Consider the following 56,044-nt stretch of genomic DNA (forward strand, 5'->3'; position numbering starts at 1 on the left):
TTTTTCACAACAAAATTTGTACGTATTTCCTATAAAAAATTTTCAAAACAAAATTGGTAGGAAATATGAGTTTTTTTAGTAGTGATTAGTTAAATTTATTTATTATTCTTGATTTCATAAAATAAAACATGTATTTTCTAAATTACCCTAGTATTTGTCGTTATGACTTCCATGCTTAAATAAGATTGGTAGATGAAATTTTCTTATATTTAAGTAAAATGACCATTTTTTATACGGAAATTCACAAGAATAATTGTAATTTAAAAATCTTTTAACAAATACCATTTATAATTTTTTTTTAGTTTAGTCAAACAACCATGTTTCAATTTATTTATTTTTAAATAAAATTAAGAAGCACAAAAAGAAAAGATATGTTTATTATGGTTTGTCTCTATCACTAAGTTTAGGTCAAGTTATTGGCAAACCTAAAGTTTCACAAAGTCACATTACCAGTCCAACTCAATTTTTCATTTAATTACCTCCAACTCCAAGTCATACATATTTCAAGTAGTGTTTACAATAAACAAATCTTTACAAACTCAATTCTCATTCCAATTATATATATAAAAAAAAATATAACAACCTAAAACCTAAATCCTAAATTCTAAATCTTAAAATATCAATTAAAAAAATCTTAGATCGGAAAATAACATTAATAAAGATTAAATAAACGATAATAAATTTTGATATTCCTAAATTTTTAATAATTATTTAAATTTTAATTATACTTTTTTGTTTGATGGTATAATTGAAGTATTTTATTCAGAAAAAACAATTAAAATTCATTAAATTTGAATTAGTTTTTTCAAATAAAACATTTAAAAAATAAAACAATTTAATGTGAGATTAGTTAAAATGTAATATATTTAAATATTTCAAAAGTTATGAATTTGTTTTATCAAATAGAAGATAAAGGATTTTTAGAGCCACATATCTATGTGCTTTAAGCACTAGAGTTGTCAAAACAGTAACTCAATCTGGTCGATCCACCACGAGTTGATTATTTAGTGAGTCAACCTAACTTGGCTCATTTATTAGCGAGTCAAAAAAATTCCGAATCCGGTTTGACCCACTATGGGTTGGTGGGTTAAACGAGTTGGCTCACAGACTCACTTAATTAAAAAACATACAATTATTTTATTTTTTTTCAGTCAAAACTAAATTATAATTCTAATTAAAATCTAAATAAATTTCAAAACATTCCAAATACAAATTAAAATCACAAAAATACAAACTATCTATGTGTTAACTAAAAAAGACAACCTAATCTGATCCAAATGCAAACTCCAACTTAACCAAAAACACTAATGTAATCCTTTATTTATAGGTTCAAACACGAGTGAGCTGGGTTCTAGGTGAGTCAGGTCAAAAATCAACCTGTATTGAAATTTATAAAAAAATTTCAACCCAACCATGTCCAAACTCGTGATGAACCGAGTTGGCCCGCAAGTTCCAATCCATTTTGACAGTTTTATTAAGCATAAGAATATACATCAATGTCTATATCATCAATGCAACCAAAGTATATTTTTCTCAATTTCTTCACATATGGTGGACAATCTTTAAATAAAATCTTCAGTGGTTTCCATTGAATTGCATGTCATCCTGTATCAAAGGAACTTGTTGGTTATATTTATGGGATTCTATGTTGCTTTTACATTGGATGTTGATTTGACTAACATACAAATGAAAGTATTTTAAATCAGTTTTTTATAATTCATATAATTTTCTTACACCACTTCTAAATAGCAAGATGTAGACTTACGTATTTTCCTATAACAAAATTCCTCAGTTTAGAACTGGGTAAAAGCACCTAACTTCATTTTCGTGTATAAAGCTGCATTTATTTACCAAATGTTCTGTATTTTTCTAACATCGATTGTTTATAAAAACTATAAACAATGTGTTATATAATTTATATTTTGAAATAATGCAGTCTTTGAAAACCTGTTTGCCAACTTATTATTTATTTCAATCAAATTCAGCTTGCAAAAAATCATGCGTATAATGACCATCTATTAACCATAATAGTTTGAGAATGCATATAAATTAAATTCTACTATAATTGTATTAATAAAAATTTCAAGCATAATTCATTTAATTTTATTCAAAGGGAAAAAATTTCTTAGAAATTCATTTATGTTCTGAAAATATAAATTTAATTTCTAATCATTGTCTATTCATTAGCAGTTACCATATTTAATTAGTTGTTTTTTAAAATAAAATAAATTGTCAGAAATAAAAACATAGTCTGGTAATAATTTTATAATTTTTAAGAAGATAAAAAGACAATTTGAATATACATTTATCTTTCAGATATTCAAAAAATGTCTTTTAAAAATAAAATTATGAAGGAATTAAAGACTCTAAAACCAACAACACACCTTAAATATAATGATTAATCTTAACTATATTATTTCAATGCATTTAAACTCCAAACAAAACATAAATTTATCTTAACTGAATAAATAAGTTTAACTTTTCTTTTTATTATTATAATTATATATTAATAATGATAATAAAGAAATGAAGTGTATATAACAGAAAAAATGTGATTTTGTAGTACTATAAGCATATATATTCTTGTTTTACTATTTTTGTGTAGCATTGAAATACTTCTTCCGTCTAAGAAATTGACCATAATCCATTTAGAGTTACATACAGTTCCATATAGGTAAGTTTAGGGATGACAAAAATACTCGCGGATATCCGCGGATAAAATTCGCGGCGGATAATGGGTAGCGGGTATTTTAATATCTGCTTATAAACGGGTCGGGTACGAGTATCATACTATCCGTACCCGCAGGTAACTGTTACCCGCAAAAAATTAAAATTAAAATTTAATTTATATTTTATTAAGTTAAATTTAATTAAAATTAAAATTAACAGTATATTTTATTATGTCAAATTTAATTATAATTATAATTTAATTTAATTTATATTTTATTTTTATAACTTTATATTAAAAAATTTATAAAATATTTTTTTTTAAATATTTGCGGGTATCGGGTATCCACGAATACCCGCGGAATTAGAAAATACCCACAGGTAATTTTTAAGCAGATACCCATCGAGTAAACGAGCGGATAGCGGATGGAGTTTTTTTTTACGGATCGAATTGCGAGTAGGCACTATCTGTACCCGACTCGACCCGTTGCCATCCCTAAGTAAGTTGCATACAGTTTGTAGGGATGCAGATAAGAAGAGTACTCTTTGCCTACAAACAAATTTTCATTGTTGATTTTCATGAACAATTCTTTCTTTTCTTCTTCAAATTATATCAATTTTTTTCTTAGAGAGAAGGCGAAACATAAAACCTCAAATAACTTTTTTCCGAGTCCGTTAACCATTCTGTATTCAGTTTCCCATGTTTTTATTTATGTATTTAAACAAGTAACGAGTGAGATTTTAAATACTTCATTTTTTTTTTGTTATTTATTTATTTATTGGCGGTTCTTGGTTACCAAATACAAAGTGTGATTTGTAAATTGTCTAGAATATTTAATTTGTTTCTGGATTAATGAACTCATTCAAACATCCCACTTTTAAAACATTGACAATTTAGTTATTGCAAAATGTATTTTTTATATCTTAAAATGATCATTTGGAGTATTTCTTTTTTTTTTTTATATTTCAGAATAGGATTTTGAAAATATAAAAATAGTTTCAAAATGAATGTGCACGCAGGACTAATTTGGTGTTTTAAAATTTTTTTAAATAAAAAACATGTTGTTTTACATTTTTTTTCTGCATAAGGTTGAGAATTGGACCGGTGATTTGATTAAAAATTGAAAAAGGAAAATAAGTAAGAAAAATAAAAAACCAACGGAAAAAAGCCCCCGGCGAGGATCGAACTCGCGACCTTTCGCTTACGAAGCGAACGCACTACCACTATGCTACGGAGGCTGATTGATATGTGAAAGTTGTATTAAATATTTACCAAATAAAGCATAAGCACATCGATTTATTTGTCTTTCTCAGTCTATAGCCATTATCTTCTAATTTCTCTACTACCTATCTTTTTCATTAATTAATTTTATGTTTTCATTAACCGTTCAACTCCGGAGAAAGCTTTCAGCATTAGTTATTTTCAGTTCTAACCATTATGTACAAAATTCAGTGAAGTTTATTCTATGCCTACATTTTGCATATATGTCTTTGAATTGATGACTATGGACTATTGAATGTGACAAACAAGTGCAATCAGGAACAGTATTCTGATTTCCATGGCTCGGAATATGGTACATCAGTTACTTTCTACAAGAATGTAGCAGATTTTATAGTAAAAAAGAGTTGGACATTACTTCCTTTTGTTGGCCTAGGATATGAATTCTTCAAGAGACATGTGCATGGCATCTCTTAGTAGTTTTCTCCATTTTCATTGAGGTTTGAAACTTATAATATTTTTCTCCACTTTCTGGCCTTACAGAAGACAAACTCAATATCAAGGCCAAAGTTATAGCTGACACACAAGTTCCACCATCAATTTTTGAGAATACTTATGATGTAAATCCGTGTTAAAGTTACTTGCTTCACAGATTCGCAAAAACAATCAAAGCTCTTAAGCCTTAAACTTTCATGGGTTGATACAAAAAAATTATTTGTAAATGAACAGATGAAATGAACTACTTTCCAAATAGCTTGCTGTGCCTACTGTACGTCACTCGCAAACATTCATCAATCACAAACTCATCAATTAAGTCCTTAAATATCTGTCTCTCAACATCCAACACAACTCCTGGTAATTCACCGGGGAAACTTGTCCAGTTTTCTGAGTGACGCATCACATCTTCCCCTAGCATACTTTTCATATCATCCCCTTCATCTTTGCAATCTGGTTTCACATATTTAAGTTTTTGTATCTCAAAGCATAGTTCTTTAAGAAGCTTTTGTGCAGTGACGAATTTCCTTGTAAGTCCACTAGGCTTGAACCATGGCTCTCGAGAAGAGCCTAGCTTAGTACCAAGAATCTCATTCACAGTATCAAAGATGAGTTTCCTGTGCCACTTCTCTGTATTTAGCTTCCCGTAAGCAACTTTTTCATCGCTGCCCCCTTGTTTTGAAAGCAAACTACTTAACTTGGTTTGTTCCAACACAAGGAATAACTCGGGGTTAATGGGATGACCTGAAGAGTGATGTTGAAATGTTAGCAACTCAGAACTCAAAGCTCTCAGAAGTAGACCTGAAGCCAATAGTATTTCAGCAATGTATCTGTGGTCTGAGTTTGTATTTTCACAAAGGGAAGCTATGTAATCGATTCTAGTTTCATCATGACTAGAGTTTAGCTGTCTAAGCTTTTGAATAAGGTGACCTATGCTTTGCAATTTCTTGTGGTTGATCTCTCTATATCTTGTATTGTTAATGAAGAGGCCTTCTGCAGGGCTCCACTGATCTGTATGATAATTTTCTTTAGACTCTTGAGCGTTTTCAACTGCAGAATGTGAGCTTATAGGTTAATATTCTATAGGAACGAACAAATCTTGCAAATTATATATTAGACTATTACATGTGAAATATACACATTAAAATTTCTTTCTCTAGTGAATACTTGCTTCTATTTTTTCAGAAAATTAAGACTATGCCAGGAAGAACATAAAGCCTAAGGCACCTTGAATGTGATGCTCATCGCAGTTGCCTTTGAAAAAATTTGACATGTAAACCATTTTAACGTTACTAAATAAGGATGGCTACGAAGCAGAAAAATCAATGGCTCAAAGGAGTACAGTTATGCATCATAATCATATATATTTATGTGACAAATTGCTTTGACGTCTTTGTAGGATATAAGCATGGTCAACTCTAGTTGTGGTCAATCCATCATAAAAAAAGGATTTTCAATACATGAGGTAGCCTTTTTCAGGTAGAAAACGACTAAAACCTCTTTTAAACATAAAGTTGTAATCAATCTTGAGAATGAACTGACTGACAAAGCCAAGAATTTGTCTTTTTAATCTGACTATAAACCTCAGTTTTTTTATTGTGATTTGGAAGACAAAAATATTACCTTTACGAGAATAGGATATATCCTTTACTGGGGATGGCATACCGAATTTGTATACTGAGACATCGACAACTGATCCAAGACTTGGATGACCTGAGGCGTGTGTTGTAAGTTCTGCTATTGACTTATCCTCATCCCACCTCATAGTTGATTTCTGCAAAATTAAGTAAAAATTACATATCGACTGATAATTGGAATATATTACTCCTAACAGTTTTAATTTTCTCATTGAATTAATCAGAAAGATGGAATGAAAAGAGATCATCGTAGTTCTAACCTTATGCATGGATCCTGAAACCAAATGCTCAGCAGCCTTCCTAGATGGGCATTGGCTATCAACAACTTCAGCAGATTGTAAATTGCTGGTAACTTCAATATCCATCTTTGAGTCGAAAGAGATACTGTCTGATTGCAGAGATACTTCATCCCACTGGCTACTTAAACTTCTTAGTTCATTGCTAGTCTCACTGAGTCTGTCATTACTGCTATGTGAATTAGGGACTTTAGGTCTCAGTTTTTGACTGGGAGAATCTGAGTCTGTTGTCTGCTTACAGAACTGCCTTCTGGGATTATTTGAATCTGATGATGGGGTAAGAAGGCAAGATTGCTTCTCCGATGCTGACTTCTTTTGTTGCATTCTTGGGCTAGCAGATCTTGAACTCTTTACTGAGCTTGGGCCATTTTCTTTTGGAAATTGTGTAGACCTTGGTAGGGATTGTGTTGATTTTATAGTCTTGATACTATTTGCTTTCTTTTCACTAAAACTGGTAGAAGTATCCTTGGGACTGTTTCTAGGAGATTGATCTTTTGCTATTTGACTGGAAGGTATCCCCTTTTTACCATGTTCATGTACACCACCACTCTGAAGTTTGTGGGAATCAGAAAGTTCATGAATTGGAAAGACTGAAGAAGCAAAAGGTCCAGTTTTTTCAACAATTTTTGCTGGTTTCATGATCACTATTGGTGACTCTACAGCCATTGTAGAATCGGATTCCCAGGCTGTTTCCTGCCTCGTAGAATGCTTAATTGAGGTCGATTTTAGTTCATAGTCTCTTTTATTTCGAACAACATTTGAAGCTTGTTCTTCTTTTCTGGTCTCTAACAGACCCTTTACTTGCATTGTTTCCAATATCTGTTTGAGTGCTCTGAGATCCCTTCCAGATTGTTTAAATTCAAGATCCTTTAATCTATTCTCAATCTCACTATAAACTGAAGGAAATGAATCTGGTGTTCTTGATGTAGGTTTTATGACCCTGGATGTTAGTTTCTCAGAGATTTGGTTCCCATCCTGCTGCTTCCAAGGTGCAGGTTCAATGGGAAACCTTGTATTCAATATTGGTTTCACAACCAAATCAGGATTCTTCCACCGTGGAGAAGTCATCTCTTTCTCTTTCAATGGGACTTCAGGGAAATTAGCAACCGGAAGTGGTGTAACGAATCCATTTTTCCCAAACTGATCATTGCCTTGAGTTGAGTCAGTTTCACTCAAACTTGACTTGGTATCACTAACCACATAGGATTCTGGCAATGCTTCCAAGCCCATTAACTTTGCTACAATACTAGGTGGCCGTCTCTGTGATGCTGAACGCTGTTGTAGACTAGAAATGCCATCAACTGAGGTGGAGGAGTCACCTGCATTGAAATTTCTTGAGAGGTTACTGAGTTTTGAATCAGAGCCGTTTGCGCGCCATGAACCTTCCCTACTGTCCAGTGAAAGTCTAGGAAGCTCTTTTAGTTTTTGTTGGCATTTCAAGGTATCATTCGAGTCAAAAGATATCTCACTTGTTGCTCTTCCATCATAAGAAAACCGAGGAGCATCCTTTGAAATGGAATGCCAATGTCCATCTTTTACTTCATTTGATAATCTAGGAAGTTCTTTAGCTTCAACATAATGCCGAGGTGTTTCTCTAAGTATAGCAAGGACTCGCAGTGACTCCTTTAGATCAATAGGAGTTTGCTTTCTATCGACAGATTTAGACAGCTGAAATTGTCTAGGGTAATCCCTTTCTTTGCACAGTCCTCTGGCTTCCCTATATATACACTCCTTCACCACATCCCTCAGATCAAGGGATGAACATCCTAAATGGGGAGAGGTACTTGCTTGGTTCATAACTGGGTCTCTCATAGGAGTTTCAGGAAAACCAATCCTTTCAAAGGGAGCATCTGCTTCAGCTTTATAGTCCAAAGAGGACATTGATGATGAACAAGAAGAGAATGAGGTTCTTGAAGATTCAGCTGAAATTTTATGCTTATTACTCATATCCCTCATATCCTGCAACAAACTCACCAAATGGCCGAAGTTTAGTTCCATTCAATTAGGCGCACTTCAGATAAGATGGTAGTTTCAGCACATTGCAGACTAGGGTAAAAACAGAATTTAAGCCACTAAATTAGGAAGAAACAAACAAAATCAGCAAATCCTGAAACGATTTTCAGGAAGATAACAACCAATTCTCAGCTTTTTTTACATCTGACACTAGTAGATAGTACAAATTTTGATCTGGTAGCATAACTTCCATTCCTCAAATTAAAATATTATTCAAGAAATTTTGAAGCGTAAAACGGTATATAATTTGTGAAACATGTAAAGGAAGGTTCTTACAGCTGTTGATTGCGGCTGGTGTATGATATTAGAACCTCTTTCCAGACTGGCATAATTGAAGAGGGAATTACCTAAGACGAAAACAGAAACGTTAGATTTGAACACTCTAATGAAATAGATAAACAAGGCCAAGAACCAACCCGGAGTGGTTCAAAGGTCATGAGCTAATTATTTTATGCAGACCTAATTTACTAATATGTACAAAGAGTGGAATGAACTTCAAAGGGACCAACACAAACAAAACAAAAAAGAGTTGAAACCTAGGACTACGACATGAGACTAATATCCTTGTGACAAATCAACCATTAAGAAACAGCACTGGTGATAAAACCGATGAAAGGAAAACAGAAAGAAAAAAAAAATGATGAACTTATGAAAGCCACAATGACATAAACTAAATTTATAGAAACACGTGACTAGCAACTACCAAAGGATTACCTGGATGAAGCCTCTTCCGGGTAATATGGGGAGAGGAAATAATGTGATGACGATCAAAGAGTTGGAAAATCCCAGTCATGCATCCTATCTGCTTTTTTAAATCTGGGTTGTCATCTGCTAAAGAATGCAAGAACTTTGCTGCCATATCTACCTCTTCTCGAATTAAACTCAACCTCTCAACTACCACAATCAATTACAATTACTCCATCTTCATAAAAGCTTAATGATTTGTACTCCAAATCTACCCAACACTACGAAGTGCAAACGAAGCATGCAGGGTCAGTTAAGCAACAATTAGTATAACACAGAATCCAGTAATTCACAGAATCCAGTAATTCAGACAGCTCAAAGGGTCCTTAGTCCTTATCATCTAAAAAATCAATCCTTTGCTCTCTAAACTTTAGTCCAGACACAGTTGATAAGACACCTACAAGTCAATCCAGCAAGTCTCCTCGTCTATGTTGTGCAGTTCCATATGCAGCATTCACAAAGAGGTTGAGTTCCATCGTAGCTACACATAAACAATGCAATTTCCAAATTACAGGGCCACAGTAAATATTTCATGCAAAATATTCTCTAGTTGATTTCATCAAATAATATAGATTTGGTTCCTTACAAAATATAGACGAAATTTTGCCGACAGTACCGTCTTTCCTAAAATTTTTTAGGACTTGTAATATCATTTGGGTATTGGTTTTACCAAAAAATAAAGAAACGGGCAACAAAAAAGAGACAATGCTCCTTAAATTTGCAGAAAAAAAAAAAAGCGCAGTGGAACAAATTCACACACAGTAGCTTGAACCACCTCAATGAAAGTTCCAATATACAGTGCAAATGAATTTATGCAGATCCAAGAAGATTGTCTTAAAGTTTCTCCTGAGAGAACAATTACAGAATCGTGCAAATGGGCACCCAATCTGGTCAGAGCTGGGTCAGAAAGTCCATGTCTTTTGTTTTGGTTATATATTATATATAGCATTTTCATTGTAAGAAAGACAACAAAATTGAGAAAAGTTTAGTGGGTCAATTCACTTGTCCTCCACACTGAGATACGACTAGCCATTTTTGTTTCTCTTCCCCGACAAATTAGGTTATGGGACCATTTGTGTAAAAAAAAAATATATTTAAAGAGTTTGAACTAAATACATTTTTTAAAAATATAAAACGAGTTTAATTTCATAACACATTGTTTCTTAACAAATTGTGTGTTTTAACTTCGCCAGTCTTAAATAGCTTGATGTGAGCTTGTCGAAAAGAGTAAATTCAAATTTAACTAAAAAATTTCACGTTAAAAAAACTATTTTTTCGATTCGTTTAAATTATTTTGTCCTATAGTTGAGTTTTTTACTAGTTCAATTATGTAAAAATTAAACTTTCTGATATTGTGTTTGTTGCTGATCTAATATGTACCATTCCACCTGCATATATCAATATTGGTAATTTTATTCGTTAGTGAAAGCACATAAAGTCTATTTCTAAGAAACATTTGATGTCATAAAAAAATGTTTCAATGGAAAAAAAAAAGTTAAATGCTATATCTTACATCTAGACTAAGATACCAATAAAGATATTTTCTTAAAAATGTATTTATCACTCTTCTAAATCATACTATTAAAACTTTGATCTTCAATTCAAACCAAATGGTGTTTTGGAATATCAAGCTGTATTTTAGTGAGATTCATTAAACATATCACTCCACTAACTGTAAAATTCTTATAAAATTACTCACAAGTATCCAACTAAGAAGTTGTGGTATTGAGTTTTAGCGTAACAACAAAATGTTAGGTGAGTGACTTAAAAAGGGAGTGATGTTTTAAGTTGATTATGGAGCTAGTAGGATTCTGCTAACGTGAAGGAACTGATATGTAATAACCACAATAATATTTTAATCATAATCATTAAATATATTGTGGCGTAGTAATTTATTCCCAACATCTAAAGCTTGGACTTTCTTTCTAATAATGTCAGCAAATATTGTTTAATGCGAAGTCTCAATTCTTTCAAACGACAAAAGGTTAGTTTTCCAATCATGAAGAAAAAATTAAAACCCCTTTTTCTCCGAGGTTGCACCAAGCAAGGAGTGAAAGTGCCGCACGTGCGGGACATTTCTTTTGTGTTTGTGTCAATTCAAGAGTTGGTTTGACCAACTCCAATAAATGACAACTTTTATAAGTTAACACAAAGTGATTAATATAGTGTTTTACAATTAACTTCTTCATTGTCGCTTGTTCACAAAACGGTAATAGCCTTGACTTTGAATTAATTAGCGTCCTTTTGTCTCACACTAAATAGATCTCTTGTTATGTGATCAAATAAGGTGAACAATGAGGGATAACTTGGAAAAAAAATACTAAAAAAGAATACTTTTGATAGCAAGAAAAGATGATTTATGTGAGTTTTGTTGATTTGACTTGATTGTACAAGTTGATCGAATTTCCAAACACATTGAATGAGTTAATGGCATGTGCATGCAGGCAATGAAGATGATCACAGAGATTGCATTGATTTATCTGCGGTGCTAGTTGATTGAGTAGGGTGGAGAAATTGAAAGTGACGGTGATTATAAATATGGTGACAGAAAAATTAAGATAGAGGATGAATGGAACCCCACGTCCATAAACACCAACTAACCTATCATAATCATAACGACCCCATCTTCCACCAAACATTTATTACCTTTCTTGTAAGACCTTGTTCCACCACCCATACTCATCTCTACACTCTACACACCCACTCTTCAACCAAGGAAACAATTATAACCAAACCTGCAATTACTCATGTTTGCCTTCTCAAGGGGAAAGTCCAACATTATTTTCTTTTTCTCTTGCAAGGGTCTCAAATATCTTTTTCCATCTCAAGAGAAAATTAATTTACAATATATAAATTAGTAAAAATCTTCCTTTACAAACTAATTTTGTAAAATTAAATTAAACATAATATCAAAACCATGAGTTAGAGTATATTCTAATAAAATTTGTAAGTTATTGAATCTATTATTCTTATGTTATTAACTATTAGTGAAAGTCTATCCTAATACAATTTGTAGACTGAGTTTATTATTCCATGTGTTATCAAGTTACTATTAAACTAATCAATAATGACTAATCTCACACATATGTATATGTCTTGTCACAAAATAAATGTGTTAAAAATTCCATATCAACTAGAATAAAATTATTTTATAAGATTAAATTAAACTTAAAATCTAGTTCCTAACAAAGTAAAACAAGATTTGGATACTTTTCTTAACGGTCTAGTTTCCTTTTTCCTACCACGAGATTTGTCAAAGTCAGTGAGTCAAAGAGTAATTTGGCTTGTGGTACTTTCAAATGGTGAAGGTTAAATATAAACTCTGTTACATGAATCCTCTCTGCTGTATTTACAAGAGCAAGTGAAAATTTCTCCCAGTGAAAGGAGAATGTCATGCTTTTGTTTTGATGGAAATTTTATATTTAGCTTGATTTTAGAAACTGTTTGGGATTGTATAGAAGTTACACAAAGATGTTACGGATTGACAGTGGGGGCAGTAAAAGACAATGTAGCATTGTTTTGTTTTGGAACCATTCTATTTGGCAGTTTGTATTTTTTACAACGCAATTAATACTGAAAAATTCCTCATACAAGTCGCTACACAACAATGATATTACACCTCATCTACCCAGAAAATCCTCAGCTACGTCACTAGCTGCTTCAGTGCAGTAAAATAACGGTGCTAACCTTAAACATTATTACAGCTCAGAGAAACACGAATGAATCAATTCAACTTCAGAAAAATATGACAAAAGAAAGAGTCCTACAAGATGAAAAAAAAAACAATAGAGTAACTGTCGAAATTTGCATTTAATAGGTAAAAGCTGCATTTGGAAATAATGTTGATGCCCAGGCACCAATGAAACAAAATTTGCTTTCCATGCAATAAATGAAGGCAGGCATGACGGTAAATAGATAACTCAGTAAAATAGAACTGCTTCTATGACTACCTAAACCTAAAAGTAATAAAGGTTTTGTTCAATTAAAAGTTCAGACCACAGGATGTCAATGTTAGCCTATATCACCAGTCAGTTTATATTGACCTCTACGATCACCTTGAGAAGAGGAATGTACAAATGCCTAGCAGACAAAATTATCACCAGCCATTATCTTCTGTGTTCAAATTAATGTTGCTGCTTCGCTGCATTCTCTTGTTGGAGTTGTGGAATCCACCACTGCACTACCAGTCATTGAAAAATTAATCTTACTTAGAATTAGGGTGCATAAACATTGATAAGAGAAAAGAAATAACATCAAAATGAAATAGAAAAGCCTTTGTAACAGAAATCTATTCTTTTTTACCGTATTCTTAAATAATACTTACCTTCTCAACATAAAACCCCCTTTTAACATTAATTAGTCTACAAAAAAGAGCAATTTTTTTCATGGAGATGTGTATGTTCCATACCGCAATGGAAAGTTTAATCCAGGTTTTAAGTAATACAAAAACACAAGTGAAAAAGAAAAAGAGAAATGCATCCACCATCAAAGTGAGGGAGTGGAAAGAAAGAAAGAGAATTAGAGTGAATAAAAAAACGAAGGTTGTTAGGATGAATTGAAAGTAACATGATTTTATCTGCAAGTAATAATTTCATTTATTATTTTGAATATTATTTTAGCAAATAATTATTATTAGAAAAAAACACTCAGTCAATTATGGTGGCCCGTAATCCTATAATCAATAAATAATGCATACAAAAAACTCTTCAAAAATGTGTTGCATCTTCAACACCTCACCACAAGTCAATGCTGTTTCTTCTCATTTCTCACCAAAATAAGATGATTTACACCGTGAAGCCCAGTAAACATTCTTACGAAGTCACTGCAAATCACCAGTTCCAAATGCTCACGATTAGCACAAATCCACACACTTCTTTCTTTGCTAAAGTAAAAGCAGACTGTCAGGGGTCTCAGGATTCAAGCTGGAAAGATTTGTTCCCTATCCTAGCCAGTTTAAAACCCTACCTCTGAAAATATGCCTTCACGTAACAACTTAACATTCAGTGATAGTTGGTTCATGAATTGGTACTAGTGTTTAAGCCTTTGACTATGTAATCATATGTTCAATCCTTCCCATCCGTCCAATACAATTGGGCCCAGACAGACATGTAGCATGAGATGGGATGTTAGATCTAACAGCTTAAATTTTTTTAATATTAGCTTTATGATTTAACCCCCCAAAACAAAAGTGATTTCATGAAAAAGACCAAGTGGACAAACTACTTCATACCTTGATTTGACAGGCACAAAACACTTTCAGATGCAGCAGGTTTCTGAAATTCAGTGTTGTAATTTGGAGCATCAAATTTTGTATCATGTCTTGTAAGTTCAAAGTTGGAAATTGGCCCATTTGTTTGATCATTTGTTTGCACCTCATCTTTGGAACATATCACATCATTTGCGCCATCTTTTTTCAAGTCTTCACTTAAGGATATGGGTGTTTCATGTTTTTCATCATTTTGATTCAAAGCAGATGCTTCTGGTTCTAGGTTGGCCGAAACCTGCAGGATAGTAATGGATATAACTATATATAAAATAAACTTTATAAAAATACCATCCCAATGTTCCCAAGGATACAAAGTTATTTGATTGACATCAAGTCATCTGATGAGACTCATTTTCTCATTTCCCAACACGAGATGGTGATCTTTCAAACATGTACACAATTAGATCCAAGCAAACAAACTATTACTACGAAACTGACAATATTTTATCACTGGAAAGTTACATTATATAAAAATTCGACATATTTTAACCGATGGAAAATTGGCAAGTAAGGAAAAAATCATCATTGTACAGATGTCCCAGGAATATATCAAATGAATTGCATCAACAACGGTTTTTTTCTGAGAATAGTTCTATTGACCGATCTCTGACACGTGTAATTAGAGAAAAGATATAGAAATCATTACTCAGGCCTTTCTCTATAATTCTAAACAACAGAAGTAGAGAGAACAGATTCACCTTATGGGTATTAGGAGCATTGGCAGTCACTGGGTTACTTGACATTACCACTGCAATGGATTCAGTGCGGTGTTCATGAGACTCTGAACTGTCTCCACAAAATGCTTCTTGGTTTTCCATTTGATTTTGCTTGAGTACTTTAGGAGTCTTTAATTGGTTAGAGTGTATACCATTCGAGAGAACACTATCAATCTCACCAAGAGTCCTTTTCCTGCTTTGTGATATGAGCTTAAGTTTAAACAAACTTATATAAAAAAGGAGCTTAATTTAGCAAAATATTGAAAGTGAAAGAGACTGGGGAGGGGAAGAACTCAAGAAAACATACCTACTGGGAGTATGAGCAGCTGAGTACAGAGAATTTGGCTTGTTTAAAAACAGTATTCCACGAAGAGGCTTTCCATCAATAACAGTTTCAATAGTATATCCTTCTGAGATGTTTTCAGTGACCTTGGCTTCAAACATTTTCTTTCCAGGAGGTAGGGAATGGTTTACTGGGATATTTAGCCTACCTGCATTTATGATAGCACATATTTAGCCGTCCCTGAGTGGTACTATAAAATATAAATAGTCATTATCTTTTTAATGTTTTTTGTGCTCCTGGCTCATAAATAACGGAAATCAAAACTATTAGAGGAATCATTCTTCTATTCATCACTGACTTGCCAATTGCCACAACTACAATCCATATCTAAGATTGATAGTAGATGCAAGAACTAGATCTTCACAAACACAAACTTGAATAATTGAATCTCACGGAGAGTCCAACAAGGAACACCAATTCCTGCTGCCTTAAATTTAATTAGCCAAACTACACAAATATTTAACTGTGAGCCCCAACAGAACGTTGAAGAACTTTTTGAATCCCACTCCCACATACTAAGATTGATAGGATAAAAGTTGTGTTGGTAGATACAGGTAGGGGTACAATATGATATATTTTTAAAAAATGTAGAAAACGGGTGTGATAAATGTACAAAATAAAACAAATCAATTTATCCACAAATCGTATATCCTACTCAGACAAAGGAAACCAGCCACATAATATGCATATTAACATGTTATAAAGGTACAGTATGGATATATCCATCCATCCATATATCTTAGTTTAAAGCCACAGGGTTTTATTGCCCAGTTTGGTAGCATGGAAAAAGGTGGGAAGAGTGAAAATAATATTGGTTGTTTGGTTGAACAGAAATATAGTGGAACGCACTGATAAATTTCACAATTATTTCTTACCAATTTTCCTTTATCTTTCTATCTTTTTCCTTATTGTTCACTACTTTTAACCAAATACCTTTAATTTTCACTCTAATTCTAACATTTTTGCACTCACTTTATCTCATTTCCATCCACTCTTTTTTTTCTCTCAACCAAATGGACTCTAAGAGAAAAATGAGACTTTACTATCCATGAATCAGAAACTTGTATAAAGACAACAAATTCTCACTTTGCTGGCCATAATTCAACACTGACATGATCTGGCCCATATCAGAACCCACACCATATCTTGCTAGAACTTGATTTTGGCTAGGATTGGGATTTTGTTCTTGGCACTTCAATTTCAATTGCTTCCTTAAAGATAACTTCTCTGGTCTCTGTTCACTTTCCCGAGCAATCCCTAAAAATAAGATATATATCACAATGTTTAGAGATACTAGAGAAATACCAGAACCAAAGGTTATGTTATAAAATTTAATACTAAAAAAATGACACATTGCTGAACCTGTATATAGGTAATACATATCATCCAGGGCCTCAAGACTTTTATTACAACCACCTATGAACACAAGAACACCCCCCTTAAAAGGGTCTAAACAGTCACCAGCCACAGAAAATCTAGCAGAAGGACCATTGGTTGCAGATGTAACATTTGTCCAAGCACCAGTGTCTAGGATTAATAAGAAATGAAAGATTATATGAGGAATCCCAACTTGATCAACATTGATCAAAAAGAGAAAAACTATCATGTAATTTTCAGAACAGAAAATAGGAATTGATTAATCAATTAAATATAAGTCTTTCTAAAAATTGAGAAATTACCATATATATATAACACAATTGTCACTGAAACAGTAATTTGGGAAAAGTTGGAGCAAGACCCAACATTAATTTATAAGCTAAAATGACAAACGCGACCACTCATCATCTAAATGATTGAATATTTTCTGAAGAAATGTGAAAAGCATTTTGCACCAACGAAATGTGCAGATACAAGTTTGTTAACAACCTGTCACTTGAAGTGCTGCTCCATCACGACTAAATTCTCAACTCAAAAGGTAGAATTATAAAAGTCACAGCAATGGCCTTCAGAGTAAGGTTCTATTTTAATTAAACAGTTAAACCACAGTACAAAACATACAAAATCTTAAAAGTGAAAAATTATTTGTATAGGCTATAAAGATCATACCAATATCAAGCATATAGAGGTCATTATATAGATTTTGGGCATCTGTAAATCCCCCAAAAACGAACAAGTTCTTGCCAAAAGAAACAGTTGAATGACCAGCTCGAGGAGGCAACAATTGGCCTGATGTACTTAGCTCCCTCCAGATTAAAGTATCTAACAATTACATGCATGTCAAAGAAAATCATTATATTCTGAATAAAGATCCTTTATTTTGCACGATTGATTGTACATTTATATTTGAAATACAGACACAACAATTTAGTAAAATTAAAAGAAAAAGATGGAAGAGATCGATACCAGTATCAAGGATATGGACATCAGACAAGTAATAATCATGTCCATCTTCACCTCCTATTACAATAATTTTATTTTTCCAAGATGAACAAGAGTGGCTATCACGAGGAGATGGTGGAGTGCCCGATGTTGTAGCACACTTCCAGACAAATGTCTCTACAAAGGAATTATCAGAAAAACTTATATGTAATCATTAATCAAAAAATAACAGACGAATTTTCAATACAAATGCAAACGTGAAAGGAAAATATATGGAAAACTAACTAAAATGCTCCAAAGCTCCACAGTCGGAACCCCTACTTCTCTATGAGGTACCAAACAAAAGCCGTCTCATTTCGTCTCATTTCATTCACAACTGAAATCATAATAAGCCTCTACAAGCAAGGCAGGAAATATGTAATTGTACCAAGTTCAGACATGTTCTTTCAAAAATAATCAACAAACTTGGAAACAATAGACAATTTTACCATTCTCACAGATATAAGGTCTCATTTAAATATCAAGGGGAATAAATCATGTAGGAACTAACTTGTCCCATAATCTGAATTATGATTTGAGAAAGTCACCTGTATTTAGTATGTAAAGATCATTGTAGTAGACCTCATTATTACTATCTGCAGATTTTCCACAACCACCAAAGATGAATAGGCGTTTTCCAACAACTGCTGCACTATGACCCTCACGTGCTGGTGGCCCTTCTCCTCTTATGGTGGGAGAAACCCATGTATGCAATGCTAACAATGATTTAACATCAGTGAGTGAAATAGTAAATAGATAAATAATATTCAATTAGACATAACTGCATGACATTCTCAGATTTTAACTTAAGCAGTAGATTTCAATGTCATTGTCCATCAAAGGTCCAGGACCACGTCTATCCAGGCTTACACATAGACCATTGTTTCAACTTGAGCTTAAAGAACATGCATTATGGCTTTTGGAGACAAAGATGGGTGAATAATTTAGATATGAGAAAGAAGACTCACAAGTGTCCAGTATGTGCAAATCCTTGAGAGGGTTCATCCCATCCGTACCCCCAAACACAAACAGATTATCACCAATGGCTGTGCAAGTGTGGCTGTCTCTAGGAGTAGGTGGGGAGCCTTTTACAGTGGGTTGGCTCCAAGTCTGCTTCACTGCAAATCACAAATGAGGAATCAGTAAATAAACAATAGAAGACCATTTTCACATTATCTTGCCGGCCAGAGAGAGCCCTAGAACAACAACAAACCCATACTGAGAGAAGTATAACATAAAATAATAAACTCTATACCAACATCAAATACAAAACAAGTATCCATTTTTTCAGGTACACACAAGCTATCAAATGAAAACGAAAAAACATTTTCCAACCAGAAACCCATCATAGCACCAGAACATGAAGAAAAGTAATTAAATAAAAGAGTGGAGGCAGTTACCAGTGTCAAAGACATGAACTTGGTTGGTCTGACAGTTATCTTTGCCGTAACCACCGAAGACATAGACAAGTCTGCCACCTTTGACGGCGTTGCAGGTGTGACCCCACCTTTTCCCTGGTCCATACACCTCATTTCCACCTCCACCACCCTCTATGCCTATCGCCTTCACCTCAACCTTTTCCCACCTCATTTTCGACAATACAAAGAAATCAATTTTTTCTCCCCACCCAGATAAAATATAATTTTAAAAAAGAGATTTTTAGGATTTTTTTAATTCGAAAATATGAGGAAGAAGAAACGGGGTGAGGGTGGGGGCGAGGGTAAAATCAAAACAGGGGAAGATGACATATTAGAAATGGAGAAAATTTGAAAAAATAAAATGTCAAATCAAAGACATCAGAAAGAAAGTGTGAAACTGGGATTGGCCGATAAAGACGAGGTCAGTAAAAATAATTATGAAGAGATGGGGTGAATCTGAATAAGGATGGACATTTGTGTAAGACGTGGACAATTTTAGATTGTCTGATGGATCTCCATTATGAGATGTGGCATGTAAAGTAGCCGTTTGATTTTTCATCCTTAATTTCTTTAATATATGATAGTGAGTAAATAGAAAATGCAGTTAGAGTTATAAAATATAGGTTTTCGTATAAGTTTATAAAGAAAAATGTTTTTTTTTAAGAAATCAAAGGTTAAATTGTGTAAGATAATCATGGATAAGAACTGATTATTATATTTGATTTAATAATAATTTAATAATATATGCTTTGATATGTTTACTAATAATGGTGATCTATACTTTTATATATATATATATATATATATATATATATATATATATATATATATAAAGATTTCATTTTTAGTGTTTTTTATCTTTTTACCCTTTAAATTTATTGTTTTATTGAAATTAAAAATTGATTTTTTAAATTTTACCACTTTTTAAATTTAGCTATTTTTTAAAATTACATAAATAAAAATATTTACTAAAGAAATAAAATTCATCTACTAAAAAATTAAAATCATCTACAAAACCACTAAAAATTATCTATAATTAAACTATAAAAATTATTTATATTATTTTTATAATTATAATTTTATTATTTTGTTATCACAAAACAGTGAACAAACATTTTTAACAAATATATTTGCATTAGCAGTAACAAGTGAAAACAGATATTTTGCAAGCATGTTTGTTAACTTATTTTAATTTAAAAATAAATATAAATATTTTTTTAAACCTTATTATAAATATTCTTTTATTTATTTTGTAAGAAATCATTTTCATATTTTGATTTTAAAATAATTAATTTAAAAGAAAATTTAAATGAACAAATCATCAAATCTAACAAAGCGTTATTATGATAAAAATGATAAAATAAAAGTTTTAATTTAGAAAGAAAAAGGTTATTTATTTGAGGATAAAATTGGAAATAAAAATTTAGACACCAAAATGATATCTCTTATATATGTATAAATGATTATTATTATTGTGATAGATTTTAAAATTGTTCACAATTTATAACCTTCTATAAAAAAAATTATATCATCAATATAATATATGTGTGTTTTCTTAATATAAATTTGTTAATTTTTATAATTTTTGTTTCAAAAAGTATAGTTAATTCATACTATTTTTTTTTATCTGGCTAACTATAAAGAATAAAGTGGAACAATACATCAAGTATCATTTAATTTGAGCTTCACTTCAACTCTACCTGAAGATGAAGCTGCCAAACCAGGTTTTCATGTACCAGCAACTTTAGCAACTTGATGATCATTTCTCTGAAAATATATTCTTGTTCAAACTCACTGCGTTTATCTGATTCTCGTGTTTCAATTTTGAAACAGGAAAATAAGAAGATGATTGTTAGGGAGCTCTGAACTATGCAGTCGATGAGGATTCCCTTATGCTCATTTTGCAGTTTGGGTAATATCAGTATGCATAAGGTTACAGATTTTTCATGCTGGTTTTCTTCAAAGTGAGATTTAATCCATACACTGAATGATTCGTGTGTTCTTTATGTTTTTGAACCAAAATTGGAAAAGGTAAGGAGTTGATACAAGTAGCAATAATAAAAGTATTTACATATTCAGTTCTCAAGAAAACCACACATAGCTACTCTACCTCTTTATGTCACTATAAATTAGCAAAACCTCTTTCACATTCATACAAAAGTATGGACTAAAATCGTATGATGGACTAATAATCATGAACTACTTTAACCTAGTCCGAAAGTAGCAATAGAAGAAAAATTGACCCTTACAAGTTTATCATATCGGTACACCTTACTGCTACACATTCAGCAAGGCAATTCTGCATCAGAAAAATCCCTTTTCTTTCTCATTTTCATTCTATTAAAGCACGCTACTGAAATCTCCTCTCACTAATTCACCTAAGAAAGATTTGAATTGAAGTGCAGCATAATCAGATAACACAACTAATGGTAACTAACACACTAACTTAAAGTTTTACATCTTGCCCCCTGTCAGAAAATCTTGCAACAATGAATGAACCTTTTCCAAGTCAGAAACTAAAACGATGACATAGACTAAAATGATTAACCTTCACAGTCTTAAACACTAAAATAAAAGCTACAGTTAATGCAAAGAAACCCAATTTCAGCACAAACACATCACTGGAGGTTAAAAAAACCGGTCTGCAACCGCAATATCTTACGGCACTGACAGTGTTTTCGGGGTCTCCACAATGGTATCTCATTGGCCTGTAATTTTTTGTAACTTCCCGCAGCATCAAGGGTTGGGAATCAAAAATACTGGCAACTCTAACAAGAACCAACAAGACAAGAGTGACTCAAAAGAAGAAACTAAAACGAAATTAATAGCAGCAAATCACGGAACGAAACATTATCATTATTTTCTTTTTTGCAACTTTTTTTTATACAGCAACGACAATGCATACTCGTTGTGTTGGAGAATTTAACAAACAGGTTGTGGGTGTGTTAGGAGGGGGTGCTGGAGCGAAGCCGATAAACGATGCGTCCTTTGGAGGAGTCGTAGCGGCTGACCTCCACCTTAACCCTATCGCCGGGGAGGATTCGAACGTAATTTTTTCGGATTTTGCCGGAGATGTAGCCTAGGATGAGGTCCTCGTTGTCGAGGCGAACACGGAACATGCCGTTGGGGAGGGACTCCATGATAAGACCTTCGTGGACCCACTTCTGCTCGCCGGACTTGTCGGCCTTCGCGGCGGTCGAGATGGCGGGCACCGCCGGGAGGAGCGGCGGAGGGCGGAGGAAGGAGAGGGCGCGGTGGAATGGAGGGAGGGTGAGAGGGGAGAAGTTGGTGCGGAAGGGTGAGGGTGAGGAGGGAAGAGGGTGGTGAAGGATTGGGGTGCGGAGTGAAGTGGGGGTCGAAGAAGTGAACATGTCGCTGCTCTGAGAGAGGGTGAAGATTGAAGAGAAGAAGAGGAAGAAGGTGAGAGTGGATTTCAAGTTCGAAGATGAAAGATAATTGCTTGGTGCAGAGGAAAATTGGGGTTTTGGTGGGATAAGGTTTAGGCTTGGCCAAGAACAACCACGAAGGAATAGAGGGAAAATATAATAAGATTAAATTACTCTTAAGTTAGTTATTATCTATGAAGTAATATTAGTTTGGTTTTTAATTTTTTTTTTCTTAATTTAGTTCTTAATTTTTTAAAAATAATTTAATTTAATTTAGTTTCTAGTGTTAATTTTTTATTTTTTTTATTTTTTTTATTTGTGCCACTTCACAATTGTATTTTATGTTAAAATAATTTATTTTAGTTCTTATATTTGTAGAAATGAAGCAATATTGTTCTCTTTAAATTGACACTCAATTTATTTGTATAAATCTTATGGTGATATTTTTACTATAATTGACGTTTTTATTAAATATTTCTATAAATGTTTAAATTAACTCTAAATTCTATACAAAACATTAAACTTTGGTTTTGTTTTAAATTTAAAATTTAGTTCCTAATCTTATGTATGACAAGTTAATTGATTTTTAATCTTCACTAAATTTGTATAATATGATATACTTGATGTCTTTATATATAATGACAAAATTGTTAATTGTTAAAATTAAATTTGGGGTTTAACTTTTTTTAATAATAAAACTAAAAGAAAAGTTTATTTAAAAATATTTCTACAAATATTTAATAAAAATGTCAATTTTAGTACAAATATCATCATAATATTTATATAAAAACTAAATCGAGTGTCAACTAAAGGAGGACAATATTCCTTTAATTTTACAAAAATTAAGACTAAATCAAAACTAAAAACAAATATAGGGACCAAATTAAATCATTTTGACACGACTGTGGAGTGACACGTGTAAAAATTTCAAAAAAATAAAAAATTGACATATGACATTAACTTTAATATCGTTTAGTCAAAATTAATGACAAAGATCAAATTAAATTATTTTTAAGAAATGAGAAGTAAATTAAGATATAAAAAAAAACTTCAAAGTCAAACTAATATTTCTTGACAATGTAATAATTAGATGTACAATTTCTACATTGATATTTATACTATATTATTAAAAATGGGAATTGTGTTTGTAATTCACGCATACAATTCCGTAATATTTTTATTTTTATGTTTTGTAAATATTTTTCTACGTGGACTTCAATTTTATTATTTTCGTTTTCTACCCTCAACTAACTTTGTAATTTTTTTTGTTTAATTTTTTTTTATAAATTAGTAATAATTTTGATAACAATTTTTTATTATCATAAGGAAATAATATACGAGACGTGTTTTTATGGTTTTGTTATATTTTTTTTGTGCAATTTAGATTTGAAATTCTAAAAGTGACGTAGTTTTGAAAATAATTTCTGCGTAAAAAAAGTCGTACCAGTAAGATTTTATTATAAAAAGTTGTACTAAAATAATAAGATTTTTAGTAAAATCAGTTGAAGTTGTATTAAAATAATAAAAAATTAATAAAAAATAAGTATTTCTAACTTGATGTGATTTCAATTAATTTAATAATCTAATTAATCAAAGTCATTACTTAAGTAGGAGAGGATATTACTAGGGAGATACAATATCAATGAGATCTGAACATAATCACATAAAAAGTTAATATCACTTTCAACCTAAAACCTTGAAGCAATATATTGATGAGTCTTACCTTGAAGCAATATATTGATGAGTCTTAATTCTTATATAATGTTCTACTTTCTTATTTCTAGTTAACGTGTGACTAATACTCAGATTTTTACGTGTTGTTTGTTCAAATAAGATTGTAGATCAATTAACATAAATTATCCTAAAATAATTAGTAAGTTTGGTGCAAGTTTTGGATGTGTATTAAATATTTAGATAGAAAAATTTACCATTTCTAATAGAAAACGAGGTGGAAATAAATATATTATTATTGGTTTGAGAGAAGAAAGAAATAAAATTACTTTCAAAACATCTCCAAAAATTAAATATTGGCATGAAATAATGCAAATTAATTTTTTAAATTATTTTTAAGTAAATAGTCAATTTAATATAATAAGTGTCGGCGTATTTCACTTACATTACATACTATACTAACATTATTATGTGTTAATGTTAATATGTAATATTATCCTTAAAGAATTTTAAATTTACAAAGAAAAATTAAGAAATAAATAATTTCTTTTGTAATGATAATTACATATTAACATTATTTTTCTCTATTATTAACTATCGTTACAGGTAATAAATACTAAACATATCTTCAATTATCTAAACTATTAACAAAATTCAATAAAAATGAATATAATTAAAGTTTTTGTACTATAATTTTCTTTTTACTAAAAGTAAAATATATAAGTACTTTTTACTTTTATGCAATTTATTTTAAACTCTAATAAATAACTTTTTTGTAAGATAAATTTTCATTTAAAATAATAAATAAATGGGTGAAAAAATATTTGTTAATTAGTATGAGAATATATTTTTGCAGAGCTTATTAATTTTCCTACATTTTCACTCATCTAAAGAACTGAAAGGATTTTTTCCCCATTTTTTTCATCTTATTTCTATTAACTAAAATAACACATTTTTTATTTTATTTCCTTGTGTTTTTATTTCACTTTCAATCCAAATATAAAATTAATAATAAATAATATGAAATTTTAAAATCTAATAGTACGATCGAAAGCTCTTAAGAGTGGATTAAACTCTTAAAATTTAATGTAGACCAAAACCTTTTTTTTTTTCGTCACACAACTTTATTTTTATTGATAATCATCTATTAAAAATACAAGTAAATGGATATCGATAATATATAAAAGGTATAATTACTGATTTTTGTATCCTAACTTTTTTGTTAAGTTCAATTTGGTACCTAAACTCTTGGTTTGTTCAATTTAGTACTCCAATTTCCTAAAGAGATTCAATTTGGTCCTCTCCGTTAAGTTAGAGTTAACAACGTATCCGTACAGGACATTGTCAAGCCATGAAATTTTTTTATTTTTTTTAAAAAAAAAATTAAAACTGCCACGTGTCAGTTTATCATCGTGCCACGTGACAGCTTACAATCATGACATATGGCAGTGGTAATAGTTGTTTTCAATTTAGTACCCCAATTTAAATTTTTTGTTCAATTTAGTACCCAATTTTTTAAAATGATCCAATCTCGTCATTTCCAATTTGAGACCAAATTAGTAACTAAGTTTAATTATAACTTATATATACATGTTAAAATAATTGTTTTGAATTTATACATCAAATCACTACACCTAAATATTCAAATTATTTTATTTTTTACAAGTGTAAAAAAATTCATGTGTAAAAAATTACAAAGGTTAAAATGTAAAAAATAAAATAATTTAAGTATTTAGGTGAAATGATTTGATGTATATATTAGAAAAAAGTTATTGTAACATGTATATATAGGTTGTAATTAAGCTTATTTACTAATTTGGTCTCAAATGGGGGAGGACGAGATTGAACCATTTTAAAAAATTAGGGTACTAAATTGAACAAAAAATTTAAATTGGGGTATTAAATTGAAAACAACTATTATACTGCCACATGTCATGATTGTAAGTTGTCACGTGGCACGATGATAAACTGATACGTGGCAGTTTTTAAATTTTTGGAAAAAAAATATTTAAAAAAAAAAAAAATTCATGGCTTGACACGTGTCCTGGACGAACACGGTGTTAACTCCAACTTAACGGAGAGGACCAAATTGAATCTCTTCAAAAAATTGGATATTAAATTGAACAAACCAAAAATTTGAGTACTAAATTGAACTTAACGAAAAAGTTGGGATACCAAATCAGTAATTATACCTATATAAAATAATGTTCAATTTATATAAAATTTGATATAAATGAATAAATATACAATGAGTTAATTATGTTTTAACTTCCAGACAAATTTGTAAACTTCCAACTCATTCGTAACAATTTTTTTACTCCAATGAATACTCACTAAATTTATATTTTCTGATTGAGTTTCGGATGTCGAAAATTATTTGTTAATTTGATGATGTGACTTTAAGTGATTAATATGATTGTTATTTTGTCACGTCACCTTATTCAAATGTCATCAAATTAAAAATTATAAAATCACAAAACTATAAAACTATAAAATTTTAAAATAATAAAATAAAATGTGACAACATCTTTGCAATTTGACATGACAAAATATAAAAACATGACATGTTTATCACTTATAAATATGGGTGGCAAAGTAGGTTGGGTTGAAATTTTCAATCCATCCGTTTTGGTTCAACTAGCCTAACTCGCCAAACTGACAAGACTGGTTCGTTGAACTTTTTTTATTTTATTTTTTTAAATTAAAAGTAATTAAAAAAATATTTTTTTATATTATATTTTTGTAAAAATGTAAATATGCATAATATTATAATTCAAATCATTAATACTTATAAATTAAATTCTAATTATTAGTTATAATCGAGTAACTTAACATATAAATATAATAATTATTTTTATTTATAAATATATATGTAAACAAATTTTATAAATAAAATTTTTAAAAAATTATAAAAAAAATTGACGGACCAATCCATCCTTTCACAGGAAATTGGAATTTCTAACCTATTTTTTAATGATAGATCAATCTCATCGAATTCATTTTTGACATACCAAAAACAAGTTGGACTGATCTATTTTAACTCTCTTACTTATAATTCACATCATCCAATTAACAAAAAGTTTTATATGAGAAAACTCAATTAAAAAATATAAATTTAGTACTCGATTGAATAAAAAAATTTATTAAGAACGTAATCGAAAATTCCTAAATTTATATTTATGAAAAACTTAAAACATAATTAAAACATATATAATTAGAAAAAACGGTTTAATAACGATTAATCAATGTTTTACGATATTAAATTAAACAGTTGAAGAGAGAAAAAAATTCAAAACCAAATTATTTGATACTTTTGTTAATACAATATCAAAATTAATTGGTTTATAATTAAATGAATAAGATAATGATTTAGCTCATCTAAAATGAAAATAAAATACCTTCAATTTGATAATATCAAAATTTAATTTTAAATCAACTTGGAATTAAAATGTGATGAATAACAGTTAAAAAATAAGAAATTAAATTCAATAATTGATATAAGAGAAACAACTACGTGACTAATCCCTAAGAACTACTTTGGTTGAAGAACAAGGATGTAAATTTAAATGTCTAATGTAGGAAAAAATATTGAGGGGGTAAAATGTTTCTTTGGATGATAAATGGGATAACATTATCTTTTTGAGTTTAGAAGACTAAAGTGTTTAACATTGATAATATATCATTCAAACCTGAAAAGAAAAGTAGTAAAATTTTGTATGCGCGGCTGTTAAACCTGAAAGGAAAATCATTAACAGGATACACAGTTTTCCAAGTTTTGAAAAGGGATTTAGAATCTTCCTCTCCGAACACCAGCCCAAGCTATGGCTGCAACGACAGCACCCCCCAAATGAACAGATCCAGCTACTTTACTGTCTCCCTGCAATTTGACAATCAACAGTACTCTTTAGTATTCTGCCATAGATTCAATGACCACAAGTGTAGTTCAAATGATATCATCTGATTACTTATGTGCAATGGGTTTTTAAAGTATCAGCTTTTATAAATTGGATAGTGTTAAAATATATGTGGTTACACAAAAAAGGACAAAATACAAAATGATATTAACATGGCATCTTCTTGGGAAACGATGATGAAAGAAAATTATTAAAATGGTTTGGACGTGTTCAAAGAAAACCAGTGAGGAGAGTACATCACATGGGATCTCATTGTAAATACTCCTGAGAATTAGGTTTCTGATCAACCCAATGACCACCGTGTGACTGATGATGAAGTTGTTTTGACAATTTATAGTTTAAAACTATCGCGTTAGGCGTTAAACATCATTTGTGTGATATATATGTATAAGGCTATTTTTTCATTGTTTCTAAACCTTAACAAATAGAATTTATGAAATTGGTTTGGCTATTTGTGATTAACCATTATGTTAAGGCATCTAGATTGTAACAAAAAGACCTACTTGTTTATAAATAAATTACCATAGACAGGACAAGACCTATTCAATCTTGAAATAGATTGTACTTTTTAATACAATAGTGACAAGAAGTTTAGAGCCGTGAATCTCGTATAAACTACCCAAAGCCATTACAACTGAGGCACCAACCCAATCCCAGTGCCTTATTCTGCAAAAATTATGTTGATGTCATTGAACTAGTTACAACTCTACCATTTGATCATCTCTACAAGAAAAATACTCAAGATGGAAAATATTATGAACAATAGTAAACGAGTAAGCCTTGGAGTTCACCATACCTCTAGTATCCTGAGCATATCTTTCCCAATAAAAAAGATGCCCTTAATTAACAAGAAATCATAAGACAAGAAAAGGATATGTAAGTATCTGCATCATAAACTTCACAATCTTGGCTTCACATGATAAAAGGTTTGGAAGAACATACCAGCAAGATCGCAGGAACTGGTATAAAGAAGTCAAGGTAGATTGTTGCTTTTGGAAAGAGAAATATGTCAAGTAGCATAACAGCATTCACAGCTCCACTTGCCCCCTAACAATTGCCAAGTTCTAGTTCAATTAATCACAGGCAATGATTTTAACTAATGTCTTAAGTTATACAAAAACAGTAATTTTCTATGTCTATACTTAAATAACTTGATATTCTAGTTATAATGATAGGAACAATTTAAGATTTAAGAGAACATTAAAAATGACATTTCTTTCAACTAGGAGAACGTAATTGAGAGCAATGGACAGCACAAAGTATATCAATGCTGGTACGCAATGCCAACTCACGTACACATTGATGAATGCCATAATGTACTAAAAAGGCGTAGAGCACGAGATGATATGAAATCATTAACTACATTGAATGTAACAAGATAGAATTTTTCTGCCTGTCTTACTTAGCACGCATGAAAAATTAAATTTATGTAGCAATATTCTCTTTATTGGATTTTGAATAGAAATTATTTCAAGAAATAAACAAAGTTCAAAAGCAAAAGGTAAACCATAATTCCCTGAAAACATAGCTGATATGTCAAACCAAAAACGTCTTTTAGCACAAAGTACGTCCTATATTCCTTAAAGAAGAGCAGCCCATTATGTAGTTTCTAAAAGCTTACCAATGCTAATTCCCTTGACACAATCATAGCTTTCCAGTCCTGTTGCAAACAGAAAGCAGAGGAAATTTAATAAGAGATAAGTATTCACTTTTGCTCATATGTTGACGAAATTTATTGCTAGCCAGTAATCACCACCTAGGCATAACTATGTTTATCAATTTACCATTGCATACTATAGTAAAACAACTTATTGGAAAATTCATTTTGTAGATTTTTGTTCTAAACCAAATGCACAAAACATTTCAAGAAAAGTTTTAACTTTATGAGTTTCAAAAGTTACAACCTTACTTGTACGTAAATCAAAATGAAAGTACAATATAGAACTTAAATCCGAAAAGTTTGTCATTTGAAGAAGTGACATTACCTAATTTTTTATCTAGCTTATGAAGTACGAAGAATTCAATTTTTTTGTTAATTTTCTTTGCTCAGAAAAAGGCAAGAAAGAATGATAGAATTGCTCAAGAGGCATTGCATTCAAAATTTTAATCATGGGACCTTTGATGTTTGCGCTTTAAAGGCCTGATGCATTAAGTAAAAACCAGCGCCAACAATTGCCCCTGCAAGATACAGCTTCAGCAGAAATTCGGGTCCAAAATTTCTTCCAACCTGCCAAAACCCAATGGGAATGGTTAAAGAGTAATAGATGCTTAAAACACAGTATTTATTGAAGAAAAGCAGAATAACAGCTTATCAACCAAGTGATGGTATCTAACTTAAACTGATTTTTTGAACAAGCCAACAAACCAAGCTATATGCTATAAGAACAATTGTAGGAATAAATGATAGAGCTATATGATGGAAACCCTGTGTGTCTCAAGCACAATGAAAGGAGCCTATTATATATAAAATGTACATTGTATTACATAGAGGCCAAGACCCATATGGTAAAATACATCTATCACTCTCCTCAAGCTAGCATATGCACCAAGCTTGTTATAAATATAATCAATTTTAGGACCCCACTAGTGATTTGGTAAAGATATCTTCCAACTAATCATTGGAGCTAACAAACTAAGTAGTAGTATCACCAAATACAATCTTTTCATGAATGAAGAAACAATCTATTTCAATCTATTTGGTTCTCTCGTGGAATATTGGATTTGAGGCAATATTAAGGAAAACTTGGTTACCACAAATGAGAGTCATCTTTATTTCAGTAATTTTTTCAGCCAAATAAGTTCACAGGTTGCAAAAGGCATAACTCTATACTTTGTTTTTACGCTACATCGTCCCACTACATTCTTCTTGCCTTTCAAGGAAATGACAAAAAGTAAAAAAGCCAAAACTGGAAAGGGAGGAGAAAAGAGACCTATTTCTAGATATATGATTGGAGACACAAGAGTCGAGGACCCAAGATCCATGAGAAGTAGAGTGAGTGAGACCAACAAACAAAGTATTTGTGTGAGCAATGGAAGTGGTGGAAATGGAAGCCTGACATTTCTCATATCATTTGAGGAAGTCATGAAAGAGAGTCAAAGGTCCAAAACTATAAGAGGGAATGACATCGAAATCAGAAGGAACAAGGAAGCAAGCAACTTGGGCAACAATAGCAACCGATCGAGGAGGATAACAAAGCAAGGCATAACATTGGTCAATGGTATGAAATTTTGTGACAATGATCATACCTGAGATAATTTCCACCTAAGTTGCAAGAGCAATTATGATCGTCATGCTGAGGTACCGTGCATGAATCACCAAGGGGGCAAAAGAAGGTATGTAAAGTGATAACTTGCACGACAAATAACAGGGTGGACCTAGTAAATTTCAATGTGGGATCAGTTAAAGACTCCAAAATTTGATCATAAACCGAAGAATACTCATCTGGAAGCCCATACAATTCCATCTACATAAAGAAGGTTTGGTGTTGCTCTAGTTCTTGGAAAAAGTAGTAGTGAGAGGCAATAGTTCATTGAAATCATGTGAAAGACCATGAACTTTGTCCAATTATTCAGCCATGGAGCTATACAAAATACTCAAGATTATGGCAAACGCCATATAGACATTGAGTGTCATTGGTGTGCAACAACTAAGCTTATTTCAAAACCCCAAAACATGTGTTGCAAGCACAAAAAGATCTGCTTCAAGGATATATGAATAGTCGACTTAAGAAAACTACATATTTGAGCATCAACTTTCAACCAACAAGGGCGATCTTTGTCATCAATGAAGGTCGTTGTCTCGGTAAGGCAAATAACATAATCTTGTCCTTAAGTCAAACCTTGATACCGATGGCCCAGGTGTCATAATTATTGTCAATTAACTTGTTAATGGAGAGTAGGACATTGACATAGTAAAGAAGAATGATTCAGCTCTCGCACCACAAAAGAAGCCATGAGCACATGGGAGAGAAAACAACGAGAGAAAAGAAAGAAAAGTCTCTAAAAGAAAGGCCATGAGTATAACGAGTTTCAATCATGAAGTCAAGACCACATTGGAAGAGAGGACACTAGGATGAATTTAGCACTAGTGAGATTGGCCAAAACGGTGCCAAATGCCCCACGGAAGGTGCTTTCGGTGAGGGAAAAAGAAAGTTTGCACTTGCTTCTAGGTGAGTAAGTATGAGGCCTTATGGCGTCCTTAATGGCACCAGCTTTGGCAGCACAATGGTCGCTTGGGTAGGGCAACTCTAATGATGGGGTCACTGGTTGGAAAGTTGGCGATAACAACAACAGATAATGGATACTGGAAATTGAAAAAAAAACACGATAATTGAAGAAAAAATGGCATCCATAAGCAGTGGGTCAACCAAGAGGGCACAAATTCAACTAGGCTCAAGATATCATGTAGGAATAAATGATAGAAAGTCAAATGATGGAACCCTTGCTTGTCTAAAGCACAACAAAGGAATCTATTATCTGTGCTAACTAATACATAAAGAGGATACCAATTCTGATAACTACTTTTTCTATACACATTTTGTTGTACAACTTACCTTTATTGTTTCTGTAGATAATTGTTTTCTATTTCTATAACTAATTTCAATATATGTTTTTGATATATACATTTTGTTGTACAATTTTACACTTATTGTTTTGGTAATTGCTTTTATGTTACGATAATTATTTTCTATTATCTTAAATAATGTGGACACATAGGCGTTAGTGTTTCCACTAGTCTATAAAATGTACATTGTTTAAATAGAGTTGGGTCTACGCCCTTATAGTATAGTACATCTGACAATAATAATTAAATCAATTTATTGTGTAGTTTCAATGAGAATAATATCCTTTTTTTTTCTAAATCATGGCTTCAAATCTTATTGATCTAAAGGTCTTAACTCCTAGTTCTAACATATACTAATAATTTAACTCCTAACACACAGCGGCATTTAAAAGGGAGAGATACACCTATTAGTACGACAACATATTTTTTCAAAAAAAAAAAAAGGGAGCACTAAATGAAGACAAAAACTAGTGAAAAATAATGATACGAAAGTGGCCACTTACATTCATTCCAAAGAAGTAGAGTCCAATCATATTGGAAATTATATGCCAGGTATCTACGTGACTAAATGCATTGGTAATCAAAGTGTGCAAACGTCCACTCTTAATATTGTCCAAAGAGATCTGTTCAGAACAAGTAATTGAATTAGAAATCTAGATGGTGTTAAATCCATACAGACAATAACATTGAAGGTTGAAACAACACATTTCTCAATTCCATCATTCAACAGCGGATAAAGTGCAACACCAACAATTTTAAATCTTTGATGTTTGACTATATCATTTGAAATTATCCAAGGTTTTAGGTATAGAGAGATGGAGAAAGATAAATGAGATTGAAACACATATTGATATTAATTTAGACATATTACAACATATGAACATACTAGTGTGATTTATATTTTGTAAAACCTACAATACTAACCTTTATTTATAGTATATATTAATCAAAATCCTAACTAATTAGGGAACCAATTTATGATAAGATGAAATATGATACCTAATTCAAAGAGCTAATAAGGAAATAAGAAAAATAATCATGCGTACAGGATAATCTAAGACACGATGAGATAGTATCACATGTGCTAACAAAATCCATATTGCCATGAAATAGCGCAAATCAAACCACTCCAAAAGTGTCTACCACGTAAACGATAGACTGATAACAGAGAATCCGAAAACATAAACGGTAGAAGGTAAACTAAGGAAGGACAAGAAAAAATATACACAAAAATAACATGGTTCAATGGAAGTGCTAACAAAATTCAATATACATCAATGACACAATCAGCAATGAACAGAGATTACAACTTGAAGTTTCTCTCAGTATTTTTGCTCAACTCTCACGGTTTTTTGTTAATAGAGTTGGACAGCAACTCTCAGTTGACAATAATTGTAGATACAGGTTCCTATTTATTCAACAAAACAACCATAACTAACTTTCGTGAAACATGCTTGAACCAATGAGAGAAGCCACATGAAGAGTGCTTCCTCGTACTAATTTGAAACGTCAATTTAAGCAACTTCTCTAGACCGTACTAGTCTTAGTAGAAGCTAAGAGACAAGAAGTTCTAGTGAGACTATCCACCACATATGCTAGAAATGTCAATTTGGGCAACTTCTCTAGACAGTACTAGTCTCAGTAGAAGCTAAGAGACAAAAAGTTCTGGTGAGACTATCCACCACATATGCTAGAAGTTGCATATATTTTGCTAGAGGGTCTAGTGTAGTTAGACGGTCTAGAAACCTTAACAAGATCTTACTAAATCAATCTTCACACATACTAATATATACACATCAGGTGTGAATTTGCTTCAAGCATCCCATAGTATCCCTAAAAGATAAACTTCGACTTCAAAATGAGGAAGTAATGGTTGTCAGGAATTGATTAAAGCTTCAAAACTCTAGGATTTTCCCTTACAACTGACAAAGACAACTCTAGGAATTGCACTGATACAACTGCAAAGACATTAGTGCTATATTATGCTCCTATAACATCATCTTATGATGAAGGTTGGCTAAGAAACAATTGACCCACAACACAGGTGGGCCAAAGCAAATCACAGGAAATAATTTCTACCAGTGGCAAAATCAAGTTGTAAATCAAGAAACTCACGGTAAAATTTTTTATCATAAACTTCTCATCCGCTATCCTCCACAATAAAAAAATACCAACATTAGCTATAATCAATCCCAAAACCACGTCATTAGATGTTAGTCCACGGAGCCATGATCTCCTGCAAACAGGACCAAATATATTACTGAAATGACCATATTATATGTAAAATTGCAAACAGAATAAACAAGTGTACTGCAGTTTAGACACCCTGACCTTTCTAAATTATATGCTAAAAATGTCATGTTCCCAAAATGAAATTAATGTTTAAAAAATTAGCCAGTTTTGGGCCTCAAGTACTTGTCGAGAAGAAGACAATAAAAAGGTATAATGAATTAAGTTCATTTCATTGACTAAATTCAAAGTTGTTTCTCGGAAAGAGATTTCTGGCAATAATTTTTTAAACCACTTTTTGTGGTCGGCAGTACTTTCCGGGATTCTTATAATACCACATTAATTTTAAGAAATTCATAATCAGTCGTGCTCCAGGAGTAAGAGATTTCAAAAACTTTAAGAAACTCACAATTTTATATCTTCTATTTTCACTTAATTACATTTCAAATATATTCTACATGGGAATTGTTTAGCTTAGGAAAAAACAGTTTGTTATATAAGAAACAATGAGTTAAAGAAACCAATAAGAAACTTTCCTTTAAGTTAAGATTGTGTCATGTAGAATCTCTCCAATGATTAAATTTCTTCATTTTTTGGTTTCTTCGTGTCTAGGTCAAGTAACTCGTTAACCAACCACTTAGAAGGAGGTTGAACATAACTTTTAGAAGGTCGAGCATAGGAGTTAATTTTAACTAGAATGAGAAGCTCAATTCATCATTTTACGGTTTAGTTATCCAAAAAATAACTCAGTAGGATGACGAAAATAAGTATTCAACCTCGCGGTACAATCAGGCAAGGAATATATACTTTGTTTCAGAAAATAGAAGAAGAAAATGAGAAGCAAAAACCCTAATTAAACCCAAGCGGCATTGGAACAAGAAAAGACGAAGTGATAATTCGACGAATAGTGTCAGGGAAAATTACCAGGAACGCCAGGAGAATTCATTATTGTAGTTGAAATTGAAGTTGTGTCGACGAAAATAATGAAGAATTGGCCTGTGATCTAGCGAGAGGCTTCTAGCGCGGAGTCCGAGGAGAGAGTTGAAGGCGAAGCAACGCGAGGTGGTTGGTCGGGAGAGAAAGGGGCGGAGTTTGGTGGAAAAGGAGCGACATGAGTGAAAGTGAATAGATTGGTGAGTGAGGAAGGAAGAGGGAATGTGGATGCGTTGATGAAGTTGGGGTTGTGAAGGTTTAAGAACAGAGGAAAAGGTGTTGAAGATACTGTGACATTTGGGGTGACCATGGGGGTGGTGTTTCACCACTCTGCGAACTAAATTCTGCATTTTTCAAACTGTTACGTCTACAAAACCATTACATATGAATGCAATGAAACACTCCCTAAGCTCTATTCGCTTGAACACATTGCAGCGATTCACGTAGAGAGAAGCGCACATTTGTTAGATGACCCATGTACTTCATCTCGCTGACGGTGCAAAGATTTGGTCTATATTTACATTCTCGTCCAAGGCATTCATATGTGTTAATAATTAACAAAAAAAAAAAAAATATATATATATATATATAATATTAAAAATAAATAAATTATTGTTATTATTATTTTAAAAAATATTATTATTATTATTATTATTATAAAAATAATGATAATAATATACTAATTTAAATTATAAGGTAAAATGATAATCTGTTATATTAATTTATTAAAACTTTTTTTTATATAAGATTAAATATGTTTTGGTCCTTTAATTTTAGGTGAGAGTTAAAATTAGTCCAACTTCGAAAACTTGTCCAATTTAATCCACCATCTTTAGAAATGTGTGGATTTAGCTATTTTACCCAAATTTTGTTAAGTTTATTTGATCTTTCATATGTGTTTCATTATCTAGAGTGTTTTACACATTTCCACTATAATGTTAGCAGCTTATAAATGTAGTTGAAACGTTAAATAAACTTAACAAAGTTTGTTTAAAATAATGATACTTGGTTATTTTAATATTAAAAAGTTAAAGTATAATTAGAAATTTTATAAATAAGTTTAATTTTTGATAAATATGATGATATTGTGAATTGTTAGTGTGTTTGATCTATGGAATGATATAAGATTGTGTGAAATTGATGTTTTAAACTTGAGGTTGATAGTTGTGCATAACATTTGGATTGGTTTTGTAATTGAGAGTTTTTAGCACTCGTGTTTGTGGTTGATTCAAGTTTGGTATGTGTTTGGCATTTGTGAAGGCTCATGAGTTGTTTAAACTTGCTTAGGAATGCATAATTATGTAGAATCATGTTCTACAAAAATATCCAGACTCGCTAGTCGAGAGATAGCTTGCTCAACAAATCCAAAATTAAAGACTCAATGACTTGGGAGTCGTTGAGCGAGAATTTACTCGTTGAGCGAACCTAGAGTCAGGGGTTCGCTGACATAGGAGTTGCTGGTCGAGTACCTACTCGCTCAATGAATCCAAAGTCAGAGAGTTTACTGAGTTTAAAATTGTTGGTTGAGAGTACCCTCGTTAAGTGAATTTTAGAAGGACTTTCCTCGTGGAGTCCTAGTGATACACTCGCCTAACATTGGACAAGTGGACATTTGTGCACTTTTCACCTAACGAGGAGATGGTTTCACTATGTGAGTAGTTGTTAGATGATCAATTGAATAGGCTTTGTGATTTCTATGAATGATTGCTTAAGAAAAGATTGGTACATGAGATGTAATTGATACTAATTCAAGGAGAATTAGTGGTGAGTTGTCTTAGTGTATGCATTGGTGTAGGGATTCAGTTGGAAGTTATCCTCACGCTCTATTGAGCATGCATTAAATTCTCAAGTAGAGAAGAATGGGGTATGTGGTGAGAGGAGAAGGAGATCCTAGTTTAGGGGTTTAACTTTGAATAAAGGTATTAATGAGCTAATCTTGTGTGTGGTAGAACATAACTTTTTGACTTTTTGTTTATCGCTTTGTAAAGCACTGCATGCCACTACAATTTTACAACTTACCAGAGACCAATACCAATGCATATATCCAAATAATTGAGTCATAGCTTTAGGTCTTTCTATGAACTAGGATGATTGATTATGTATGACTTAAGTAATTGTATTCTTGAAGGATTTAATCTTTTTATACATTAGCTTACCCTTTTCTTAGTATTTTGTTTGGTTTGTTTGGTTTTTCTTTTGCAATAATCACCTGATTGGTGGACCAGTTTAAGGGGAGGAGGATCCAGCTGTCTAGTTAGTATCTATAAATCTTATATATGTATAGATTTTTTTTTTGAATAAAATAACTCTAGATTTTCACCTTTATCACGTGTGAGTTTATATTTCAGTATATCTTATCTTGGGATGACTGTAATATACTGTTCACATGTTAGTATTCTATACTTTATGATTATCAACTATGAAATGTTTTGTTTAATGGTGTTAGACTATTATATGGGATGTTACAATTGTTTTCTTTTAAATTATACATTTATTGTTTTAATATTTGGTTAAAATACTTTTTTTGTCCCAATTTTCGTCAAATTTTGTCAAATTAGTCATAATTTAGTTTTTGTGCTCAAATAAGTCTTAATTTTTGTCAATTTTGTTCGATTTGATCTTTCTTGCTATCACCGTTTAAATCATTAACGGTCATGAACAATGACTGTCAAGTGTTTACATGTTAGTATTCTATAATTTATGATTATCAACTATATAAAAAAAAAAGAACTTGAGGAATCAGCGTGAGAGATTATAAGATCCTGAGACTTGTTTTATTTTTTTAGCATCATCTAAGATATTAATTTAACTGTATGCAGATGTTGAAAGAAGCAGGAAAAGAATTTAGATTGTGCCAGTATCAATAGATGTAGTTGAGTAACGGTAACATATAACAAATTATTTTGAAAAAAATAATTTTCTTAATTTTAAATTTATTTCTTTCTTTAGTAGAGACTATATATATATTTTTTAGTTTGTTTTATATACTTACTAGTCTAATATATTTTTTTTTTAAAATATTTTATAATTTTTTTACCGTTATCTTTTTTCCACATATTTTTATAAATTCAAATTTATTTTATAAAATTATTTTGATTATTTAAAAACTATTTTTCTATTTTCATTTTATTATTATTATTTTTATTATAAAACTCTCCTCTTTTTAATTCTTATGCTTAATCATAAAAATTGTTTTTATGTTTTTTTTTGTGTTTATCTTTTAAAAATTTATTTTCACTATAAAATATTTTTCTTATCTTTTTCCTTCTCGTTTAATTTTATATTTTAAAAAAAGGTTTAGTTAGGTTATATTATATATTTAAATTAGTTGTTTAGAAAATAAAAAAAGATTGTTATTATTAAAAATTAATTTAATTTATTATTTAATTATTTGAATAAAATTGGGTGTTGATAATAGTCATTTAATTTTGTATTATTTTGTCTCAGATTCAATTTTCATTTTATAACTTTTATTTAGCTCAAATTGCTCATTTATCATATTTAAATTCAGAAGTTCCTTTAGATTTAAAAGTTACAGTGAATAAATTATAATTAGATCTTCTGCTAGTCTCATAATGGTTAAAACTTATAAGTAGAACAGAAAATGAGTAAGATGGATCTAGCATGGATTAGTTCAGCGCGAATTAGCTCTTTAGTTCAAATATTGAACTTAATTCTTTTATACATTTTGGTTTATTTATTTTTTTCCCAAAGTAAAACAGTAAAAATAATTATATAAATATAACCATATAAAATATAATATTAAATATGTTATATGTTCACACATAGTTGGCTCATAAATTAGTCGAATTGAATTATTCATAATTCAAATTTAGTTTATTTACTTAATAAATTCATTGTTTAAAATAAATTCAGCTTATTTGATTTATGGATTAAATCCAATAAATCAATATATTTTTTAAAGTATGCTCAAAGTCCCTTTAAAAGAAGAGACCCTAATTATGAAAACCGAATATAAAGGATGTTTTTTAAAGCAATGTAAGCATAACCATTTCTACAATATTATCTTCTATTACAAATTTCAACGTGCAGTAGAAGAAAGAAATTCTGATATGACACATCTTTTAGTTGGTCGAGTAAAATTTAAGGGAAAAAGAAAATTTGACCTTTGGGGAGAGAAACTCAAAATTTTCTTTCATCCTCTTTCCTCTTCGATTTAATTTGCAATTTCTTTCTTGCTTCCCTCATCTTTTCTCTGAATCAAACAGAAGGTAATGCCGTAACTTGCATCCGTGGAAGTGAAGGTATTCCTAGGAACTCGAGTCTGAACATCATATGCCACTGCTCTTGCGAGGTGGTTGGTTTGGTTATTCATAATTTGGTGGGGCGAGACTAGATTTCGACTTTTGTTGTTGTTTGTAGTTGTCTCTTCACTAATGCAGTATAGACACCATCCTTGCTAAGAAGCTCATCATGGGTGCCACTCTCAACTATTTGGCCATCAGATATAACTGCAACGGTGTTAGCAGTTTTAACGGTTGATAACCTATGAGCAATGACTAGAACTGTTCTTCCTTTCATGAGAGACTCCATGGCATCCTGCTCCAAATCAGCACCATTAGCATATTGTGCAAGAGAAAAAACAAGTTTATGTGAGCATCAAAGTGGAAAAGGATCGGAACCAAAATAGTCTGTCAACTCACCTGCACAAGGTATTCACTTTCAGCATCTAGGGCACTGGTAGCTTCATCCAAGAGGAGAATTTTTGGGTTCATAAGAAGGGCTCTAGCAATTGCTATTCTCTGTTTCTGCCCACCTGAAAGCCTTACCCCACGCTCTCCAACAAAGGTCTGGTATTTCTCTGGGAATTTTGATATAAATTCATGTGCATTGGCCATTTTCTGCATTCAAATTCACACTAACAATGAGAAAATGAGAGTAGCTGTCTTATTGGATGGAGAACGAAGATAGAAAATATTACAGAAGCATTCTCTAAATCAACTGGGTCCACTTTGCCATCAAATCCATAAGCTATGTTCTCCTCTATGGAACAGTTGAAGAGTGTAGGCTCCTGACTCACTATACTGATCTGCAAAGACACGAGCAAACTGCATTAATTTAAGTTATCCAAATCACAAAAAAAATGTAGATTTTGAGGAGTCCAATTTCTTGTTACCATTGCCGTATTACATTAAACCTGTAATACGCCACTCAAGCACCAAACTTTACGTTTTCATCATCAAACTTAATTGCAAAGCAATCAGATAGCACAGTAAAAAATGTAGCAGTAATAAGTCACAACATGATGGGTACAAGGCATGAATTAATAAATAGCTTTTCATCTCGACTTCTTATCAAGTCAATATACCAGGATTTTATCCTATACTCATCAAGGCATCATACTGTAAGACATTACGTTCCTAAAACTTAAAAACACGACACTGCAAGTCTACAACACTAAATTGAGTAAGTCATTGTCAGTAGTGTATGAATGTATTATATATAGTTAGTATTTACTGAAATGTACGTGTGATGTTCATCTGCTAAATATTATAAATTTGTTGTATTCTGTAAAATGTACTTTTGATATTCAGTTGCTAAAATGTTAAAATTTATTGTGTCCTACACTCAAACAGCTGCTACAGTGCTAGCCTAAAAGTCCATGGCCCGTTTGACAGTATATCGACAAAAGAAAATTGTATTATTTAAATTCAAACACTTGATTGTATCGAAAAATGAATAAAGAAATAAACTTCTGAAATTAAAAAAAAAGAAAGAAAAACTGTGGTCATGATACCTTTCTGTGTAAATGCTGGTGTGATATTTCTACCAAAGGAACCCCATTCAGTAGAATCTTTCCCTTGGTTGGGTCGTAAAATCTTTCAATTAAGTTCGCAATTGTACTCTGCACAAAATAAGAAACAAATTAATGTGAATGATGTCTTCACTTTAACTTCACCTTGCTAACCTTTGTACGCCTCTTCAACCAAAGCTCATTAAATAACATCCTTTTGGAATGATTAACTCTAAAAATAAACAGCAAGAAAGGGAACACTATGTGTACTATACCTTTCCACCACCACTTGGACCAACAAGAGCAACCTTTGATCCTGGATGCAGTTTCAATGTAATGCCCTAAAGATGAACAGTGCAGTATAATTTGATTAATTATTTACCGGATGCCAGAACATTTGCAATGCCCGAACATAAAACTAAAGGGAAGTTGTTACCTTGAGCACTGGATGACTAGGGCGTGATGGATAGGCAAACCACACATCATCTAGTTCTACTTCCCCATCTTGATCACTACAATAAAAGATATTCAGTGCGACTTCTCATACAAAGGAATAAAAGTTTAAGTTGAAAGGGATATATTTAATTCATGAAATGGTTCTGAAATTTGCATTATATAATAGAAAGGGTGAAAAGAATGTGTTCACCCCTGTCTTAGGTATTCATTCTCTATATTATGAAGTCTCCCTACTCTGTAGCACTTAAAAGACTGCGGCAAAATCTATAAAGAAATGTTTGATTCTTTGCTTACTTTTTTATTTTATTTTAAAACTATTTTCTAAACATCTTTGCACCAGTACTATCAATTTATCATCCAAAATTTTTAAAAACCAAAAAACATAAACAGCACGGAGATGTTTTCTAATCCTCTTTTCTTTTGTTTAAGCGCTAGAGAGAAACTTTAAAAAGACATAAATGTGTTCAGGAGACATGCGTTTTCAAATGTGCTTAGGAGACGAACAAATTTTACAAAAATAGAAAACTGTTTTTAAAAACAATAACAAACAAGGCATGAGTGTCTAAATATCATAAGGTTTAAGTTATAATGAGTTTAACCACTTTTTTATAGGGAATACAGGATTTGAATGTATAATCAGGACACTGTAAAATCATTTAGTAAAAGATTCCAAAAAAGTAAGCTCCTTCATCTGCACATCCTAGACCAAGTTCAAGGATAGTAAAATACATAATTGGTGAAATGATAGACAAATTCTCAATGAATAGCATAATAGATTTACAACTATACACACTCTATACTATTTGGTGAAATTCACGAGTGACTCCACTCAATGACAGGGGTCCTGCCTCCTATTTAGTGGGTACCACATTAATTTCACCCTACTGTACAAAGTGTGTTGTCTTGTGTTGCTAGAATTTCTCAAATTATATTTTAGGAATTAAATGAAACTGACCCCAGTGGACATTTACTTCCTGCCTTGGGCATCGATGAGGTACGATCCAAAAGTTGAAATACCCTTCTGCTAGCACCTGCAGCTTTCATAACTACTGTATACAATCCTGACAGACCAGATATAGAAGAACCCACTGCAAGAAGAAAAAGGAGCTGAGTCAATATCAATACATCACAGGTAGTTCAAATACAACAGTTAAATTATCACTGAAATAAATCAAGAGAATAAACAAGAAGAATCTTAACCAACTAATAGCAAATATCCATGGATCATGCACATACTTTCAATGTGAATATTCCCGGTTTCACTGTAATGTAAATGGGAGAAATAGAAAAGAGAACTTACCTGAGAGACTATAAAGAATGAAAGATGTAAGATCACCAGAGGACATGTAACCCCTGATTGTCAAATTAGCTCCATATATAACAACTACAATAACTGAAAGTGTAGATGCAGCATTAAGGCCTCCAGAAAAGAGTCCAACAACTTTCTGCATTGCCAAAGAGATACATATAAGATTAAATGTTGTAAAGGAAAAGAAAAGAAGTTACACAATGTAACAAAATATAATTGGCTAGCTCACAGCTTGTTTAAGTCCAAGATTAAGTGTTTCATCAACTTTCTCTGAGTAGCGCGTTATTTCAAAATCTTCTTGGGCAAATGATCTTACTGTTCTTATTGCACCAAAGGATTCCTGTGCCACACAGATGAAATTAATAAGTTAAACTATCTTTTCGTATGATATCTGTTTGGTGTAAAAGGCATACCTCCGCAATTGATGAAGCTAGTGCAGCAGCAGCTTGAGTTTTATGAGAAAGTTCACGCAGGTAACGGCCAAACTTGCGAACAGCAACGGAAAGAACAGGTACAACAGCCAAAGCTAACACTGCAAGAGTTGATGAAAAAGAAAGTTAGGATAATGGATAAGAAAACACAGGTGAACCAGTTTGGCCAGAAAACCAGTGAAGTGGCTCAGTTTTCAATCTAGAAAAATTGAAAGATCAGACATTTAGAGAACAACTCAAACCAGTGGCAAAAAACCAGTTTGGACAAGTTTTTTATTTATTTTTATTTATTTACTTCTTCTATCCTTTATTCAACCAACGATATGTTTCTGAGACAAATAATTATACATGTATAAGGTCCACTCTCGCCAAATGTGGTTAACTATTATTTATTGTTTTTCTGTCTACACAGGATTTACAATAAGGTCCTTTTATGCTAATGTTATATTTTATCTGATTTGATTTCTTATCATTTTATGTTTCATTGCTTAATAAATTGTACGATATTGAAATATTTAATTAACTGTCACTGGTTTGACTATAGTTGAATCATGAATGAACCAAGCTGCCACCAATTCAATGACCAGTTTTTTTTTTTGAAAACATTGATTAGGATATACATAATTGTGTGTTTGCATTTCTTCAATGTTGAATAACTCACACGTTAACTTCCATGACGTTGCAAACATGAAACTCAGACCAATAAATGCAGTTGAAAAGTTTCTCAGGGCCTCAGAAAGATTGGTAGTCGCAGCATTCTTTATGATCTGTGTATCTTCAGATAGCCTACTTAAAAGTTCCCCGGTTCGAGTAACATCAAAGAAAGCTATCTCCTGAGAACACATCATACATAATAAACAAGCCTGCTCAGTGCTCGGAGAAATTAACACATCTAAAAGTGATGCAAAGCAAGAGTAATTACTGTATTACCTGGTTTACAAGGTGACTGAACAAATTCTTTCTCAGCCGTGCAACAACCCTTTCACTGGCAGTATAAAAAAGCCAAGCTCGAAGTGCAGTGCAAATTGATCTGGAAAACCATGAAAACTCAGTGATAAATTAAAAACTATGTCTATGATAAATTGGAAAGTACTCAAGCAAGGATCATACCCAAAGACAACGATCAGAAAGATTTCTAGTATGGTGTTCTTAACAGCATCCAAAGCTTCATCTTTCTCCTCTGGAGTCCGGAGGTCCCTAGAGACAATGTCAATTATTTTCCCACCAAATTTTTGCTGCAGCAAGAATATTTCCATGTTCATTAGAAAGCAGGTAGAAACTTACATTCAGCAATGGTGACAGCAAATAACATAAATACACGCTGACATAATATTTAGTATCTCTGTATGCGAGATGGACCGGTAAAGGGAGGTATTAAAAGAAGCATACAACTAAGATACTTGATGTGGCTGCAATCAGAAGAGCCACAGTACCGATCACCAGCTTTCCAGCCTCAGGTTTTGCCTGCAATCAATTTCAATCGAACAAAAGAAGCAGCTTTAATGATCACAATAACATGGCAGCAATTCATCCAAAGAAACATTGGCCACTTACGAGTGAAAACACCCGACAGAATCCCACATTTGCCGCCTGTAATATCCACGCATTAAGTTAGCAAATGCAAATATTAACACGATGCTAATGCTATGAGATGTTACAGAGAGATTTAATTATGCGTGTACAGTAATTACCGGCACTGCGTCACCGTGTTCAAGGTCTGTTACTTGACCTTCCGAGCCACCATCCGTCTTTCCTCGTCCCTGTATTGTTTCAAAAATTAACGAAGTACCACATCGATAAATGCAGTCGCAGAAATATGTCCAAAATGCCCACAACCCTTTCGCAGATGTTTACATTGACTGTACTGTACCCATCCATAACCATACAATTCACCAAAGAAAAACGCATGACCATACCAAGAATTGGGGACGTAATTAATAGTTTCAGGGAGCAACAGTGACTGGGTAAAACCTAGGCCAGTAAAGCATACACGAGTTCCTCAGTGTGAAACCGTTAAAAATCCATGATCTCCCGTATAAATTTTAATTTCATACATGCCTCAAAATGAAAAAAAAAAAAAAAAACAAATAGAATCCGAAAAATGACAAAAAACAGTATAGACTTCAACTCTGTTTTCAACTGAACGCAGTTTCCACAACACAACTTAACAGAAAGTGATATATACACATAAGAACAAGTTTAAACACCTACAAAAAAATCTCAAAAAAAGTTCTAATTCAATTAAAAGAGTACAATATGATTTATTATTATCATTATTATCATCATCATCCCGGAGGCAGTGAATTACATTGAATAAGCGTTTGTTTTTTGAATTGATGACAGAAGTAGCAACAAATGACAGTGTTGTAGTAGAGAAGAAGGAACAATCCAAGAAAAACTGTGGAGAGGAAGAGAAATTGACTTACGCCACGCTCGGATTCCAAGAGAGGGGCTCGTTCACTTCTTAATCCGTTCATTTTTCAATCTCTCAATTAATGCTTCTCTCACTTCCACTCTCTCTATATAGATACTGAGTACAACAACACCCAAAGGTTACCTCTGTTCCTTCTGTCCATAAAAATTAAAATAAAATAAAATGAAATTGTGTTAGTTGGGAGTTAGTCAACATGCACTCTCTATCTTGGGAAAATAATTTTTCTCATATTTTCTTTTGGGAAACTATTTTCTCTCATTGGCCAAGGGCATGAGCTAGGGTTAGGCATGCAAAGAGTGTGTGTGTCCATTTATTTCAACTTAAAAATCTTATTTAAAAATGCTATAAATATTATTCTTCCAATTTAGCATTTAAAAATAAACAAATCAAATTCACATTATGAAAATTAGTCAGAGATGCTCAAATAAAAGACTTATGCAGTTGTTGTAAATATTGTTTCCGTTATTTTCTAATTTAAGTTAAAGTCTTGTTTTTGTAATCTGTTTAATCAATTATGTTAAATAATCATACAATTTACGAAGACCAATATAGACGACTTTAACATGAGAAGGTTCAATTGTCATGTTAGCAAGAACAGGGAAGGTGCCATCTGAACTGAATATTTTTTTCAATAAACGGAATATTGTTTTAAAAAAAGTCATTCACGAGGCCTGAAATACCTATGGGCGACGAAATATATAAAAAAATTAATTATTTTATTTAATATATTATACAAGTATATAAGTATATATTATATTAGCCAATTTCAGTGAAAAAAAAATTCTTTTTATATTTAATATATACGTATAAAAAGTATTAGTCTTTTTCTATGATGACGTAGCTAGTGATGTACATGGCGATAATATAGGTACTTTTTGTTTGTTTCGTGTATTGTCTTTTTTTAATTAACTACAATTTTTCTTAAAGAAATAAAAACAGAGGAGTGAGGAGAACGTATACGTTCAGTCCGTGAATGTGGTCCCCACGCTCCAGGGAGGAAATACGTGGTTTTCTTTTCTTTACTCAAAGCACGTGTTCTGACGTGGATAAACCATATTCAGAGACTAAAACAATTATTTGACAAAATGAAAAAAGTTTGAGTTTATTTATTTTGTTTTAGGACAATAGGGGTATGTGTAGTTATCGTTCAAGTTATTTTAACTTGCTTTAACACATTTTTTTTAGTAATTATTCATAAAGACCAAAATATATTTACTTAATTTATTCTAATAATAATAATAATTATTATTATTGACATTTTCAACTGATTTTCAAACCTCAAGTTTCTCCAAGACCATGTGTGGAAGAAATGGCTTCAAAAAGATGATATCACATGCCATGCGCATTAAAATTTTGTTATTTTATGTGTCATTGTATGTGGAAGACACTTAACTTTCAAAAGTGGCTTTAAATGAGAGAAAATAACGTTGTTGATGTATTAAAAGAAAATTCAAATTCAGAAGAAGTAATATTGAAATTGTACAATTCTGGTGATAGATAATTAAGAACTTAGTGACAAGATAATAACTATGTAATCATTATGATGTTACCATTTTGAACATTTTTATTGTTGGTATTTCAAAGCTCAAACGGGCCAACGCAGAATTCAATGGGCCAACCATGAAATCCTCAGTTCTACCCTGGACACCCCTACGATTTCTTTTTGCACCTATTAATTATCACAGAATGCGAAAAGACCTTTTAAAGTGTTTATACTTTTAGAAAATATGATTAAGAATGTATTAAAAGTTTCCTGATCATATATTTTATAGATATTAAGATAAAATATATATTTAAAATGTAATTCAAAATTAACTTTTAATATTTCAAAATATTTTATAATAAATTTTATCCATTTTGAACAAATATTCGAGAATAGACCATAAATTATTTTGAAAATATCATAGTAGATTTTATTATGGGATTATATATGCGATTGTTGATTTTTTTTTTCCATTTTTCTCCCTTCCAGCCAAATTTTAAACATCCAATAATCGAAAATATACTATATAAAATTAAATTCAATGACCGCAATTAATTAAACAATTTATAACAACTTATTTGACTATTTTCCATCAAACCTTTGGGATAGGCAAACGCTTAGTTAATCAATTTATACCTCAAAAATAACATTAAAAATTACATATTGTTCTTTGTTTTTGCACTATCTCATATATCATCATAACAACCATTTTCAGAAAAAAAAAGTAATAATAAAATTGGCACCAGTCTCAAAACAGTAGAATTTTGCATGGGCAAAATATTTTAAACATCAATAACAATATCTTGATTAAATATAAATGTAGAGAATAAATTTTATACATGGATATTTGGACATAAAATATATTTTCAATGGGAGTGACCGATTAGTTTAATTTGTTTTAGTCTGATATGCTCTTATACTATGTTCTTTTGGAAGAATTTATTGTTTATGTAGAATGGGAAGAAAGGATTAGTAAAGAGTGATGGAAGGTGATATCGAGTAATGATTAGGGGATTCTTATTTTGATTCCATTATTTGATGTATATGTCCAATTTCAAAGAAATGAAAGAGAAGAATGTCAAAGAGAAGAAGACAACATACTAATACTTGAAGAGCTGGAAGAATGAAGATAGAAGAGAAGACACAAGAGAAGACAAGTTTCTTACTAATATGTATATATATATATATATATATATATATATATATATATATATATATATATATATATAAGAGTATTTTTATAAATTAAAGTTTAGCTGGTATGGGTATCTACGGGTACGGCTATGATATACGTACCCGCCAATGGCGGAAGTATGAAGGGACAGGGGGAGCCACGGCTCCCCCAACCATTTTTTTTAATTTTATTTACTATATATTTAAAAAATAATATTTATAAATTATTACTTTATTTATATTAATTAATTTTATTTTATTTTATTTTCTATATATTTTAAAAAATATATTTATATATTACTACTTTATTTATATATTATTACTTTATTTATATATTATTATCTTATTTAAATTAATTTAGTTTGAAAAATCTTTTTTAAAATTTAAAAATCATGTTTTTTTCTTTATTATAATTTCTTATACTTTTTTATTTGGTTTCTCTCTTCTGTGTCTTCATCTCTTTCTCCCGTTTTATTTTCATCTCAATTTTTACCATCAATTCCTTATTATTTTCAAAATCAAATTGCACAATCACAAAATTGAAGAGTTAAGAAATATTTTAGACTGAACAATTTCTTCTTTTGAGTACATTCATCTTTTCCTTTTTATTTTTGAAGCAATATGTTTCTCTCTTGTATGTGGCTTTTCTACGCTCTTGGCATGTATGTGTTAGAGATCATAAAATCATGCTTTAATTGTTGATCAAACTCTTCTTTGTGTAGATAGAGCTATTTTAAGCTTTGAAATTGTGTAAGGGAAGAACAAGATTAGGAATTACTCTAAGGTAAGGGAAGCTAATCATTTAGAAGTTATTAGTTTTCTTAAAATATTGAGTCTTGCTTTTAAGATTTAATTTGAAGTATTCATAATTTTATCTTTTTGTAAATAGGTGAGAGGTGAAAAATTTATATTAGAAAAATTATGATAAAGAGTAAAAGAATTGATTCTTTTTTCAAGAGGAAGGCTTGTGATGAAAATGAAAAAAATGCATCTACGTCATCTAAAATTGAGAAACTTCACGAGAATCCAAATATTGAAGAATTTATCAACAATGCAAGAGTTATGTACATGTTTGGCAACAACAAAAAAGTATGAAGTTTACTACTTGATAAATAAATTACTTTGTCTTATCATGACTCTTCCAATTTCTACAACTACAACTGAAAGATCTTTTTCTGCAATGAAAATAATCAAGAACAAGTTGAGAAATAAGATGGAGGCTGAATTTTTAGCAAGCACTGTGACAATCTATATTGAAAGGGATATTGCAACTAGTTTCAGCTTTGATTCAATTATTGAAGATTTTAAGTCATTGAAAAAGCGTAAAGGAGCACTCTGAATAAAGGTAACTTTTGTTTTTTTTTATATATTATTGTTGATGATAAACTTTATGTTACTCTTTTATATATATTATTGTTATATTGTTTAGATTTTATTGTCATGAGTGCTTATTTTGAATAAAAAAAATGATGTAAAGAAATTAATTTTTTTAATTAAAAAATAATTTATATATAACAAATATAATTTGGCCCCTTAGGATTTTTGGTCAAGTTCTACCACTGGTACCCGCCCCGTTAACATGTCAAAAATATCCGTACCAACAGGTAGCAGATATCGATTTTTAATATTCATTTCCTATCCATTGTGGATTTTATCCGCGAATATACAAATTTTTTTGACATTCGTACCTGTTACAAACAAACAAACTAGAAATTGTAATCCGTCATGTCACAAGATTGATTAACAGATTGACCTTTCACTTTTTTTTCTTCCTTTATCTAATTTTTACTTCCAAGATTTATTTGTATATATATTTATAAATAAATATTTAAAGCATTTTTAATTATATAAACATTTTTTAAATTTTTATTTAATTAATATTTTTAATTATATAAATTAAAATAATTATTATATTTATATATTAAATTACTTTAGTGTATAACTAATAATCAAAAATTAGTATATAAAAATTAAAAATATAAATTATAACAATAATTTATATTTACTTATTTACAAAAATATATTAAAATTTAATTTTTAATTATTTAAACTTTAAATTTTAATTTAAAAAAAATAAAACTTTTAACCACCAAAGCAGGATATAGTTCATCAATTTAAAAAATTACGCAGACCGAATTAAAACAAGTTGAGGAGTTAAAACCCGAGCCACCGAGTTGATCGACTAACACGCGTGCCACACCACTATGACAATCCTAGTTCCCAAAAATATCTGTTTGCAGCAACGACTTGGAAATTATGTAAATCCTAGCACACTTCATGTCTGTCATTGAATACTACATTTGTATAGTATTAGCCAATAACCAATTTGCATGGTGTTGTCATATCCAACACACCTACATTGGGATCCTACAAAGGGGCTGGCCTTGGACCTACAAAAGGCCAGGCCCAACCCTTTTGGGACAGAAAAAGGGGCTTACAATTGTTAGGAACAAGGCAATAAAGGAAAGAATAAAGGAGAGAAAAATAGACACAGAAAATTTAACGTGGTTCAGCGTACAATGTGTATGCCTACTTCCACGACTACACTAGGAAGTATTTGTATTTCTAGTGTATCTTAAAGCTTTTCACAGAGTCTCTTATATAGTAAAATAGAGAACCACATCTCACTATTCTAAGTGATGTGGGACTAAATCAAGCACCATAATACTAACAATTCTCCCACTTGGGGTTTGATTTACATTACCACCTAGTGTAGTGCCTTCATCATCAATTTTCTCGAATGCCAGTTGAGACAATGCAAAGCCTCAACTTAGTTGTTGTGACAATCTTGGTCAACATATCAGCTGGATTCTCTGCACTTGGAATCTTCAACAAAATCAAATCTCCATCATTTATCAAGTTTATGATAAAATGATACTTCAATTCAATGTGTTTGCATCTGGAGTGAAGAATTGGATTTTTAGCAAGACAAATGGCACTTTGACTGTCACTGAACAATGAAGGTTCATCTTGCCCTTTTCCTAATTCTTTTAGAAGATTCTTCAACCATATCATCTCTTTTGTTGTTTCTGAGATAGCTATATATTCAGCTTCAGTGGTTGAAAGGGAGACTCTTCCTTGAAGTTTGGACTTCCAACTGATAGTTGTGCCACCCAACGTAAAATATAACATGTTGTGCTCTTTCTACCATCCAAACACCTCCCAAATCTGCATCAGAAAACCCCTGTAAAGTGAGATTACTTCTTTTAAAGGACAAATGCATCTTTGAAGTGCCCTTTAAATATCTCAATATCCACTTCACGCCTTCCCAATGCTCCTTTCCGGGATTGGATAGAAACCTGCTCACAACTCCCACTGCATGTGTTATATCAGGTCTGGTGCAAACCATAGCATACATCAAGCTCCCTACTGTAGATGCATATTGTGACGATAAAAAAATTCTATTTATTTATTTATTACAGTATACTTATAAAAATTTAGAGGCAAAAATTTATACACTAATATATAATTATATTTAAAATATTCACATTTATATATATATATTTACAATACTATATACTTCCTATATCCACATTGTTTAGTACATTTTATATTTCCTACACTAGAAGAGGAAGAAGGGTTATTTATTTACAGTTTCCCCCTCATATGCGGTTTATCAAACAGGTGGAGGGAAAAGGTTATGGATAGGATTCACTTGGACTGTTGGGGGTAAATAAAAGGTAACTCCGATTTGTCCTTCAATGACAATCGGCGCATTTGGAGCAGAGAGAAAAGTAATGGTAGAGTTTCCCGTTCCCTAAAATGTTACAGAATTATTCACTACATTGGTTTGCCATGCATTTCCCGGAAAAACAGCCACAATGTCGGCGAAGAAGGGATCAGGCGTGTTCGGAGCAGCCATCTATGATAATGTTATAAAATTTTGTTTTTCACGCACAATCATAAAATAGGGAAGTGAGACAAATATCACATAAAAAAAATACAGCATATCATAATAAAATAAAATGAAATGAAAATTCTCCCAATTCCATAAAACGGGATCTTTATTATACTTTTATAAAGATATTGATTACTTTTGTAGTGACTAGTCAGGATAAATGAGCTCATGGCCAACAAAGTAACTCAAGAACATCTCATCTTGAGTGATACTAACTCGTTTAAATCCCCAAGGTCATACCTCCAACTACAATAATCAAATCTTTATTTATCAAAATTTTTATTTCAATATTAAACCATATAATTATATAAATAAATAAATAGATAGGATCAATGAATAATTAAAATAGATATAAATAAATAAAAAGGGTCAATACGTAATTAGAGATAAATATAAATAAGTAAATGAGAGTAAATATAAATTGAATAAATAGGACCAGTGCATAACTGGAGATGAATATAAATAAATAAATAGGATTGGGAACTAAATATAAATTAGAATGAGGTTAGGGACACCTCACTTAGGGTAAATATCGAGATAAAATAATTATTAATAGATAAAAAAATAATCAAAGTAAAAAAATAAAGTGATGGATGTCTCCTTCCCTTACCTTAGTTATTGTGAAAATTATACCAAGGTTGCACAGAGACTTTGATGATATTTGTTTTTTCCTCTTTCTTTCTTCTCTCTTTCTTCTCACATACACGACTCTTCTCTTCTGTTCTTTTTTTCTTCTCCTCCCCTGCATTCCCTCATCACCTATTTATACTACTCTAAGCAATGATTAACATTAGTTTTATTTGAACTAAATGATCCCTCACACTGTGCCAGTTACGTTACTAAGTAACTTCATTTTTGATATTTCACTTTCTGATAAACATGCATTTAATGCTATTCGTGACTGTAAGAAAGAAATCATTTTAATTGAAATATAATAATAAGAATATATATATTGATTTGTGCTTACGTGACTGTAAGGAAGAAATCATATTAATTGGAATATAATAATAAGAATATATATTGATTTGTTATCGAGTCATATTTTTTATTTTTTTTAATACACATTTTTTTTATTCATTGAATTATATGTGTTTCACTAATTAATTTTAAATGGATTCCAGATTAAATGAAAAATGTGACCCACCTAGTTAACTTATCTATAAATTTTATTCAATAAATAAAAAAATATGTCGAAAATGATTTATTAAAAAAAATACATTTTTAGTATTTTTTTTTATTCAGTTTATGACTCTTCAATTTTCCAAGACTTTCTATGCGAAATCACAAAACCACTCTATTAAGTTTATATATATAGATGTTCAATTTATAGATGTTACACATATGGCACTTTAGACATGTGATTTTCTTCTTCCTCTGTTTGAGAAGATTGCCTTTTTGAAAACTTTAAGTGAGTTCCCAAAGGTGTATTCCTGGTTTTAGCATTTCCAACATTGAACCTGCTAAGCAATTTTTCTATATATTTTTCCTGAGATAAGTTTAGAATACCTTTAGATCTATCCTTGGAAATTCTCATACCAAGAATTTGCTTGGCTGGACCAAGATCCTTCATTTCAAAATTTTCTGACAATTGTTTCTTCAACCTGTCAATTTCTGTCATATTAGCACCATCAATCAACATGTCATCAACATACAAGGCAAGAATGATATAACTATCAACATATTTATTCACGTAACAACAATGATCTTCTTCACATCTGTGAAATCCTGAGTTTCTCATAAACTCATTAAACTTCTTATACCATTGTCGCGGTGCTTGTTTCAACCCATACAAACTTTTATGAAGCTTGCATACAAGATTCTCTTTGCCTTATACTTCAAAACCTTTTGGTTGTGCCATAAAGATTTCTTCCTCAAGATCTCCATGTAGGAATGCAGTTTTCACATCTAACTGCTCCAGATGAAGATTTTCTGCAGCTACTATACTCAAGATAACTCTGATGGTAGTCATCTTGACAACATGAGAGAAAATTTCTATGAAGTCAATTCCTTGTCTCTGTTGGAACCCTTTCACTACGAGTCTGGCCTTATATCGTTTGCTGCTATCTGTTTCTTCTTTTAACCGATAGACCCACCTGTTTTGCAAAAACTTCTTTCCTTCTGGAAGCTTGGTTAAAGACCATGTCTTATTCTTCTGAAGAGACTTTATCTCATCTTCCATTGCTAGCTCCCACTTAATAGATTCACCTCCCTGCATAGTCTCGGCAAAATGCTCTAGCTCACCAGCATTAGTCAACAACAAGTAATGTAATGAAGGGGAGTACCTTTGTGGTGCTACAATTGTTCTGCTAGACCTTCTAGTCGGTAATTCAGGAGTTACTGACTCTACTATCTGTTCAGGTTCTGACCCAAACTCTGACTCGGGCTCTGATTCAGGCTTTACTTCCGTATTCTGCCTTCTGTTGGCTACATCACTTTCTGAAAATTCTTCTAAGGATACCTGCTCTGGCTTTTTATTTGCATTTGCAAATTCTGTAGTCCTATCCTTATAGAACATGTTTTCATTAAAAGTAACATTTCTACTTCTGATAATTTTCTTTTTTTGGTCATCCCAAAACCTGTAGCCATACATGTCAGATCCATAGCCAATGAAATAGCATCGCTTTGCCTTAGGGTCCAATTTATCTCTACTATTAGAGTTCAACAAAATATATGAAGCACAACAAAAAACTTTCAGATGTGAAAGGTTTACCTCATTTCCAGACCATACTTCTTCAGGTAACTGATAGCCTAAAGGAACTAATGGTCCTCTGTTTATGAGATAGGTTGTTGTGCTTATTGAATCTGCCCAAAATACCTTGGGTAATCCTGACTGGATTCTCATACATCTTGCTCTCTCATTCAAGGTTATGTTCATTCTTTCTGCCACACCGTTTTGTTCTGGAGTTCCTGGAACCGTCTTGATCATTCTGATCCCATTCTCTGAACAAAACTCCTTGAATTGATTACTGTCATATTCTCCACCATTATCAGACTTCAAACATTTAATCTTTAAACCTGTTTGAGTCTCAACCTCTTGTTTCCACCTTTTAAACACAAAAAACACATCGGATTTATTTTTTAAAAAATAAACCCATACCTTTCTTGTAGAGTCATCAATGAAGGTTACGTAATACTGTGAACCTCCAAGAGATTTCACTGGAGCTGGCCCCCAAACATCTGTATGCACTAGTGCTAGTCTTTCAACTTTAAACAACTTACTTGTTTTGGATAAGCTA

At 31.5% G+C, this 56,044-nt stretch overlaps 5 protein-coding genes and 1 non-coding gene across 14 annotated transcripts; all 6 read right to left on the bottom strand.

Moving 5' to 3' along the window:
- Positions 1–3,834: 3,834 nt before the first annotated feature.
- On the bottom strand, positions 3,835–3,906 carry TRNAT-CGU (transfer RNA threonine (anticodon CGU)). Its single transcript has one exon. It is a non-coding gene; the product is annotated as a tRNA-Thr (tRNA).
- Positions 3,907–4,363: 457 nt separating this feature from the next.
- LOC114179158 (protein LONGIFOLIA 2-like) lies at positions 4,364–10,061 on the bottom strand. 5 transcript variants are annotated; one of them, XM_028065394.2, is made up of 7 exons: positions 9,847–10,061; positions 9,473–9,552; positions 9,042–9,292; positions 8,604–8,674; positions 6,279–8,273; positions 6,005–6,155; positions 4,364–5,431 (listed from the first exon to the last, which is right to left on the bottom strand). In XM_028065394.2, exons 3-7 carry the CDS (start codon positions 9,184–9,186, stop codon positions 4,626–4,628), a joined length of 3,168 nt encoding a protein of 1,055 aa, XP_027921195.1. In that variant the 5' UTR covers positions 9,187–9,292; positions 9,473–9,552; positions 9,847–10,061; the 3' UTR covers positions 4,364–4,625. The 5 variants fall into 5 exon arrangements, with proteins under 5 accessions (XP_027921195.1, XP_027921196.1, XP_085527677.1 ...); XM_028065395.2 differs by having other exon boundaries at positions 9,658–10,061; XM_085671551.1 differs by having other exon boundaries at positions 9,042–9,552.
- Positions 10,062–12,852: 2,791 nt separating this feature from the next.
- LOC114178900 (uncharacterized) lies at positions 12,853–19,536 on the bottom strand. 4 transcript variants are annotated; one of them, XR_014994054.1, is made up of 12 exons: positions 19,155–19,536; positions 18,723–18,872; positions 18,303–18,470; positions 17,740–17,892; positions 17,443–17,595; positions 16,759–16,923; positions 16,483–16,653; positions 15,361–15,544; positions 15,036–15,246; positions 14,302–14,572; positions 13,809–13,893; positions 12,853–13,246 (listed from the first exon to the last, which is right to left on the bottom strand). XR_014994054.1 is itself a non-coding variant. In XM_085671609.1 (11 exons), exons 1-11 carry the CDS (start codon positions 19,342–19,344, stop codon positions 13,196–13,198), a joined length of 1,872 nt encoding a protein of 623 aa, XP_085527735.1. In that variant the 5' UTR covers positions 19,345–19,535; the 3' UTR covers positions 12,853–13,195. The 4 variants fall into 4 exon arrangements, 2 of the variants coding, with proteins under 2 accessions (XP_085527735.1, XP_027920850.1); XR_014994053.1 differs by having other exon boundaries at positions 12,853–13,251; XM_085671609.1 differs by lacking the exon at positions 13,809–13,893 and having other exon boundaries at positions 12,853–13,251; positions 19,155–19,535.
- Positions 19,537–21,545: 2,009 nt separating this feature from the next.
- LOC114176706 (Nucleic acid-binding, OB-fold-like protein) lies at positions 21,546–22,684 on the bottom strand. The gene has a single exon (XM_028061830.2). It carries the CDS (start codon positions 22,541–22,543, stop codon positions 22,118–22,120), a length of 426 nt encoding a protein of 141 aa, XP_027917631.1. The 5' UTR covers positions 22,544–22,684; the 3' UTR covers positions 21,546–22,117.
- Positions 22,685–27,817: 5,133 nt separating this feature from the next.
- On the bottom strand, positions 27,818–36,365 carry RBL12 (RHOMBOID-like protein 12). 2 transcript variants are annotated; one of them, XM_028061427.2, is made up of 8 exons: positions 35,861–36,363; positions 34,823–34,943; positions 33,211–33,330; positions 30,260–30,370; positions 29,765–29,803; positions 29,086–29,190; positions 28,940–28,981; positions 27,818–28,106 (listed from the first exon to the last, which is right to left on the bottom strand). In XM_028061427.2, the coding sequence occupies exons 1-8, from the start codon at positions 36,217–36,219 to the stop codon at positions 28,017–28,019; spliced, it is 987 nt and encodes a 328-aa protein (XP_027917228.1). In that variant the 5' UTR covers positions 36,220–36,363; the 3' UTR covers positions 27,818–28,016. The 2 variants fall into 2 exon arrangements, with proteins under 2 accessions (XP_027917228.1, XP_027917229.1); XM_028061428.2 differs by lacking the exon at positions 27,818–28,106 and adding an exon at positions 28,628–28,809 and having other exon boundaries at positions 35,861–36,365.
- Positions 36,366–40,207: 3,842 nt separating this feature from the next.
- ABCB27 (transporter associated with antigen processing protein 2) lies at positions 40,208–46,489 on the bottom strand. The gene is made up of 17 exons (XM_028064437.2): positions 46,247–46,489; positions 45,512–45,580; positions 45,375–45,410; positions 45,210–45,284; positions 44,931–45,055; positions 44,751–44,850; positions 44,482–44,653; positions 43,803–43,921; positions 43,619–43,729; positions 43,381–43,525; positions 43,036–43,168; positions 42,061–42,136; positions 41,900–41,965; positions 41,628–41,735; positions 40,812–40,919; positions 40,534–40,731; positions 40,208–40,429 (listed from the first exon to the last, which is right to left on the bottom strand). The coding sequence occupies exons 1-17, from the start codon at positions 46,295–46,297 to the stop codon at positions 40,223–40,225; spliced, it is 1,899 nt and encodes a 632-aa protein (XP_027920238.1). The 5' UTR covers positions 46,298–46,489; the 3' UTR covers positions 40,208–40,222.
- Positions 46,490–56,044: the final 9,555 nt, after the last annotated feature.

The sequence above is a fragment of the Vigna unguiculata genome, chromosome 3, assembly GCF_037176805.1.
Source record: "Vigna unguiculata cultivar grain cowpea cultivar isolate G323 ecotype 2 chromosome 3, ASM3717680v1, whole genome shotgun sequence".
Lineage (NCBI taxonomy): Eukaryota > Viridiplantae > Streptophyta > Magnoliopsida > Fabales > Fabaceae > Vigna > Vigna unguiculata.

Coding starts and splice junctions, on each gene's coding strand:
- LOC114176706 (XM_028061830.2), bottom strand. CDS start 22,543: ATGTTCACTTCTTCGACCCCCACTTCACTCCGCACCCCAATCCTTCAC.
- RBL12 (XM_028061427.2), bottom strand. CDS start 36,219: ATGCAGAATTTAGTTCGCAGAGTGGTGAAACACCACCCCCATGGTCAC. Junction 29,804..30,259: donor TTAAAGCGCAAACATCAAAG/GTCCCATGATTA, acceptor TGTTTGCAACAG/GACTGGAAAGCTATGATTGT. Junction 28,982..29,085: donor CAGTTCCTGCGATCTTGCTG/GTATGTTCTTCC, acceptor TTGTTAATTAAG/GGCATCTTTTTTATTGGGAA.
- LOC114178900 (XM_085671609.1), bottom strand. CDS start 19,344: ATGAGGTGGGAAAAGGTTGAGGTGAAGGCGATAGGCATAGAGGGTGGT. Junction 17,596..17,739: donor TGTCCATATCCTTGATACTG/GTATCGATCTCT, acceptor TGTAATTGTTAG/ATACTTTAATCTGGAGGGAG. Junction 14,573..15,035: donor ATGCTCCTAATACCCATAAG/GTGAATCTGTTC, acceptor ACTATCCTGCAG/GTTTCGGCCAACCTAGAACC.
- LOC114179158 (XM_028065394.2), bottom strand. CDS start 9,186: ATGGCAGCAAAGTTCTTGCATTCTTTAGCAGATGACAACCCAGATTTA. Junction 8,274..8,603: donor ACCAGCCGCAATCAACAGCT/GTAAGAACCTTC, acceptor AGTTTGTTGCAG/GATATGAGGGATATGAGTAA. Junction 6,156..6,278: donor TTTCAGGATCCATGCATAAG/GTTAGAACTACG, acceptor TTAATTTTGCAG/AAATCAACTATGAGGTGGGA.
- ABCB27 (XM_028064437.2), bottom strand. CDS start 46,297: ATGAACGGATTAAGAAGTGAACGAGCCCCTCTCTTGGAATCCGAGCGT. Junction 43,730..43,802: donor TAGCTTCATCAATTGCGGAG/GTATGCCTTTTA, acceptor TGTGTGGCACAG/GAATCCTTTGGTGCAATAAG. Junction 42,137..43,035: donor GGAAGTAAATGTCCACTGGG/GTCAGTTTCATT, acceptor CTTTTATTGTAG/TGATCAAGATGGGGAAGTAG.